Source organism: Canis lupus, chromosome 7, assembly GCF_048164855.1.
Source record: "Canis lupus baileyi chromosome 7, mCanLup2.hap1, whole genome shotgun sequence".
Taxonomy (NCBI): Eukaryota; Metazoa; Chordata; class Mammalia; order Carnivora; family Canidae; genus Canis; species Canis lupus.
The window spans coordinates 21,483,724-21,555,812 of NC_132844.1; the positions used below are offsets into that span (position 1 = coordinate 21,483,724).

General features: G+C 34.0%; 2 long non-coding RNA genes across 3 annotated transcripts; one reads left to right on the plus strand and one right to left on the minus strand.

The window, feature by feature from the left end:
- Window positions 1–15,783: 15,783 nt before the first annotated feature.
- On the minus strand, window positions 15,784–55,041 carry LOC140636636 (uncharacterized). 2 transcript variants are annotated; one of them, XR_012033862.1, is made up of 4 exons: window positions 54,646–55,041; window positions 21,454–21,636; window positions 17,614–17,823; window positions 15,784–17,085 (listed from the first exon to the last, which is right to left on the minus strand). It is a non-coding gene; the product is annotated as an uncharacterized lncRNA (long non-coding RNA). The 2 variants fall into 2 exon arrangements; XR_012033861.1 differs by lacking the exon at window positions 54,646–55,041 and adding an exon at window positions 40,074–40,258 and having other exon boundaries at window positions 16,356–17,085; window positions 21,454–21,617.
- Window positions 17,567–41,707, plus strand: LOC140636634 (uncharacterized). The gene is made up of 4 exons (XR_012033860.1): window positions 17,567–18,066; window positions 34,827–35,106; window positions 39,759–39,795; window positions 41,341–41,707. It is a non-coding gene; the product is annotated as an uncharacterized lncRNA (long non-coding RNA).
- Window positions 55,042–72,089: the final 17,048 nt, after the last annotated feature.

The following is a 72,089-nucleotide window of genomic DNA, read 5'->3' on the forward strand; positions in this document are numbered from 1 at the left end:
GGTTCTTTCTGGTGTAGAGTGCTTTATGGTTATTTTGGGAAAATAAACCGTTAACCATTAAGGGAAAGTACCTAATTTAAATGTCCCTAAATATTTGGTTAAGGGGAAGGGAAAAAAAAAACTTGAACAAATGGAAAATCTCTCTTTTATAGAACCTATCCTCAGCTTGGTATGTTTTTGATAGGTTATTAAGTGGTAAGTTGAGAGGCTGTAGTCAGTGGAACAGGTAATGAGAGGAGGCAGCAGAGCTGTTCTTATCTCTTCTGTGACACGTTTCCCTGCAGTTCTGATGGACCTCACCACGTCTGGACATCACATGTTACATGCATATCAGCCAGTCCTGCTGTTAGTAACTGACAAAAGCCACTGTCTCTTCACTTCACCTATGTCCTCAAACCTGAGGCAGCGGAGATTTGCTGCCACTCACCTTTTAGCCTACTCTCTGAAATTACCCAAAGTATTTCTTGGGTCACCCAATTTAGACTGGGAATCTGGTTTAGGAGTAATTTGAATGGCTTCAGACAATGATAATACTGCGATGATATGACTTTGGATTAATGTACACTTTTAGGTCTTTCTCTAGGGACAGGAGGGAGGGAGTAAGTACACTCCATGGCATCATATAAATTCAACCTCTGGGCTAGCAGGGTCGAATTTCCATGTTTTCTTTAATGGAAAACCAACTAGCCATAATTGTTTGGGAATGATTTAAAAATCTGCCTGACATGCATTAAGCTTTGGGGAAATGTAAACATGATCACGACTTTTAGGATGAGTGTTGGACGTTGAAGACAGTTGCAGGTAAAAGAGGAAACTATTTCTCTGTGCTATTGCTTTTAGTGGACTTTTGTGCTTTATGTCATTTTCTCCATTTCTCAGATAAGGCACATGAAATGAAAGGGAGCCAAATGAAACTGTGCCAATTTCTGGGTCAATTAAAATGTTAGATAGTTGTCCAAAAATAGTACAAGGAGTGTATTTGCTGATGTGTACTTGTAGGAAAATTACTTTTTTAATGGTCCCTTTTGTTTGTTTACACTGATTCCTATGGCATATATGGCATTCATGGACAAAGGCACATGGATGATTTTCCAGAAGTATATAGAGCACATAGCTCCTTCAGCAAAGGGAGGAAAGGAAAGTGGGAGAGAAGAGAACAGAGAAGACACGCACACACATACACACACACACAAACACATACAGAATGAGATATTTTTATTATTCTTGTCTGTTATAATTCCTTGAGCTTAGAGCAGAGGGTAGAGACTATTAAATCTCTTTATTCTAGCTAAGCACTTTGGTATTTGTGGGAAAAGAGGGAAAAATGAAGAGAAGTTCAACATCCAGGGAAATGCCTAATTTTCAAATCTGGAATATATTTTGTTGGAGTTTCCAGAAGAGTACTGTCTGTATGCCACTGAGCATTCATTAGATTGCTGGCAGTAACATCATGTATTTTAGCAGATGATACAACAACTTCACTAAGTGTAGTGTTTCTTGCATCTGTATGAATGTGACTTTGACTTTCATTGGGAAAAAAAAATATCCTACAGTGCAGCTTTCAATAAATTCATTCTCCTTGTTGCCACTTAAAAATTCTCACTAATTGAGATGTTACATATCATTTTGAGTGGTGTTAACTTAATTATTTCTTATCTGTTGAGGATTTAAACATGCTGGTGTAGCTGGCATTAATTATTAAATAAAGGAGAAAATGATCTGTAGAGCAGAGATGTACTGTAGATGAAGCCATTTTTTTTTAAATCTTGCCCTTAACTTAATCTCTTTTTTTTCAAACTTCAAAAAGGTTCATGGTACCTGCAAATTAATTTTAGATAAAATAGGAAAATTTTAAGTATAGGAGCTGCAAACTTAATAGTCTGTTTTATTAATGAAGGGTTTGCTTATCAGTGTCTTTAATTTTTTGAAATGCTCCCTTTCCAAGCGTGTCAGGAAATATTGAAATGTCAGACCCCCTTGGGAGCCACCAAAATATTCATGAGTGCCTCAGAGAATCTTATCTATGTACAAACAGAAAAAAAAGTACGACTAGATATAGATCAGGGAAAACTTATTTTTTTCTTACATGAAATGCCTTACAAATGAAGATATATTATTTTCTGATGTAATTGAAATTTAGTTCTCATAAACTGGCAGTAAAAGTCCAGCCATTCATCAAAACACAATGTGATTACAAGTGAATTATGATAGTTAAATACTACTGAAATAATTTTTCTTTTTTAATTTTAAAGACCAAAGTTAAATGCTTAAACAACGCAGAAAGAAAAATTACACCCAGCATACAAAGGCTTTTGATTTACCTTGTTCTCTAATCATGAACAACTTGAAATTTCTTCTCACTTTTGGCCTCTCCCTTTCCTTTACATTAAATTTGGCTGCCACACTTATCTTAAATCATTTTACCTGAAATATTTCGTTGGTTTCTAATATTCTTTCAACAAAAAGATATATATTTTGCAGTCAGGCAATTCTTCTATCTTTGGCTAAATGCTTATAAAACCATCTTCATCTTCAATTTAGGTCTTTCCCTTTCTTCCTTTCGTAAAGCTTATGCCTCCTAAAATCCAGATTCATTTTTCTGGGTAAATTCTATTTTGAGGCATGATTTATTAGGGGCAAACTGCTAGCTTGTGCTTTAAATATGAAGCTATCAGGCAGAAAAATAAGAGAAATTGGGAAAAGTCTTAAACAGCAAAGTAAATCTGCATAAGAAATTAAAACAATTTCTATCAAAATCATTTCATGTTTTTTAAATGTTAAATGTCAAATCTCAAATGTCAAAACTACTAAAAACAAATTTACTTATAACTCTCAGGTTTTAGGATTGATCTCAAAGAATGAATAAACACTAAGATATTCCTTTGTAAGTGATAATTTCTATCTCATCAGTTACATAACTCAAGATTCTCCTTTTCTGAATATTTAGGCAAAGGACACCCTATGAAAATCAATTGGAATGATTATACTTGGAGTTACCGTTTTATGACCTTAAAATACAATTGTTATGGATACATTTTGCCTTGATACTTAAGTATTTATTATACTTTTAGCATTTACTGTGAAGTAAGTATATCAAAATAGTTTAGGAAGTGCATATGAAATGCAAATAGATGAATTTCTCTGCCCTGGAAATAGCTTAAAACTTCTCTTATGTAAGCTGAAGCTGGTGTACACAGAACATACAGCGAAGTATATCAAAGAGCTGATTTGGGTAATTTTAGCAGAAGCTTAACATCCATATAAGTCCACCAGTAATTTGTTTGTATTGTGCAGACAGTGATGGGAAGCAAAGCAGGGGATGGGGAGGGAATATGGCCTGAAGTCAAATAGCTGGTTTTTAAGTCGGTCGGCCTTCCTTTGGTACTAATAATCAGTTCTTCCTATCCAAACAATTACAGTACCTTTAGAATATTTTTTAATGAATTTAAAGGAAATCACTCATAGAGAGATTTTTTTATTCTTTGATCTCGCTTAGGTTATTATAGTCTCCTTTAATCTTCAACACATTTTTTTCAATTGCACATTATTCAGAGAAGTAAAATAATTCAGCATTTCAGTAATTGTAAAGAAATGTGGAAACATCTCTTTGTGGGGTTTTTCATGTACTGTGAATAGGATAGTCAATCAGTAACTTTCCAAGAGACAATTTGGTAATGAATCACAGAAGATTTAAAATTCAAACTCATTAACTTAAATTCACATTAAGTAATCTATGCTAAGAAAGTAATTTAAAAATATGCCCACAGAAATTCATATATGACTTTTTTGTATTGTCCAGTTACAGTACAGGAAGTAAATTTGAAACCAAATCCCCACCTCCCCTGCTAGAAAATCACCTTATGGAAATGGAATTCCAGTACTTTGGAATATTTTGTATTAATTGAAATGGTGTTAGAGAACCATATAATGAAATAAAATAATAAACAAAATGCTCTTGACTTAGAAAAGAGAGCTGATTTGATCCTACTTTGCTCTAATCTCGTTTTATTTAAAAATATATTTCATGTATTCCTAGAGGAAATAACCTAAAAATGTACATTCTAAATGTTAAACTGTGAAAAGATTTAAATATTACCCAGTGTGAAGTTTAAAAACAATAGATAACACAATGGATTCCTTTTTTACCATCCAAAAAATATGCATAGTGAACCTTTTTTTTTTTTTTCTGGAAAGACTTTATTTATTTGTTTGACAGAGAGAGAGAGAGAGAGAGAGAGAGAGAGCACAATCAGGGAGAGTGGGAGGTAGAGGGAGAGGGAGAAGCAGACCTCCTGCTGAGCAAAGAGCCCTCCCCATCTCCACACATACCCCAATCCCACCTCCCAATGTGGGGCTCAGTCCTAGGACTCTGGGATCATGACCTGAGCCAAGAAGAGACATTTAACCAACTGAGGCACCTAGATGCCCCAACAGTGAACGTTTTAAAAAGCTTCATCTTTACTCTCTCACTTAAAATCTTGAACTCCATGGGAAGACGGCCCTCTGCTTCTGCCCCTTCTTCCTCTTTTCCACCCATCCTCTCCTCCTCCTGCCCTTTCCTTCTCACCTGCTCTCTCTCCTCTGCCTCACATCTACTCTACTCCTCACTCATCCTTTTGTTTTTCGTCTCTCTGCCTCTACATCCTTCGGGGAGTTTCCTCCTATTCCAAGAATTACTCTTTTTTCTTATCTCTGTAAACTACTATTTACTTCCTGGAGATCATGAGATCCGAATATAGATATATTTTACCAAAAACACGTGCTCTGTTTTGCTTTATTGCCTTTCCATTAATAACCATATGGGATTTTAAGAATAAAATATCTTCTGATTTAGAATCGAATAGATAGCATCTCAGAGCTAAAGCCAGGAAGACTCTCAAGAGCATCAGTGTATGATGGAGCCTGCAGTAGCCATGACCATAACGTTAACACATACTCACAAAGACCTGTGCTATAATTCTTCTTTATGCTACCTGAGCTGAATCATTTATAAGTTAATTATGTATTGTACAGGATCGTAATAAAGATACTGACCTCTTTTTTTAAATGTGGCCTTTTATAAAAGAATGCAGGTTAAAGGCAGTATTTAAAATGGCAAAAATATCCTGTATATTATAAAAAATGTATCTTAAAACTATGTGAACAATGAAATTTAGATATTTGTTTTAACATCACAAATACTTTAACAACTCTTTCACTTTTGCAAATCTTAATAAAACTCTGGTGTGGCCTGCTCAGGACTGCATTTTCTTCTCTCTTCCTGCTGCCTCCCATCCCTATTCTTATTCAAGAACTTCTCTGAATGTCAACAGTACATAAGGTGATCACAGGGCCAGGCCTGAATGAGCGCCTAAAAAAAGTTGAAAATCCTGCCTGATAGAAGTTGTATCATCTCCCCAAGGCATTTAAGGTAAGGTGAAGTATCTAAGCAAGGCATTGCAAGCCAATGATGCTCCTGATTATTTGAAAAGGGTAACATTCAAAGCATATAGCCTAAATTACTGAGAACCTGTAAACACTTGCTAGTGGTGAGAGTAGATGTCATTGATTTTCCTAGCTGAGCATAGGACAGGAGATAAACTTTAATTCATGTTATATCAGAAAGAGTCATTATTTCATGCTTTTACAAGGGGTTTCTCAGAAAAATGGACAAAACTTAGGAAAAAAGATAATCATAGGAAATTTTTTTGAAGTGGCATGTGTACCAATCCTTTAGGGCAAGGGCCACCCATGACTTCTAGAAGATTATCTTACCTTGGCAGACCATGCTACCTGAGTTTGTTTTCTAACTTTATACAAATGAGCATTTGGACGAGATCTCTGATCATTACATCTCATTGTCTGTACTATTGTGTACTTTGGTGAAAGCTGTCTCCTTCCTCTCCAAAATGTGTGCGCGTGCACACAAACACACACACCAATGAGTTATTGAGAATGTTGGGGGGAAATGCTGCATGTATAACCCGGTGACTGTAAAACCTACACTTGAAATGATTTTATTTTTCTTTTGATTCTCCAGTCACTTTTAAGTATAACAATTCTGTAGAGTGAAAATTTACTTACCTATCCAGTTGATTGCTCATTTCCTCCACTCCCTCTGGGTCTGCTGAGTGTTGGCTAGAGACATTTTTATCGGCCCTTTCACCTCTTCTCCCCTTCATTTTGACTTTGCCTTCTTCCCCCCTTAGTTGGAGTGAGGACTCAGGAGCTGTAAAGGGAAGCATCTGGCTCCTGCTGTTGTTTCTTGGTCATCACTGATTTTCCATTCAAAACTGGTATCTCAATGCCCTCCATTCAGCAAGCATCCTAGTGCTGGTTCTCAGGCAGGTTAATGTGTGAATCATCCTGAGAGCCTTCGGAGTCCCTTTGTGCATATGCCACTCAAGAGGGATATCTACTGTGGCTAAGCTTTTAACTGCACTTCAACTTCTGCTTTTGGTGGAGTAGACATTTGCTGTTGGAGGGGTCTAGCATGGTAGCCAGTCCTGCCAGTCCTGTTGGGTGGTATAGCAGCAAGCTGGTTCAAGCTAAGCTAATTTTGGTGGTGCTCACTTAAGTCTCCAGAAGCTCAGATGTCCTTTTTTTATACTTCTCTCCACCTCATTATTTACCTGAATTTATTTGCTTTTCTCACTTTCCTTGCTCGCATAAGCACAGTAGGCAGACAGGCAAGTTTACTGTGTAGGCAGATGTCCAACCAGGAAATAAGATGTCAAGCTCAGTTTTTATAGGTTCCCTTAATCTCTACAAATAAATCTCTTGGAATTCCACATTTGACTTTATGGGAGAGAAGTTTAGCATAGTAAAAAAAAAAAAAAAAAAAAAAAAAGCAGGAAAAAGCCACAGCATTCACTCTCAGGCTGACACATCCTCATTCAGATCCAACTCTACACTGCCATCTTGTTTTACCAAATGGTAAAGTTTCAGGGAGAAAATATTGTGTTGTTTCTTGGTGTTGATGCGTGTGTGTGTGTGTGTATGTGTGTGTGTAAAAGAAAGGCACACACAAGAAAGGCAGGATGCTGCTAGACCTCTCAACACTAAAACCAGCCAAGAATATGCCTCCAGGATTTTTAGTTCATCTTGTTTCTCTCTTCTCTGTATGCTGAGCAGCACATGTTGAAAAATGTGGCTACCAAACCCCTATATTTAGGATATGAAAATTTTCAAAAGTCATAGAGAAGGGTGTAGCTTTCAGAATTGTATAAGAACCTCATTTTAGGCCAATCAATTATGCACAGTGAGGTAGAATCATATAAGAATATGAAAATTTACACAATATATAGCATATATTTCAATAATTCAAATGTCCATCAACTGATGAGTGGATAGATAAATGTCTTTTATGTATACAAAGGAATCATATTTGACAATAGAAATGAGAGAAGAGCTGATGTATGCTACAACATGGATGAACCTTGAAAGTCATATTGCTCTAAGCAAAAAAAGTCAGAAAGAATTGCATATTGTATAATTTAATTTATATGAAATATCCAGAATAGGAAAATCTATAAAGATAGAAAGTAGATTAGTGGTTGCTTAGGGCTTTTGTGGGAGAACAAAGATGCTCTAAAGTTAGATTGTAGTGATGATTGTACAATCCCATGAACTTGCTAATAAAAATATTAAGTTTACTTTAAATAGATGAATTATATTATATGTGAGTTGAATGTCAATAAAACTGTTAAAAAAGAAAAGTAAAAAATATATATGGAATTCTCAGTAAATAAATGGGATAATTATTCTTTTTTTAAGATTTATTTATTTATTTGAGAGAGAGAGAGAGAGCATGAGTGGTAGGGGCAGAAGGAAAGGGAGAGAGAATCTCAAGCAGACTCTGTGCTGAGTGAAGAGCCCACCTTGCAAGTTGCAGCCAGAAATGGCCAAAGTATTACATGGGATTAATTTTTCATATAAACAAAAACAAAGACATTTTCGATGCAGATTTTGCGTGTTTTTAAGTAATATTTTGTAATTGATCAAAATTGAAAAAAAAGAATCTTTGTATCATGCCGGAGTTATCATATTATATCATAGAAACATACTGGGAAGAATTGTCAGACCTAAATATTTTTCTTTATTAAAAAGTGTTTCAAATTTGCAAATGTGTGTATAAGTGAGCTAATAACATGCTCTATACAAGATGACACTCCACACCTCCCCACAAAAAGAAAGATGAATGAATAAATATATATTTAATGTCATTTTATAGGCAAAGTTGATAGTTTAATAGGAAATGGGAAAGTAGAAAATCAAAATGAAAGAATGACACACTAGAGAAAGCACTTTTGGAAATAAGTGTTTAAAAGTGTTTCCATAACTGATTTTTTTTTTTTTTTTTTTTACCAAAAATGAGATAACTATGTCAACTATAAAAAAAAGTCTTTTAGGTATATATTTAAATTTCAAGGCAGGATTTTGTCCACTATTTTAAATGTTCAAAATGAAGAATTTTGGTAGGTTTGGACACACTCATTAAAATATGGACATGAAATTACTTCCAATTAGTTTTTAAGAACAATTACATGGACATTTTCAAACCAAATTTCAAAAAAAGATCTCTGTACTTTGTACAATGGGTAGTTGGAACTAACCATTCAATAATTAGATTTAGAAAGGATAGCCAACAATGTTTTTCTTTCATTTGGACCCCATAATCTAGTAATATGCCATTCCCCCCATAAAAGCCACTAAAACAAGCCTTCAAATAAATGAAATTTAGAAGTACAACATTACAGAGTTATATCATAATATGTTAAAATAATATTTTCAAAAACAATAAAGCATATTCAATGACAGTATGTTCACTAAACATATTTTTGAAAGAATAAGCATGGTTTTGGACTTTTTATAGATAAATGTAAGCAAAATACTCTTGAAAAAATATTATTAGTTTCAATTATTTTATTTTTTAAATCATTTTTTAAAAAATTAGTTATTACTCCACATACTCATACTGGTTTCAATAGCCTGAAAGAAATAGACTTAACAAAGAATTTTGAAATGATATGCTCATTAATTATACAAAAAGTTATAGAGTTAGGCAGTGCTACAGTTGGCTCAGCAGCCCAGTAATTTCTTCAGGAATCTTCTGTCCTACTCTTCTACCATTCACACTATTCTTATGAGTGCAACCTCCATGATGGCTACAGGATCTTTAGGCATCATGTCCTTAAGCAATTGCCTCCAAAGACTAGCTCAAGGATGGTCAACTCAAAAAGATATCCTCTCCTTTGTGGCAATACTCCTTTTTCAAAGAATAAAATCTTCCCTGGAGATCCCTAGCAGATATCCTTTTATGTTTCATTGGCCCTGACGGATTCCATGATTACTTTCAGACCAAACCACTGGCAGCAGCAAAGAGTGCTGCCATGATCTGCTGAGACTCAGAATGATTAATTCTCAAGGACACAGTACATCACTATCCAAGTAAAATGAGTGTTCTGTTAACAAGAAGGGAAAAAGGTATATCTGTTTATCAGACAACTAAGTTTCTGCACTCAAATATATTAGAGGAGTAGTCCATGTATATTACGTATAAGAAATTAAATATGCCTGTATTGGTAATATGTACTCATTTTTATTTTATTTTTCTGATAATTGTGTGGCATCAAAAAAAGTTTTCCAGTCATGCGTATCCAGTAGTGTATGTAAAAGAATGATTTAATTTTAAAGTTTCTAATTCATCATTTTAGAAAGTGAGTTAAAAATAAATTACCGATAAGTAAATCAAAATTCTGTAAAGGGGATCAAAAAATGGGGGATGGCTTGAGTATTGCAGACTTTGTTTTCCTTTTTAATGTGCCATTTGTGCTTAAAGGAAGACTACAAAGAATTCTCAGCATCTCAGATTAACTGGACTTAAAACTATCAAAAAAGATCAGGAAAAATATCTATGGTAGCTGCCACTTCAGATGAATAAACTGAGCCCCTTACATAACAGATTTGCCAAAAGAAGGTATACGTTTCCAACGAGAGCAGTCCAGGACAGACACTGGATTTCTCTGTACTTCCAATCTTGACATAAGGCATTTTTTTAAAAGTGGATTGCTCATTAATTAAATGTTTATAATTAAAAGTTATATTCATCAAATGTAAATTAATTTCCAGTGAACATCAAATTAAAGCCATGTAGTTAGTAAATCAACAATGTTTATATGTGGAGATTTACAAAGGATGGTTAGAGTCCTTAAGAACACAGAGAATCCAGCGAGGGTAACAGGACAAACACAAACTGAAAAGATTGAATGGAGAATATATAATGGCAAAATATACAAAGTAAATGCCACACTATCCAGCTCTAAAGAACTAAGTACATAAATGCTTAAAGAAAGCTGAGGAAAATTGAGGTCAAATGGAATTAGGCAGTAAAAGATTTATAAATGATGTCAATATTTTACTCATTTATTGAACAGGCCTGTAGACTTGAGGCTGAGAAACAAGTGATCCTATGTCCATCCCAGTTGTCTTGGAAGAGTCCCAGTTGATACTGACACTATTCTATTGGTATCCTGATTTAGATTTGTCTTACATTTTTCATTTTTTAAAAGAATATTATTAACTAACTGCTACTCTAAGATAATGTGAGATGGTTTTGGTAGACTTCTTTTTCATATTTCCAGATTCTGCACTAGCTTCCTCTAGTAGTGAATAAGACACATACAGTGGGCATAGTTTTCACTCTAACATGTGGATAAACATAAAAAGCAACAAGCAACAACTTATTACTCTTTCTTCCAGTCTTCCCAGATGCAGAGCAGATATCCTCTCCCTTTTGAGCCAACAACATAAGGGAGCACTTACTGATAAACCAAGAGTCTTGAGGGTTTTGAAAATTCATTTTTAAATGTTCTAATGAAATCATTTAGCAGCAGAGAACCAGTTTAAGAGAAATTTGTTTTTTTTCTTAAGTTTCTACTGTTTCACTTTTTATTTTTAAGTTTTTATAATTCTTTCCTATTTAAACTTATTTTTATGAGAAAAATTTCTTCTTTCAAGGATTTTTTGTCTTTTCATTTCTTTTAGATCTTTTATTATAATTTTCTTATTCTTTTTTTTTTCCTTTTTGTAAATAAGTTCTACACAAACAAGATCTACAAATCAATCCTTGTAGAGCTGAGCAATTGAGGGAAGCATAGATCCGGGCTTGAGCCTGGCAAGCATAACAAGAGTGCCTGGTTTCATAGGAGATGTCACCAATGACTACAGAGATTTCTCTGAGAACAAGAAAGTCCCTTACAAGGTATTGGAAATGATCACTCCTTCTAAGTCATTCATTCTATCTTAGTGAATGCCAGAACCACATGAAAATTATGTTCTGGATTTCTGTGCCCCAGGAAAGTAACAGTATATGTGACTTTCACAAACTCTTATTGACATTTACCATTTACCACAGGTTTACGATGCTATCATTGATCAGATAAGAAGACCTAACCTGCTGGAAGATTAATAGCCTTAACTTCAAATACAAGAAGCAGTTTTAAGTCCCTACTTGAAAATCATGGGCCATAAGCAGCCACATAAGGTTGTGCTGGTATATCACTCTGAAAACATAACATTTTGGGAGAAAATAGCTCTTATTAATAATTAAGTTCTCTCATCTTTATTTCTAAGCTTTCTTGTGTATTTAAAAAGTGAAGCTAGAACTGTTATTGCATTGACAGAACTTTTCATCAGTTAAATGATGCAAGTTTGATAATCAACATCATCAGATACTTCAAATAGAAAATCAGTTAATTACAGTAATGGTGTGTTGTTGTTATGATTTCTTCATACAATTTATGGAATCATAATTGAGCTTTTAGAAATTTTCTTTGAAATATTTGATAGTATTGTGAACGCATAAATTCTGATGAAATTCAACATTTACAATACAATTTTTATGGGGAAAATACAAAGTTTTACATTAAGAAACCTTTGAAGGGGCACCTGGCTTGCTCAGTGGTTGAGCATCTGCCGTTGGCTCAGCTCGTCATCCCGGGGTCCTGGGATTGAGTCCTGCGTCTGCCTCCCTGCAGAGAGCAGCTTCTCCTTCTGCCTATGTCTCTGCCTTTGTGTCTATCATGAATAAATAAAATCTTACAAAAATAATAAATGTATAAAGCAGCTATGCTATCATACTTGGTCAAAGGGCACATATAATTTATGTGTATTCAAATAAGCTACACTTATTCTGGCAACTGAAATATAAGCCATAGTTACTAAAAATAATTTTAATATATATACTCAGCTTTACTACATTTTCTGATGATACTGTTATTGAACAGATACTACCTCATCATGGTTGTTTGGAATTCATCCTTTGTTGCACAACACTAACCTGATTTGGGATATATTTAGGTCTATAAAGAATTACTTCATTAATCAATCTAATCTTCCTATCTTTGTATTAAAGTATTCTGTAATATTTTGGTTGCATAAAAAATTAGAAATGTTTAATCAAAGTACTCAGTGATTGCAACACCCTACATCTTCAGCTTCTGAAGCTTTTAGCAAGTCAGTTATTGAAAGTATAGCATGCAGACAGGATGATGCTAAATTTTATTCATACAAAACACAGGAAAAACAAAGAAATGTTAAGAACTCAGTATACAAAGTTTATTCTAGCATTGCATTCTTGTGTTTTGAAATATTTATATTTGTGGGAATAATATTTTTGATAGAGTTCAGTATACATTGAATGAACGTATTCTATTTGGGTATGGAGTGAAAATGAAAAAGTCTAAGGTTTTATAGTATTTAAAATTGGTGAAATGCTGGAAAGAATCATAAATAGATACAACTTTTTTGACAACTTTTATCTTACAAAAATAGCTTAATAAAGACACTGCAAGATAGCAATGAGTGGATCTTTACAATAGATTGATATACATGTGCACATTTCAATGAAAATATAGAATTGAGAATATATCATTTTGCATAATTTGTTTTCAGACAAGTAAACAGAAGGAATTAACAATTTCAAGTGCATTAAAAATAGAATGAAACTTTAAGAGGAAACCAGAATATTTTATGAAAAATAACATGTCATATTTTGAACACAATATTTCATCAAAAAAATACCAGTGACACAATATTAGAGGCAAAAACAGTTGAAAAAATAATTAATCACTCATCTTTCTATCTATTATATATCTATATTGAGAAAATTTTTTCAGCTTGTGTTATATATGATATTCAGATAATCAATATAAATACACTTTTCATTTTATTTAAGGTTTCCGCTTATATTGAGTGATTTTGTAATGCTCTATGTTCTCCTAGAAAAATATTTTTTAAAAAAATTAGTAGAACTAGTTTACAAGTTTCCAGATAAGCCAATTTAAATCAATAAATCAGTAACTAAACAGTTTAATCAATGAATGATCTTTTTAAAATTGTTTATGTTTTATTATTTTGGTCTCAAAACTATTCCAATATCATAGATGATAATTCTCAGATAACAGACTCCAAAACCAAACCTAAAATAACTACTCTAAAACTTAGTAGCTTACAACAACCTATTATTATTTCTCTTTGTTTTGTGGTTGACTAAGATCAGTTGGATTCTTGTAAGAGGTCTCTCGCATAGTTACAGTTATATGAAGACTCAATTAGGTTAAATATCTAAGATGGCTCATTCATGTGGTTACAAGCTGATATTGGCTATTTGCTGGGACTCAATTTAGATAACTAACTGGAATACTCAAATATATAAATATATATATGGAATATTATATATACATATATATATATAGTAGCAAAATATTTCAGTCTTAGCAGGCTATTTTTTTAGAGTATTTATACAAGGTATATTTGGGACTAGAAAGCAGTCCAAAGGAAGGCTGGTAGAGGATTCAGATTATCTGTAGTCATCCAAATGATGCTGGTGAACAGGCAGTTGCAGGTAAAATCAAGGTGATATAACTTAAATGATAAGTATATATTAGAATTTTAAGTCAATGTAGTGGGTAGGATAATTTAGGGAGTTACTGTTAACAGATAATAATAAAAGAAAGACTGACCTATCATTACAATAGTTAGCACTTGGAAGTCAAGTAATGAAGTTTTAAAAGGAGGAAGTAGCAAGGGCATGGAAGTAAATCAGGAAACATTTCAAATAAAGAGAATTTGCTGGCTATTTTTTTTAAAAGATTTATTTATTTATTTTTTCATGATATATGGAGAGAGAGAGAGAGAGAGAGGCAGAGACACAGGAGGAGGGAGAAGCAGGCTCCATGTGGGAGCCCCACGTGGGACTCGATCCCCGGACTTCAGGATTGCACCCTGGGCCAAAGGCAGGTGCCAAACTGCTGAGCCACCCAGGGATCCCTTTGTTGGCTATTTTTAATCAGACTTGTATTTTAAATAATGACATAAAACTGAATCTTGGATTTAGCATCAGCTGTAGTCAATGGGATCAATGTTGTTAAGTTGTGTGGTGGACGCCCAATTTTATTTTTTTTTTTTGTCATGTTTTTAAGAAAGAATGAGAGCAGAGCAATGAAAGAGTCAGTGATTACAAGACAACTCTTTAGAGGAGTTTTTTGGTTTTTGTTCTAAGAAGGGAGAGTTATGAGAGATACTGCTGAATGAAAACAAAAAAAGTTTTTAAAAATATAGTTATGTACTAATGGAAAAGTTTTAGGGGAAAAGAAAGAGTTTAATACAGAAGAAAGAGGGACATTTGTTGGCATGTGGTCCTCGGGTAGATGAGCATAAGGAAACCCACCTCAGATCCTCTCAGTTTTCTAAGTGGAATAGGAAGCCCAGTCTTCAGATGAGAGTAAAAATAGAAGAGAGGCATTGGAAAATTAAAAATAAAGGAGAAAGGAATTCTCATGTCAGAGTTATCTAAAAGAATTGAGGAGTGAATGGACTATGGTAATGCAGAAGTATGACAGATATGTTATATCTTCAATAGGAAAATGAGCACTTGGGGGAAATTCAATAACTCTCATAGGCTGACTCTGTCCTATGACATCATGTAATAATAATGTATTGACGATACAATGCCTTAATGATACATTGCCGTATGATACAATGTAATAGTAATAAAATAAAAATAACAGTGAGTGAAGTAGGCCCTATACTAAGTGCTTTAAGTAACATTCAAGAAACCCCCTAAAACAAATGCTATTACAAACACCCTTTGACAATTGAAAAAAACTGAAGTACTGAAAGCCTACATAACTTAAATAACATAATCAGAATTTGACTTAGATACACCAGATTCAAAACTGTTGTTCTTTTTCACGACCATTGACTTTAATGGGAAAAAATAACATACTTACATTTCAACACATTTAAGCAGCTTTGTACTAGGGCAGCCCCGGTGGCTCAGCAGTTTAGCACAGCCTTCAGCCCAGGGTGTGATCCTGGAGACCCTGGATCGAGTCCCACGTCAGGCTCTCTGCATGGAGCTTGCTTCTCCCTCTGTCTGTGTCTCTGCCTCTCTCCCTCTCTCTGTGTGTGCCTCTCATGAATAAACAAATAAAATCTTAAAAAAAAAAAAAACAGATTTGTACTAAACTTTTTTTAAATTGGAAGTCATAATTCAAACCTAAGCATTTGGGTATTTCTATCAACATCAAACTTTCAGTAGTGAAGCCTGTCTATTCTATTAGCATAGCCATTTAAATTTTTCCAGTTCTATTTATGTTAATAAATGTTTGGTTTGATCAAAACTATTATGTAATTAATAGTTCTGTTGCTTTAGTTTAGAACAATAATATTCTACTTTTAGTGAAAAAATAAAATAACACAAATATTTAATCTTACAGAATATAGAGAATATAGAAAGCAACAATTTTAAATAAATATAGCAATGACATGTTAAGTAATGAAAACAAAGAGGTAAATAGGGTTCTATTTATATTGTAGTTCTGCATGGGACTCTAGTTAGAGTTAGCTATGAGTTAGCTAGAGTTAACACATAGCTAGCTATGTGTATAAGACATTTTATTTTCCTTAGGTTATCTTCCTTACTTCAAACTTACTTCTAAAGTTAAATAGTCAGTGTACACCTGTAAATAATCATAGACTTATCTCTCCAGGTAAGGAAGCACCAACAAGCATTCTTCTCAGTGCCCCAGAAAGCAAGCCATTTACAACCTGAGACTTTGGGGGTTACCCGCTCCATAAAAAGATAGTAATGGGAAGTTGTGTGTGGAAAGTATTTAAGAAGTAAGTCATGTCTTTTTTGTTAGCATTAATTTGTGATATAGACTAAGTAAATACTGAAATATCTGTGAAAGTTAGGAAGCATTCACCTTGGAAAACACAATAGACATTTTATTCAATTCATATAGAATGCTATAGCGACAATTCATGAAACTCTAAAACCTCCTATGACAGCCAAGAAAACCATCCTTAGAACAAACTGTTCCAAAGAAAATTCGTCTGTTCTATGCTAAAAATGGTGAGATTCTAATGAGAATGTATCTACTGATCAACAACCTATTTCTACTATTATCTAAGTGACATATGGCATAGCATTCGTGATAATTTTAACATTTGTATTGCCATAGTGAAGCCAGCTTATCTTCAATTCTCATTAAAGGAAAAGGAAAATTCCCAGATCTGCCCACAAAAGGTAAATATTGAAATAAGAAATCTTTGTACCATTACTGCTGTTTGTGCTCCCCTTCTAGTGTCTATTTTTCATGCACAGCAGGTAAAGTAAGAATTAAGGCATCGGCATCAGTGGCATCAAATTTTGTTTATTCCAGAAGAGCTAAGTATAATCAGATATATGGAAGCTAATTTTTGGATAATGCATTCTGAATTTTTCTCATACGTGGACCATTGCTATCTATAGAGAAAGCATGATTGAATTACATTATTTCACACAAACACTGTAGAAGCATATCTTCATACTGAGCATTTCTGGAAATTCAATAAGCAAAAGAATCAAGTGATTTTTGACATCTGCTATTTAAAGTCTTCACCAATGTGCAAAAGAGAAAACTAAAGATTATTTAAAAGCAATAACTAAAATATACTGCACATTGGAAGACATGATAGCACTTGAATCCAGCCGCCCTTTGAAGAGATGAGTTATTTTGCAGATGGCTCCCATCCGGCAAGATTCTTCCGTTTATAGTGCTGCAGGTGGTAAAATAGGACACAAGAACAGGGGTGGAAAGGTTAGAGTTATATAATTCTCTCAACAGTAAGTTCAGTAAAATTAGATTAAGTTTTCAGGCTTCATTCATTATCAGTACTGCCATCTAAGATGACATGGAAAGAATCATTTTGATGAGTATTAAGCTTAGCTCATGATGTCAGTTTTTCATAATTTATCACACTAGTCTAAAGAAAATAGCTAAAATGAAAACACACTTTCAAATAGTGGGTAAGACTGAAATGCCCAGTTTAATGAACCTATACAAAAGTCATGAACAGCCATCTCTAGTTGCCTAGTTTGCAAGTGGAATAATTCTCATAATTAGCTTGAAGACTAGGAATAGATTAAATTTAGAATGTGGGTCAGCCAAGACAGACCAGGAAACAACCAACCTCAAATTTCAGTGACTTACAAACAATACGTTTATTGGTTAAGCTACATGTAACAATGCAGATTCACAAGAGAGTTCTTATCAAAGTGGCCTAAGATCCAAGCAGAGGCCTTACCATCTTAGGATGCTGCCCTTTCGATGTATGCATCTATGATTGTCCACGGAGGAAAAGAGTTTGAAGGCTTTGCGACAGCAATTAAATACTCCAACCTAGGACTGACACACTCTTCTCGTGGTCATCTTTTAACAACAAAACAAATAACGTCTTCATTCCTAACTTTGCAGGAGTAAGTGCAATTCTCTGTTCCTAGAAGGAGAACAGAACCTAAAATAATAACAATCAGTAGCAGTGTTACCACAGAGGGAAATTTCATCACTTAGTGCCCAAGTCATGACATGATAATAATATACCTGATATTTTATCATCTTTTCTTAAAAGTTTTTTTGCAAATACCTTCCTAAAGATAGCACCATGCTGGGACACACAGGAAAATTTAAGTATATCATTAAAAGAGAGAAAGAAGAACGATGACATTTCAGAGGAAAATCATTGCCAATAAGATTTGAGGTAAGATCTAGAACACTATTATATAAACACTGGTTGAACATAGAAAGGGACAGATAGTGTCACTGGTAGAAACAGCTTGACAAAATTGTTAAGTGAACTTTCCTAAATTTTACATATCAGCTTCAGATCCCTCATATTAAAAATTTGATTTTGCTTCCCAACATCTTTAAAGATTCAAAAAAATTTTTTTAAAGGCTGGCAAAGTTAATAAGATAGTTTCATACTTGCTTTGAGGCTGAGTGTCTAAAAGTATCTATCACCAAAATCTTTGCTCTGACCTGTAGAATCTATCTCCTTGCTTGATGAGGTTAGTTTTTTTTTAAAAAAATAAGAATGTCCAGAAATGTGGATAAGCTTAAGAGAAAACGTGTACAAAACTATCAAGGAAGCCGTTAAACATACTGTCACTGACCTAGTCTAGCAAAGTTGGCTTTTATTAAATGGCAGCTGTGTCTGATTAAAAAATTATGACTCCCCTCAGGAATCATGAGGGTCATTAAAAACCAAGTCATAAAATCCTCTGCTCCCTGAAGGCACACTGACAGAGAACACTTCCCATTTCCTTACTGTAATTTAACTTTAACTACCATAATGCCCAATGTGTTCTTAAAAGATTTCTTAAAAATTATCATTGTATCCTTTACACACCTATATCAAATTGTTAAATAATTACATTAAATTAGTATTTGAAAAATACAAATGACCTGAATTATAAATATGGTCTGGTAGCTGGTCACCTTAAGTGCTTTTATCTCTCAGATTTATCAGTGTATTTTCAATTAATTTATTTTAATGAGTATATCCATATGTCTTTATCTTCATAATTCTGGAAGAAATTGGATGAGAAAACAAAAGACTATCTGTGGGGGAAAAAATCTATAGAAGTTCATAGACTTACCAAATATTACAGATAGAAAAGTTTGCAGATATCTTCCTAATTCTAAATTTATAAATAATGGTTTGCAAACTTTAATATATAAATTCTCCTTAGGGAAAGATTTTTCACTTTTTTTTCTTATTATTTTAATCCTATCATACTTCTCTTTCAAAGGTTGCTGTTTTTCAACTCCATTTGCAGTTAAGGGTGACAACCAGCTAAAATTATTCAGATAATTTACAGAAAGCCAACGATATGATTAGTGCAATGGACCAGAAAATTCCTCATAGTCATCTTTCCAATGTCAGTTTAGAGTCTCTACAGGATGGCCATTATTATTCTTAAAGTTCAGATTTATAAGTTTTGGCTTTAATCTACATTGCTGGTGTGCAAGGAGCGGAATAACTTTCTGGAGCCTCTTTTATAAGGGTACTAATCCCACTTATGAAAGCTCTGACTTTAGGAACTAATTACCTCCCAAAGGCCCAACTTTCAAACTGCTTGGGGGTTAGGATTTCAACATATGAATTTTTGGGAAAAGCAAATATCAATCTATAGCAGTTGGGATGCATAGGAATATTAAGGTCGCATGCTATCATGGACCAGTGATGACACCCTTCAGGTCAGGGTGTTGTAACAAAATACCATAGATTGGGCGTGGCTAGAACAGCACAACTATTTTCTCACAGTTCTGGAGGGTGGGAAGTCCAAAATAAGCTGATTTTGTTTCCAGTGAGAATTCTCATCCTGTCTTGTGGAGAACTGCCTTTTTGCTGTGTCTTCCCATGGCCTTTTCCTTTGTGCATGTGTTCACAGAGAGAGAGCTCTGGTCAATTTTTCTCTTTGTATGAGAACATTAATCTTATTGGATTAGGGGTCCACTTTTACAATCTCATATAACCTAAATTATCTCCTAAGGACCCTATCTTTAAATACAATCACACTGGAGTGTTAAGGCTTCAACATATGAACTTTGGGAAGACACAACTATTCAGTCCATAACACATGGCAACTAGCTGTCTTTTTAGGAGACTTTGCTGTCCAGAAAACATCAAACTTCCTTAACATATTATTGTATATTAAGGATCTGTTCCCCATTTGTATATTTATTTTTGTGACTCTGTAATTTCAACCTGTCTATAATCCTTTGGTACTATAAATTTAATGAGCTTGTTATTTTCTATGCTCTGTAGTATATATTTATTCTATAGTTAAGACATAAGGGAGGGCTCCACTGTTTATATTAGCTGACTATTTGATAATTGAGTTTATTTTCTCCATGTATCTTTCAAGAATCAGAAAACATCAATTATATTTTTCCTTGCCATCATCTTTAGATTTAAGGTCTTATTATTGAAATTTTTTATGCAGAGCCTATCCTCTTGCCCGTGTCACTATCCATTTCTAGAACTTTTCTAACCTCATATCAACATAATTTTCTTACATTGCAGACATCTGGCTTATACAGAGCATTTCAGATATAGTGAAACTGCTTACTTAAGAGGATAAGCAAATGTTTGTTGATTTTTTTCAATGTAATTATTATAGTTTAGTAGAAGGAGTGTCTTGGAAGTTTATAGAAGTTTATTCTATCTAATTCCTACTTTAATTGGCCATGTTTACTTAAATAAGTTTTAAAACTCTTTGGCCTTTAGCTTATCAAAAAAATAACTAAATACAATTAATTGCCTCTCACTGCTTAAAGTTTTCAATCTTGTAACTATACTTTAGACAAATATGAAAAATATTTTTTTTCAAATTGTCTACTATGAAAATATTGTCACTATAGTGAACTATAAATTTAGCCATGTACTATGGAGGGAAGTCAAATATAATTTAACTATTCCTTTGACATCCAATTTATAAAGTAACTATGAGATATTATATAAACTTTCAAAACAGGAGTATCTAGGTGGCTCAGTTTGTTGAGCGACTGACTTTTGATTTCAGCTCGTGTCTTGATCTCAGGGTTGTGAGAAACCCCACATTGGGCTCCATGCTGGGTGTGGAGTCTACTTAAATTAAAAAAAGAAAGAAAGAGAAAGAATCTTTCAAACAACAACAACAAAACACAGATGTTCAAAAATCCAGTACTAATTGACTATTAAATATAAAAGTGTACAGCAGTAACAATACATAGTATTGATCATGTTGTACAAACATAGGATTATGTATACATTATCTTTTCAAGTATAAATCAGTGCATTAATTATGGCGGCTCATTTAGCAAATACTAATAATTATGAACATTTTGGAGTGTTTATCTTTTGCCAGATATTGATATAAGTTCTTTTCATGTATTGACTGATTTAATTATTTGAAAATCATTCTGATAGATAATGTACTTATTCCCATCTTACAGATGAGAAAGTGGAGACATAAAATGATTAAATAACTCTTTTTAGGTTATAGAGCTGTTAAGTGTCAAATCCAATTTCAATTCAATAGGTTTAACTCTAAAGCCCATATATATATTAACATTTAATTAAAACTGCATCAAGTAAAGGTACCTGGGTAGCTCAGTCAGTTAGTTGTCCGACACCTGATTTGTGCTCAGGTCGTGATCTCTAGGACCTGAGATCAAACTCCAAGTCGAGCTCCATGCTCAGCAGGGAGTTTGCTTGAGGATTTCTCTTCCTTTCCCTTGACCTCTGGCCCCACTCATGCTCTCTTTCTAAAATAAATAAAGAAATCTTAAAAAAAAAAAAAAACTGTGTTAAATATAATTAATAAAAGAATGTGCTTGTAGTTTGACACACCAATCCTTTAAGTGAATAGAAAAATAAATGAAGACTAATGTGTAAATATGGTGGTAGGATATTGTGTCAAAAAGAAAGCTATTGGAAACAACTTAAATGGATCATAAAAGAAAATGGTTAAAAAGAAAAGACTGTACATCCTTGGAATCAAATGCTATGGAAATAATACATGTCAGTCTAGAATATAACAGTTAAAGCTATAGAGACATGTTTATGATTTTCTTTTAAGAGAAAACAGCAGGTTGTTATAGTGTAGGTGCAATGTAAACCTAATTTCATATGGATCTATACCCAAATGTTAACTGTGATAATCTTCGAAAGCTAGAATTTTAAGTGGATTTTTTCTATGTTGCTATAGTTTTGAAATCTATTATAAAATATACTAGTGTTGTATATTAAATAAAATATTAATTGAAAATGTTCAATAAGGCAGTCACATATTCCAATTTTCGGCATATTTATTTGTCCATAGTTATGCCTTTCTCAATGAATTTTTTAACGGATTTAACAAATTATGGGCAAGAGACACATTATAGCTGTGTAAAAACAACAAACAAAAAATAAAAAACAAAGCACTCTGTAAATTTAAAGAATATTAGACCACCACTTGATGGAATAAATAAAGAAATCTTTAAAAAATACTGTGTCAAATATATCACCAAGTGATAAACCAGTCTGGTTTATCATTTCTTTAATGATGCTGACCCTACCAGATGGCGAATTTCAATGCAGGTATGGGATACATGATGTGAAAATCTCATTTTAAATAGATGCGATGTGGAAAGATATTAAGGACGAATAAAGCTAAATATTACTGGTTTCATTTTATACTTCTGGAAAAACTTTGTATTCCTGATTGATACACTATTAATTTTAGTAATAATGTGAATCAAAAATAGTCATTTGTCTATCTGTACAAAACCAGCATTAAATTGTAGAAGTGATTCTTAAAGGATTAAGATATGTTGCTATAGCAACTTCCTATTATACTACAAGCTGTTAATACAACTAGAATATACTAAATATGGGTTAGAAATAGTCTCTGTGATTTAAAAGAAAAATTAGACTTTTTTGCTCTTTAGGATTAATATGTTTCAGATATTTTATAACATTACAATGCTAAAAATAAGAAAATCATATAACATTTTGTTGTAATTCTGAGGCATATCTATATATATTAAACTTTAATTTTGTCCAGTAAATGCAATGGGACAGTGTCTTGCAAAAATTTTTACTGAGTCAACGAATAAGTAAATTGGGGAAAGTTATATATAAAACATAATTTAAAATGTAATAAAAGATTCCATTTTCTTATTTTTGGTTATATATAACAAGCTAAAAGGGAGACAAAATAAATACTAAATCAACTTCACGTTTCCCCTTTGCATCTATGACTATGACTGGGACTCCTTAATTATCAGTCTTTACCCTCTTCTGTGTACTCTCTTGGTCTTTGTCTAATTTTATCTTTTGATATCATCTATCCCTGGCATGAAGATCTTGGATGTCATGGAATTCAAGAGGATATAGGGATTTGAGAAGGAGTGAAGAGCTAAGTAAGAAGTAGGGTAGTATGAAGGTAGAAAAGAATCTCTGATGTTTGACAACAATCATGGGAATGTAATAAGTGTAATTTAATAGAAATGTTACAGGGAAAATTGAAATGAAAATTAATACAAGATGAGCAAATAGAGAAAAAGGCACATATGGTTTTCTGTGAGATTTGGCTGTTAGACTGAATGGAAAAATCAGAGTGTAACTTAAGGATAATAGGAGTTATGATGGGATATAGAAGAACACACTGATTAAATGTTAAGAAAAATCTAGTAGAGTGGAAGAGTTTAATGAAGTAAGAAAAGGGGAGGATTGCATGAAAGAATGTCTCAAAAAATTATAAGTAAAAAGATTACTATAACATTTGCAAGGAGTGGCCTTTGAAAATAAGAAGTAACTTTTATTCTTCATATTTTTTTTTTAATCTGAAAAAACTTCATAGAAAGCTATAAGGCTTGTTAGCTAATCTACTCTGCTCTTCAGCTCTAAGGAAGTTTGTCTAAGCAATTTGACCTTTATGGTGGGTAAGATAGTTTGGAGTAATTCTCTCTCATTTTTGAACTTTTCTTCTTTAGGTTCCTTTTCATAGACTATAGCAAAAATCAATGGATGGCAGCATGAACTTTTTTATTAATCAACCATATTATATTCAGAATTATATTGTTCCTTATGTGTAAAGGAAATTAATTCTTATAAAAACATACATATTTTTCAATTGGGTAAAAAATATCTGCAACATTCTGGTCTGTGATGTGCTTACAGTCTAGTTATATTTTGAATTCCTTACTTCAAGAAAATAATCAGGAATTCATTTGATACTGTGAGGAATGGAAAAATCTCTGTCAGAGCCAAAACACTTATTTTCTGTGGTAATTTTGGCAAGCCCTCAATCTAAATGGCATATGATGCTTCCTTATAGAAGTACAAGTAAAAGTCACAGGGTTGAAGAATCCAATACCTGGACTAGAAGATAACACTGGAGGGATTCAGCACTAGACTACATGAAGAAGGAAAGATCAGTCAACACAAAACTAGGGACATGGAACTCACCCAATCAGAGCGGGGAAAAAATGTGAACATATCCCAAGCATCTTCTGGGACAAAATCAAGCAGACTAATATTAACATTATAAGGATCCCAGAAAGAGAGAGAGAAAGAGAGAGAGAGAAAGAGAGAGAGAGAAAGGAGCAAAAATCTTATTTGAAAAAATAATAGCTGAAAACTTACCTTAGGCTGGAAAAGGAAACAAACATCCTAATCCAGAAATCCCAGGGAATTTCAAATAAGAAAGAAACAGAGAACTACAAAATGTCCAAAAAAAATTTTTAAATGGCAAAAATTGCTTAAAGTGAAAAAGGCCTAAATTTTACAACTGAAAGACATAGAGTGGCTAAATGTAATTAAAAAAAAAAAAAAAAAAAAAGACCCCGCTATATTCTGTCTTTAAGGTACTCACTTTAGATGTAAGGCAATAGACAGACTAAAAGTGCAGGGAGTACAAGAAGGTATTCCATGCAAATACAAACCATAAGAAAGCTGGAGTAGCTGTACTTATATCAGACAAAATAGACTTTAAAGACCATAATAAGACAAAAAGATGGACATTAAATGATTATAAAGGGTCAATCCAAAAGGAGAATATAATATTTATAAATATTTATGAACCCAATATAGGAACACCTAAATATATAAAGCAGATATTAACAGACTTAAAGGGAGAAATAGACAATAATAACAACAATAGTAGAAAGCCTTAATTCTCCACTTACATGAATGAATAGATCATGCAGATGAGAAATCAGTAAGGAACAGTTCGCCTTAAATGAATGTTAAACCAGATGAACTTATATGGATATACAGAACATTCCATCCAAAAGCTGTGAAATACACATCTTTTCAAGTGCATGTGGACATTTTTCAAGGATAGATCATGTTAGGTCACAAAATAAGTCTTAATAAACTTAAGAGAATTGAAATCATATCAAACATCTTTTCTGACAATGATGTTGTGAAACTAGAAGGTAATTATACAAATAAAGCTGGAAAATTCACAAATATATGGAGATTAAACAACATGCTACTGAATAACCAGTGGGTCAAGGGAGATATCAAAAACAAACATTGAGAAAACAAAAAGGGAAATGTAACATAATAAAATTTGTAGGATGTAGCAAAAAGCAGATCTAAGAAAGAAGTTTATAGTGATGAATACCTACTTTAAGAACCAAGAAGTCTCAAGCAATGTAAATTTATACCCCAACAAACCAGGAGAAGAATAAATAAAATCCAAAGTCAGTAGAAGGAAGGAAATAAATGAAATAGAAACTAAAAGATAAAGGATAAAAGATGAAGGATACATTTCATATGACCATTTCAATAAATACAAGAAAAGCATTTGACAAAATTCATCACCATTTATGATAAGATTCTCAAAAATGTGATGGAAGGAATGCACCTCAACATTACAAAGCCCATTTATGGCAAAATCACAGCTAACATCATATTCAATGGTAAGAATTGAAAGCCTGTCCTCTAGAACCAGGAACAAGACAAGGATGCCTACTATCACCAATTTTATTCACCATAGTATTGGAAGTCCTAATCACAGCAATCAGAAAAAAAAATAAAATAAAAGCATCCAAATTGGAAAGGAAGAATTAAAACTCTCATTATTTGCGGAGGACATGATAATATATACAGTAGATCCTAAAAACTCCATGAAAAAACTTTTAGAACTAATAAACAAATTTAGTAAAGTTATAGGATACAAAATTGATACAGAAAAATCCGTTGTGTTTTTATACACTAGTAATAAACTTTCACAAAGAGAAATTAAGAAAAAATAAATTAAATTAAAATTAATAAAAGAGAAATTAAGAACAAGCCCACTTACAGTTGCATCAAAAAGAATAGAATACCTAATAATAAATTTAACCAAAGAGATGAAAGACCTGTATACTGAAAACTATAAGACTTTAATTAAATAAATTTAAAGAAACACAAATAAATGGAAAGATACTTTATGTTTGCGGACTGGAAGAATTGCTACTGTTAAAATGTCCATACTACCCAAAGGAATCTGAAGATTCAATGCAATCCTTATCAAAGTTCCAGTAGCAGTTTTTACAGAAATAGAATGAGTAATCCTAAATTTGTATGGGACCATAATAGGTTCCTAATAGCCAAAGTACTCTTGAGAAAGAAGAACAAAGATGAGGCACTGTGCTTCCTGATTTCAAACTATATTACAAAGCTGTAGTAATTAAAACAGTATGGTATTGGCATGAAAGCAGACACATAGACCAATAGAACAGAATAAAGAGCCTAGAAACAAACCTCCACATATATGATCAATTAATTTGCAACAAGGGAGCTGAGAATATACAATGGAGAAAGGACAATCTTCAACGAATAGTTTATGGAAAACTGGATAGCCACATATCAAGAATGAAACTAGACCACTATTTTACACCATACACATACACACACACACACAGTAGTTCAAAATGGATTAAACACTTGAATGTAGGACCTGAAATCATAAAACTCTTGGTAGAGAATATAAGCAGTAAGCTCCCTCACATAGGTCTTGATGATACTTAAATCTGACACCAAAAGCAAAAATAGCAAAAGCAAAAATAAGTGTGACTACATCAAACTGGAAATCTGCACAGCAAAGGAAACCATCAGCAAAATGAAAAGGCAGCCTACTGAATGAGAAATAATATTTGAAAATCTTATATATAACAAGGGGCTAACATGCAAAATATGTAAAGAACCCATACAACTTCAAAGCAAAACTTGAACAACTTGATTAAAAAATGAGTAGAGAATCTGTATCAACGTTTTTCAAAGAGCCAACAGGTACATGAAAAGATGCTCTCCAACATTAATCAGGGGCATGGAAATCAAAACCTCAGTGTGATATCACCTACACCCTGTAGAATGGCTAATATTGAAAAGACAGGAAATAACAAGTGTTGGCAAGAATGTGGAGAAAAGTGAACTCTGGTGCATTGTTGGTAGGAATGTAATTTGTTGCAGCCACTATGGAAACCAGCATGGAGCTTCCTCAAAAAATTTAAAATAAAACTACTATGTGATCCAGCAATTCACTTCTGGGTATTTATCCAAAACAAATGAAAATACTAACTCAAAATATATCTGCACAACTATGTTTGTATCAGCACTGTTTATAATAGCCAGCATATGGAAATAATCTAAGTGTCCATAAATTAGGAAATAAAGAAACTAAATATTGATATAAAATACACATACATTAACACACGCATACACACGATGAACTATTCAGCCACAAAGAAGAATAATATCTTGTTATTTGTGATAACATGGATGGACCTCCAGGCCATTGTGCTAAGTGAAATAGATAACAAAGTAAAAGATAAATACTGTATGATCTTTCTTATCTGTGGAATAAAAAAAAAAGAAATTTAAGAAAAAAATATTTTTAAAAATAACACATGTAGGCCCCATTCTGACCATCAGAGTTTCCACACTATCATTATTTTTGGTTGTATCCAATCAACCTTCATTGACTTTGTCAATGAAAACTTTCGAAAAGCGTATGGACCAGTAAAATGTGATCCTGCATAACTTATCAGATAATTATTTTTCTGTACTTTGGAAATTCATGCAAACTGTTGTGTGTTACATATAAGTACACATAATCTAGCAAATAATATATTTGGGTAACACAAATTTTCATCTTGGATTTTTATGTTTTATAATCTTCCCCTAGCATATTGAGGATTCTAAGCATAAAAACAGTTTTATTGTCTCCTCTCTTCTTAAATTTCTTGGTATTTCATGAAATAGCCTTATTCTTCACAAATTTAATAAATCAAATTCTGCAAAACAGACACATCTTGCAAAATGCTAGTAAGTGAACTTCTAACGAGGAATAGAGAAGACAAGCACAAATATAGCTAGGTTTCCAGACTTATTAATGGGATAACGCGGGTGGTTCCTTCTGCTGACTTCTTTTTTAAATTTTCCCACTTGGATTACAAGACAAAAATGAATCTGCTATTGGGAGTGTCTCTAAATAATCCTCTAGGAACATTAGCTTAGATATGTTTAAGGTAAAAATTTAGCTACTGTAATCCTCAAATTTCAAAGAGACAATTATTTGGGGGGAAATCAATTTTTGAAATAAGAGATTTTAACTCAAAAGGAAAAATTGCAAACAAATGAATTTTAGGTAATAATATGCATATTGAAATAGGTTTGGTTGGAAATATAATAATGTCTGCAGCCTCAAAGTGTACTACAAATAAGAAGGATTGATGGAGATTACTCAATATTCAGACAAGTAAAAAGCATAATGTGATTTATAGAATTTAAACAGTGGGATTATGACTTTCACAGTAAAATTCTGTAAACTGTTCTATGTGTTTGTAATATTTCATAGTAAGATGTCTGAAAAAGCCAAATCTGCATTCTAAAAGAAAGAAAAGGCTTATTTAGACAAAGACATACTATTATACTTACTGAATAATATCCCTAAGCTTTCATATGCCTAGATGCAGACTTTTTACCTTTGCTGTAGCCACGACCACCGACTTAACTACATCTTTATAATTTGACAAATCAAATGATTCTCTCAATCCATTTCATCTACAACCTAGAGAAAAACAATATAGAAGAAGGGGAAAAGAGACTTTGGATTTTCTCAATCAATAGACTCTTATTCCTTGATTGATTAACTGATGACACATGCCGTCAATTTTATTTGACTTGTCTGTTACTCAGAAGAAAAGACAGCTGTCCATTTGTCTCTACCCTTAGAAAGATTGAGATTTGACCACCATTGGAAAGAATTTGTTTAATAAATAGTGGTGCCTATAAAATGGCACATATATAAGCCTCTAAATTAGAAACTTTGCAGGCTAAATTCAGAGGCTTCATGATGAATTTGGTAAATTGTGTCTTTGTGCTTTGTCCCCACTTCTTATCTGCAAATAAACCCCCATATAGTCAGACAAAATCAAAATTAGCATGTTCTGTTACATTATACAGATTAGTCATGTTCTTTGTAGAAAAAAAATAGAGAATCCAGAAAAGCAAAAATAAAACAAAACATAATTCCACTAGAGGAAAGCATCATTTTTTTCACATTTTCAAGTGCATATGTTCATATTCTATGTAGGCATGCATTCATAAAATAACCATTTATTAATTTATTGAGTTTTTATACTTTTTAGTTTCATAATTACAGAGGAGATGCAAAAAATGCTATGGATCTGGGGATGGAAATTAGGCATACCACAAACAATGTATTTAGCCTCAATTAAGCAATAATTTTCATAATGCTAGTCTATTCTAAAGAACAAAAGTGGAATGCTTATCTAAAATTTGTGATGTAATTATCAATTTTTGCAACATATTTAAGTTGCTGGGCATTGCCTTCTTTCACATAATGTATAAATTTATCATTTGAACCTCATCTATCTTATTTGTTTACAATTTTTAATACACAATATGAAAGTAATCAATGTCCTTTCTATGACTATTTCAGTAAACAGTCATGCACATATATCTTTGGCTACTTTTCCAATCATTTGTTTATTACAAAATCCTTGAAGATGAATTGCTAGACTAAACAAAATGTGCATTCATAAAAATCTACTCTAAAAATGGTTGCATAAATTTAACTTGCACTAAAACCGATTATTACTTTGGATTACCTTGGTTCCAAGCCAATTCTGGGTATTATACTTTTTATCTGGACAGAAGACAATATTCTTCAATAATTTTGCAATAGAATATTTTTATTTGTATTTATAGACCTTTTTCCATGTCAGAACTCAGCTACAAAGCACTGGGTTAATGCATTTTTTTCATGTATGGCATTCTATCTTCCTTGATTCATGCAAATTCCTTCATTGTCTTTTTTTTTTAATTAAAATTTATTATTTATTTTTTAAAAGATTTTATTTATTTATTCACAAGAGACAGAGAGAGAGAGAGAGAGAGAGAGAGGCAAAAACACAGACAGGCAGAGGGAGAAGCAGGCTCCATGCCGGGAGCCTGATGGGACTCAATCCCAGGTCCCCAGGATCACACCCTGGGCTGAAGGCAGCGCTAAATCACTGAGCCACCCAGGCTGCCCTTAATTAACATTTAAATTAAGTATTCATCCTCTCTTTCCCCATTCTTCCACCCATTTACTTTTCTAATCAGAAAACTCTTCTAATGTGTTTATTTTATACTCTTTGTGGTCATTATTGTTATTATTGTTAGCATTCTCTTTCAGTAGGCATTTTGTGCCTTTTCCACTTAGCATTATGTATTTAAGAACTATGAATATTTGTCTGTTTTTATCACCTATACTTCTAACTTTGCACTCAATTGTGAAATCCTACCACCTTTTACCCACAGATTTCTAGTAGTGGGACCATAGTCACTTCTAAAACCTGACACTTCAAATAATGTTGCAATGAGCATCCTTTCATACAGGTCCCACTTTGTAGCCTTGTGAGAATCCTCTGGGACATTTGTCTGGGAGCAAATGCAGAGGCCTAAGCTGGGGACAGTGGAGCATCCACATTCCCTCGGGTGGTACATGAGGACTCCCAAACCCATGCTTCCGGCCCAATGTAGTATCTGTTCTCAAGGATGTAAGGAGGTAGTAGAATGCACCGCTTCCTCTTACAACAAATCAAGACAATGGTAAAACTCTAAATGAGCAAATAAAAGTCAAATCCTATGATTTGGCCCCTGGGAAATGCTCAAAAAAGTAGCTCTTATTATTAATATTTTAGCCCTTATTACAACAAACAATTAAAAAAGATAACCAGAAAAATAGGCATCCCACAGATCACAAAAATAAATAGAGCAGTTTTTTTTAAAAGCAGAAAACAAAAGCAGATAAATAAAACAGATAACAAAAAAATAAAGTCTCTGCCCCATCTTATTCTAAATATAAATGATTTTGCTTATGTCAGCATTTCCCGTTGATCCCGTTGATCACATTCTGAATATTTCATATTACCCATATCCCATTTTAAATAGCTCATTAAGATCTTTTCTGTCATTATTACTAGACTCAAATAAACTTTACATCTGCATTTGAAACACTGACTCTAATGCTACAATCTCTTATTTAGACTAATCTTCCCTTCATTTCTTGACATTGAGAAAGGCCAAATTAATGTATTTGGAAAAATGCCCAACTAGAAACACATTTAGAAATATATAAATGGTTTTAACATAACATTTAAAATGCCTAAAATCATCTTTTCCTGAGGCATTTAAAATGGTACCTCTTATATTATTTTGCTCAAGGCTGCAAACATTTTGCATAAGCATTTCAGTTAATATTGAAAGTATTACATTGAGTAGGATTGTTATACTCTAGATCTAAATCTAGTGTTCTGAGAAGTATTGAGAAAAATCCTAATGTATGTGTCTCATTTTTCTAATTTTTTATTTATTTGTTTTAATTTATTTTTTTTATTGGAGTTCAATTTGCCAACTTGTCTCATTTTTTAAAAATGCCTTTCCTACCTTCTTTTCATATTATTGCAATTCTTAAATGTTTACTTTTGAGTTTTCATTCATATATACTAAAAAACAGACAGAAATGCTTCAGTAGAGTGGGTCAATGAATTGTAACAACTGAAGTCTGATTTGAGAGAATTTGAGAGACGGGGTTTGTGGAAATAATATGTTTTATGTGGAAATAATATGTTTTAAGTTAAAATGCCCCTATCATATAATCAGTAATTATACGAATATATTTTGAAGTCATTTGTATTAATTAATACAAAGTATTAATTAATTAAGTATTAAGTCCTGATCTTCCTATTGCTCTTTTATGGATTGTTTTCATTATATGACTATGGATGAGGCTATCAGATCTGGTTTCCCTCATCAGAGAGGGCCAGGGAAGATTGGCTTCTGCAGGCTATCCAATGTATAAATACGTGTCTTTATGAACACAACATGCTAATGGAGAGATATTGGTCAAAGAATTAAATGGAGGATTTTTTCCTATAAAATGTAAGATTATATAAGCTTACATTATTCTTAAGTTCCTTATTTTCTTCTACCAGTTCTCAAAGTTCTACCACTTTGAGAATTATGCATTCTATTTGTATTCTAGTGGTTTCACATAAAACATTAGCCAATATTTTTAAACTTAGAGTTGCCCAAAAATCGTAGAGCATTTAATTTAGATTTTCTTTCTCTCTACCTTTCGGGCTTCTTTTCATCTGCCATGTTTAAATCATCTGGAGTCAAATTGAATATTGTCATTTTAAAATGTGATTTTTGCAGTCAGTACCTATTTGATGAAAATGGGTTACTAATTTCTTTGTCTTAGCTTTTTTTTTTTTTTTTTTTTTGTCTTGTTTTGTTTTGTTTGAGAAAAGTTCTTAGTGAGGTAAATTTCTTGGGTCCTTCTATGTCTGAAATTTTTTTCCCTCTCACTCTTGAATGATCTTTGACTGGGTTGAGAATTCTTGGTTCAGCACTTTGAAGATGTTGGTCCTTTATCTTCCTTCTACCAGAGTTACTATGAAGTCTGTGGTCAGTGAGTCTTTTTCCTTTGGAGGAGAACTGCTTTATTTTTCTCTAACAGTTGTAGTTTCTGAATTTGCTCTATCATTTTTTTTTTGGAAATGTATTACATATCTAGCTATTTAATCATGTTAATGTTTTGCTATTATTTTCTGAGATCATTACTTTACAGACATTTTCTCTTCCTCTTCCACATTTCTATGAAAAAAAAATCAAGATTATTTGACTCTTATCTTCTATGCATCCCTTTTTTCTCTTATGCTTCCCATCTCTTTATCCTTGGTGCCAGCTATTTTGAGATATTTCTCCTGCCCAATATTATTGCCTAGAGTTCTTATTCCATCAAAACTTCACTTTATACTTGGAACTGGATACTTATTAGCTTTCTGAAAATGTTTTCTATCACTCTCAAATTTAGTGATGGGAAGAAACTGCCCTGTGTGCCAAATCAACGGTCTTAAATTCAGTGTCGCTACTTGTTTTTTTTTTTCTTTCACTTTATCAAGATATAACTGGAGTTGAATAGAGAAAATAGAAAGAAAATAGAAAAAAAGTGGTTTGATTGTCAAAATACAATATGTTGCAAACTTTGACTGACACAGTAACATTCAACAAATGACTCTGTCACCTACAACATACCCAACATACCAGGCTCGGTTCTAGGCATTTAGGATATATTAGTGAACAAAACGGAGGTGGGGGGGGGGTGCAAAAAAACAAACAAAAAAAAACCCTTGCTCTCCTGAAGTCATTCCAGTGTCTTATCTAGTATTTTACTAACACTAGTTGCTGCAACATTAAACTCTTTTAATAATATGGAGGCATTTAATAATAGTAATATAAAATTATTCATTTTATATATTTATTAATTAGCAATGTTTACTGCATATCCATTTATATACTACTGTGCAATGTCTTGGAGACACTACAGAGATCATCAAAGGAAAATAAGAGGTCTCATCAAGAACTCAAAACCAGTATATATCTGAAACTTGTAGTAAAAAAAAATATATATATATATATATATGTATGGAACATACAATTAATTATATAAATATTGATTTATAAATGTTATTTATAATACATTTGTATGCCAAATTTTAGTTAGATTATACTATTATATGCATGATTAAAAACACAGACTATAAACTTGATAAGCATAAAGATATAAATATAATATTTTTTAAATTATTAATGGTATATTATGCCCTCAAACTTTAAACGTTTATTTTTATGTTCTGGACTTTTGGGTTTTAATAATCTTGCTAAAAAAATACTTTCAAATTGCCATTGGATATTCTGAGAATTGCTCGCTGTTGTGACTCCCATCCCCAGCCCTCAGGATCTCTGTTCCTATGTACCCCTCTAATGGTGCCATCACCAGGAGCCTGTTCTTTCTGGCCTGCAGCCTGCAGCTCGACCTCTACCATCTGGGGTTTGTTACCTGTGTGCTCCAGGTCCACTGAAATGTATGCCATGTCTGCTACACTCTTAGTGTCAGCATTCTGATATTGCAAATTATTAACTACCTAATGTGATAAACTAATCTGTACTGATGGGATAGGGTTACAGGATCAACCACTGAATAAAACTGACATCAAACTTCTAGACACAATGCCTTTGTCTTTAATATAGTGAGAGGAAGAGTGAGAATTGCAGGCAGAAATGGAATCATGCCATTCTTCCCTGTCAATAGAGAAGATATTTTTGGAACAGAGCAAAATGACATCGTGTTTTATTTTTCACTTCATTATTATTCTTGAATATCTCTTTTCTTCAACACACCTTCAAAGCTACTCAGCATTCATTTAGTACCTAATAAGACAGGTATTAATTATTCTTGCCTAGTTTAAAATTAAATTTTCATAATAACTCATTAAATAAACTCATTTTTTCTGATGAAAAATTGAAAATCAAAGTTAAAGTATTTAAGTCCATATCATAGTGTATGAGTTAAGGTTCATTCAGAGAAGTGAGAACAATTAGGATATTGATCAATCTATATATCTATTATCTTCCATCTACAGATTTGTTATTTGTTAGAGGGACTTGGACTCACAAAGTCATGGGAGCTGGTTGAGCAGTCTCTGCAAAGCTGTTGCCTTGGTGCCTGAAGATGAAGCTTGAGTTCTCCAAGGCAATGGATGGAAAGGCAAGATGGATATAAAGTTGGAGAGGACAAGAAAAAAGTGGGAACCACAAAAATGTTGTGAGGCCCACTGGGACAGATTGAAACCATTTCAGTATGGCTGCCTCTGACTCTGGTGGTCTGGTATCCCGCTGAAGCTGAGACACTTTATCGCTGAGGTAAGTGCACCCACCTGACAAAGGTATCACAGAAACTGAGGGGCAACATTGAGTGGTAATTGGCCCAGCCACTGTCAAGAAGATGAGTCAACAGATGAATGACAAATGTGTCAGATACAAAATGTTTGCTTCTTCCCTTCTCTCGAAATCTCTCACAAGAATCCCTTTTATGGTCCACCTTAATTTGAAATGTACAGTAAATTCTGGACAATGAAATTCAGCCTATCCAAATTTATACATTACTAAGTCACCACACATCACATTTCCCACTGAACCACATTTTGCTAGTTCTACTGTTTTTCAAATATGTTTGGAAATACTTTATGTTGCATTCATAAAATCAGGCCACATTACATATCTGAGGCTAAGTAACACTCCAATAACCTGCAAGGAAAGCCAGCAGATGAGAGCAACCATCAGAACAGTTAATTTGATTTAGTAATTATATCAGTTTCATATTTTGCTAAGTTGATCATCAGAATGGGTGATTTAATCATGAATATATGCAAGCTTTAAAGAAATTTTGAAAATGGCATTATCCTCAGATAAATAATCAGCGGGTGGTTTAAAAATCCAGTCTCTAAAATGTAATTATTTTTTTATAACTCAAGGAAGCACTCAAGGCATAGCGCATAAAAAAATTTTATCCTCACAATACTCTCTGAGGTAAATTGCCTGTCATTTCTGATTGTAATACTTTATTTGGTCATTCTTTATTGTGTCATTTAATAATTTTTATTTGTCATCAGCACCCAGACAACGAGTAAAGTTAGCCTCTTCTAGAGAGAAATCAAGACAAATGTTTGGAAATAGATTATTTATTCTATTTATTTATTTCCTTAATAGAATTAGGTCTGCAATCCTCTCAGCCACTTAAACATAGCTACGTAATTTAGTGGGATCTTCTTTGTCTTGGGCATTAAACTTAACTGCAGGCTTAAAAAAAAATGAGAAGGAAGTTTGGATTCTTATGTTTAATTTTAGAAGAAAATTAAAGCAATATAAAAAGCATTAGGGAAACAGTATATTTGAATTTAAAAAATATATATATATATATATATATATTTCATGGACCTATTTTCTAGTCAGTATGTTCCATGACATGAACATACCATAATTTACTTAACCAGTTTCCTAATTTTTGCTATTTTGGTGGTTTCCTTTCCGTTGCTGTTTGTTTTGTTACACAAAAATTCTGTGGTGAAAAACCCTGTAAATTTGTGAGATAATTGTCTAATTACTGCAGAACAGATTCCTGTAAGTACAATTGCTTGATCACTTATTTTACCCATATGTAATCTGAACAGAGTCTCCACCAACCATTTAAAGAAAATGTCTCACTGCCAACATTTTCACCAGCCTGGGAAAGTATCCATCTTTTTAAAAATTTAAGCCAAACCCATAAAATGTTTTTCTTCCATTTTATTTTTTTAAATTTTAAGTTCCAGTTAGTTTTTGAAATGATTAATGAGGTTGAACATCACATTGGATGTTTAGTGACTGGTTGTATTTCTTCTTTTACCAATTAGCTATTTGCATAATTTGCCTATTAAAATAAACAAGACTGTCTATCTTTTCCTTAGTAATCTGTTAAGTACTCTATATCCATTAGGGATATTAGTCCTCCTTTGTTTTTGTTTTTGTTTTACTTTTGATATTAGGGAATAGAACACATATACCTAAATAAGAGATTTAGCGAATAATTATAAAGCACACATTCAATCCTTTATAGAAAGCACACTATCATTGAGATCAAGAAGCAGGACAATTACCCCGGAAGCTCCTTATGTGTCACTTCTGACCACACTACTCTTTCACCCTTGGAGGTCCACTATCTTGACTCTCTTATCAGTTACTTATTGCTACCTTGTTTTCTTTATGGGTTTATGACCTTTTCATGCTTCGTAAAATGATACAGTTTAGAGTTCCTGCCCCTCTCCCAACCAAACTCTGCTCCCCTAGTTACTGCCGGTTTTCTTTCTCTTCATTATCTGTACTCTGGATATTTCAAAAACACACTGGCTTTTTCATATTAAAACCAAACTACTTCCTTTGGATTCCCATTGCCATTTTCACTTCTCTCCTTTTATAAAAACTCTGTCAGTAGTTTCTTGCTTTCCCTTCACTTTATTTTTATTTTTAAGTGATCAGTTCAGTGACATGGAGTATGTCACAATGGTGTGCAATCACCACCACTAACAATTTCCTAAACTGAAAAACTATATCCTACAAACAATTGCTCCCCACCTTCCTTCCTTTCCAGCCTTGGGCAACTACCATTCTATTTTCTGACTCTGTGAATTTGACAATTCTAAGTGTGTAATATGTAATGTGTAATATTACATGTAATGTGATCATGTAATATGATCGTGTAAGGTATGTTCTTGTATGTCTGGTTTATTTCACTTAGCCTGATGTCTGCAAGGTTCATCCATGTTGAAGTATTAGAATTTCATTCCTATTTTAACACTTGTGATACTCCATTATGTATGTACACCATTTAGTTTACCCATTCGTCCTTCGATTAATATTTGGTTTCCTTTCACATTTTGACTATTGTGAATTATGTTCCTACAAACACAGGTGTGCAAATATCTGCTTGGATCCCTGTTTTCAATTCTCTTGAGTATATACCTAAAAGTGCTGAATCATAATGACATTATATGTTTAATTTTCTGAGGAACTGTCATCCGTTTTCCACAGCAACTATGCCATCTTATAACAAAGTTCTGTGGCACATACATTCTCTCTGATTTATATATTGTATATGGTTTTGGAATTTTTAAAAAATTTTGTGTACTTGAATATGTTATGTTGTCTATAGTTTTTAAGTCATCTATTGTTTTACATATTGTCAGCATTTTTCCTTTTTATCAGCCATTATCATATTTTTCAATGCACTGGTAGAAGACAAAATTTTTAGAAACATTTCTGAAAAGAATTTGCCCTCAAAAAAGCTGTTATTTATGCTAAGAAAGGTATTCTTTAAAACTATATAATATTACCTAAGGCAGAATGCTAGGATATTATCTAAGACCTATATAGAGCTGTAAAAGGCAATAGTCTAGAATGTAAGCTCCATGTGGCCAGACATCATTGTATTATTCCCTGTATAGGGTTCCTAGAATAGAATATGGCACAAAGAAGTAACTCAATAAATATTTGGTTAAATTGGTTTAGTTAATTCTACATTTAATACTTCACTATCTATGGTTTAGCTGTGGGTGCATGAAAATCAAACTAGAGCATTTTGGATAAGGTTAGTCACAATATTTTCATTAGCTATTTTCCCTCTGGGATATAAAAGAAAAGATTAATGCTTCCCAAAATGTGGCATGTGTCAAATTATCTCCTATGGTAGATATTTGAAGAAGATCCCTGTGATATTTCACCTGTTCTCATAAAATTACATAGAAAAAAAAATAAGCTTTGAGTTGTTATTCTTCAAGGGAGGTATTTTGTATGGTCATTGTAATAGCTAAAGGTTAGTTATACCTAGAAGATATTATAAAAATATATTAACAATTAAGAGCATGATAACTGGATCCTCTCAGTTTTTATAGATCCTAAAATGTGTAAATTATAACCCACTAGACTGATTTTTGATGTGAGTTGTGAGACTGCATTATATGAAACAACCACTCCTGGAATAATAAACACTTAAGTGTCTTTAGACTTCATTAAATATAGAACAGGAAAAAAACTGATAAGGAATATTGTAAGTAAGGATCTTAGAAATAAAGGTAACCTCGATATAAAGGTAAATCTTCAGGCACACTTGAAGAATGGATGTGTACCTTGTTTTACCCAATGAAGTAAAGCTCTAAGTTTTATTATAACCTCTGACAAGCTTTGAAGACCATTGTGCAATTTGTTAAGTCTTTTGTTTTGAGGTTCGAGGTCATGGGAATATATATCTATACAATTTTAAGAAAAATATTGGTCTTCCATTTTAGTAATATAGCATACTTGATATTTAAAAAATACCTTATTTCATGTAATACATAAGTTTTGATAGAATGTAACAAAATATACGCACATGGGCAAAAATATATCTGTAAGAATATTCACAGCAGCATTGCTAACTACAGCAAATAATTGGAAGCAACCGAAATTTCTAACAGAAGAATGAATATATAGCATGTAATAATCCACCATAGAGTACTATTCAATCATGAAAATGATTAACAATGTTACATGTATTCATCTGAATTAACGAATCATGCAAAATATTGAGGAAAATCAAGAAGTAAATTGCAGAAGAATATATACATAGCTAATACATTAAAAAACATGCAAATATGCACACAATTATATTTGTCCATGTGTATACATGCATGCATTCATCTACACATATGTATGTGTTTGTGTGAACATATGAGGGAGAGTTTATACATACCTGAAGAAAAAATACCAAATTCAGGTTAATTCAAATTTTAAGTCAGTGAAATTCTGTATTACTTTTGGGTGAAGAGTAAAGAAAATACTAACAAGGAGGATTAAAGCAGTGGTTTAAATTATATATGTTTGTCATAGCGTATTTCTTGTATTTTTTATATTATATTATTTTTATCTTCCTACAAATGTCTTAAATATTTTATAATATTTCATAAAATAAAATTAATAAAAATAATAGATATAATTTCTTACAGTTCCAAGGTGGTCTTTCCTTCCGTATCTATGGTCAATGTAAGTAATAAAAACTTTATGGTCCATTCTCATTAACTATAATTGATTACAGGGGGGAAGAAAACCAAGAATGTAATATTTGACCCTAAGAAGACTGTGGTCGAATTTAGAGCATAATGTAGAAGAGCTTTCACTTTTTTACCCTGATTTGACCCTGCAGCCTCACTTCCTGCCACATTTTCCACATACTCGATATTACATCAAATTATCATTGTGTCCAATTACACATAACATATTCTTTGTAATTTTACATAAGATATTCCCCTAGTTTGAGACACCTTGTTCTTCTTGGTTAAGTGATCCTTCATCTTTCAACAGGAACAGACTTTGGGGGTATACTTTATTCCGGAGACCCCAAGAATGCTTCGTGTTTCCTCTGAGCACCAACTGTCTGGTCTATGCCTCTGTTCCAGAAATGACGTGCTGCCCTGCCCTGCATCTATGCTCATGTCTGTCTTTCTAACTAATGTGTGAACACCTAAAGAACAGGAATGGAATTCAGAATCTTTAATACTAAGAATTTGAGTCCATAATAATTCCAGGGTCTAACCAGTAGATTCTTACTAATTATTAACATGTCATAGCATTCTGAGACTGTGCACTAATATTTCTAAATATTTGATGGTTAGGACTACTCTAACTCTGAAGACATAAGGAGTTTTCTGCTTCATCTTAAGTAAGGCAAAATATACAGAAAATTTGTATATTTTTCTACAGAAAAGTCTTTAGAAAAACTTCACTGCTCTGCGAAATAATGGAAAGCATTTTCTTGGTGGAAAGAATAAATGATATCTCCTGAACTGAAAGATGATAGATTTGAAGCATAGTGGTGTGGTGTTCAGGCCAGATCAGGAGTGAGCTCTATAAACTCTGATGTTGGTCATTCTGAGAGCAGGTTTCAGATTGCTCCTTTCGTCGTTTTTTTTTTTTTTTTTTTTTTCTTTAAGTCAATCAGTAAATTAAAAAACAAAACCGGGCAGCCCAGGTGGCTCAGCGGTTTAGCGCCACCTTCAGTCCCGGGCGTGATCCTGGAGACCCGGGATTGAGTCCCATGTTGGGTTCCCTGCACGGGGCCTGCTTCTCCCTCTGCCTGTGTCTCTGCCTTTCTCTCTCTCTCTCTCTCTCTCTCTCTCTCTCTCTCACATGAATAAATACATAAAATCTTAAAAAAAAAAAAAAAACTATCAGTAAGCAGAAACAGAGTTGCCTGGAAGAGTTGATAATGAAACTCTTAGGTAACTTTTATATTTCTAGAACTATTGCTAGAATATCTTGGAGAATTAAAAACCAAGCAAGCACCAAGACAGATTTGTGGAAAATATAAGTATCCCTTTGGGGTTTCAAAAAATTATGTGGGGAAAAGAAACTAGTAGAGGAATGAAATTTTCGCAGTCCAGGGAATGGGGTAGATAATGGCAGGGTGAACTCATTTTATACATATAACTTGTGGGGGTCTGAGAAAAACTAGAGCTTACAATTGAATAAATAATTGGAGGAAAATAAATACCTTTTTAAAGAAATTGTATTAAAAATTCTTTGGAATAGATGAAAGATGAGCCTTGCAAAAAGAAATGAATTTGTGGACTCCGTGTTGGGCAAAGTCACACAGAGGACATGACCACAGTTGACCCAAGAGCTGAACTTCAACAATCAGAGGATCCTCATCTCCTCCACTGTCCTTGGAATGTGAATTCTGCTTGATTTCTCACCCCCAGAGGCTGCTCCAAGGTCATAGCCTCAAGATAGTGATGTGACATTGGGACCATCTGGATGGTGTATGTGGGTGAAGGTAGTTACAGCATCTACATTTAAGAGTTGCCAGAGGGATATGAAGATCTATTTGTCTCTCATGGTGACCCAAGAAAAGCCCCCTGTGAAAGATTCCTTGCTTAATAAACCTGCCACCTACCAATCTGGAGTGACCTGCCTCTTTTTCTGTCTTCCTTGCTCTCCACTAATGGGGGTGGGGCACTTTCAGATCACACTTGGGAAGTTCCCCAGGACCTCACAAACCAACACTCGGCCACTATTTATACATGGAAATGTCATTCCTTCTAGTGGTTAAAGCCTGTGAAGAATGCTACATATTTTGTTAATTTTTTTGTCTTCCTACAGCAGATTCCTATACCAACTATCTTTAATTTAAAATATAAAGAAATACCAAAACAAATTGAGAAAATGGCCATAACTAGCTTTGTTAGCAATTATGTTATTTCTTTCAGGATCTTGTAAATAGATGTTTGGTTTTCTCTCTTCTTACTTCTGAGGGAGATGAAGCCTGAAGAGATCAAATTATAAGCCCCAAACCACCACAGCCTCTTACAGGATCAGCTTGAGAATTTATTTTATGTCTTCTGTTCCAGATCCTATCCTTTCTCCTTTGTACCACACTCTTTCCACTTTCTTGGAGAACTTTATATGCAGGATATATTCCTCCAGCCACCCAGTTCACACTTATGTCTGGCCCTGGTTTTTCTCTCCTTTTTATGTGTTGTGTCTATATTGTAGTTTTCATTTTACCAATGTTCAAATTTGGTCCAAGCTGACATTTTTTGAAATTCTTCAGCCACTGAGGAAATAATAGCTTTCATGTTTTAAAAGGATCACTTCCTATTCCAAGGCAGGTTGACCTGTCCCCTAGCCCATGCTGAAGACTGAACAGCAGGTATTTGACTCCTGAAGAACTCCCTGGCTCATGACCTCATTTTCTTACTGCTTTCTGCTTCTTAACCTGAACCTTGACCCTGTTTTTGATTTACTTTTTGAACATGATCTGCTCATATTAACTCTTAACTCTTTGAAATGGAATAGTATATAACGTATTTACTTGTACCAATGACTTGGGAGATTAAACTCAGTTCCACTTTCTTTTTCTTGTAATTCATGCCCTATCTTCATTTTAAAGAGGAGACACACTAAATTGCATGAAAATAAGTTCTATTAAGCTAGATTCTAGTGCAGGACATAATCATTTGAGTAAACAGGATATATTTGCTTATTTTATCTTTCTTATAGCACATATACAAAGCAACCTATGTGAAAGAAGCCTTCTGAGAATGAAGACTTTTCAAAGATTAAATACAGATAGGAACATTTTTCTCTTTCCCCTGACCTATTGTGGAGAAGGGTTTTGATGAATATTTCTTCCAATAAAGATGAAAGCCAAAAAGAATGTTCTCGGAAGTTTGGGAGTTTTTCTAGGGTCCAGGAACACTCTTTCTTGAAATCTCTGAATGGCAGGAGAATATAAATGTGTCTTCATAGGGTCTTGTGCTATCCTTAAGTATTGCCTGGAGAGGGTGAGGGTAGCTCTACCCTGAATCCTGAGGTTAGGGCAGGAACAAAAAGAAGTTCTTGGAAGTTTACATTATGCAGTACAGAAGACATAGGGTTTATTAGAGAGAGACACACACATGAAATTTACCAAATTAAATGACACTCAAAAGATTTCACAGAGTAAACTGCTGATAGCAGCCAAGGGTAAATGTGACAGCCTTTCTTTGGAACTGAAGCCCAGGGAAGGAAGCCTGGGAAATGAATCACCTACATCAAGTGTCATGGCTTCAGAAACCCATGTTTGGCCCATGTGAGCACACAGATCATGAATTCTTGAGATATCACCAGGTCAGGCAGAAAGCATGCTTTAGTGACTGCAGAGCAGCCTTTATTCCTATTTTCACAGCATTTAGGCAAACTTGTTAGCTGATCATCACACATCCTATTATGCCACAGTGGGCTGCCCCACCAAAATAAACTTTAGGGAGAAAGAAGGACTCCCAAATCCTTCTCCACTCTAAGTGATTCTCTTCAATTACAGGCACTACCCAAACACTGACAGAAGACTTTAGCTGGACAGCAACTGAGCATAACAAATACAGACTAAATTTGAAAGTCTAACAAACAAACATCCAGTTTCAAACTGTAAATCATATGAGATGGGGAAAAAATGGACTTTTTAATATTAGCTCAATTCATTTTTCATACTGGAGAGGAAACAAGAAATTGTCAAACAATAAGAAATCTTGGATTTATGTAAAAGGGCAAATTTACATTTAGATTTTAATGTGAGCTCATTAGAACATAGCATCATATGAACAGGATTTTTGTCTGATTTTCTGACTACTGAATTCTCAGTGTCTAGAATAGCACTTGCGTCTACATTAAGTATTCAGTAAATAATGTTTTAACAAATTCTTGAATTTTCACCTATCTGGTATTAACTAGTATTATATATGACAAGGGATATGAGCACAGATCCTGTAAGAGATTAAGAAATCAATAAAACATCTTTATTAATAAACATCTTTAATAAATTTGATAAAGGAACAATATGAACAAATTTCTTGAAAATACAAATTACCAAGTTTGACACAAGAAATGAAATATTCTTATATTTGGTAAAGAATTTAAATCTGTAGCTAAAAATCTTTCTACAAAGAAACCTTCAGTCCCATATGGTATCACTGGTATACACTTTCAAACATTTAAAGAAGAAAAAGAAAAGTTATAGCAATCTCAAATGACTTATTTCAGAAAGTAGAGGAAGAAGAAGTAATTCCCAGTTAATTTTATGAAATTATCATAACCTTGAAATTAAAACCTAATTACAACAAAGAAATTTGACAGACTAATATCTCTCATGAGCATGACACAAGTACCAAACATAATATTTGCAAATTGAATCCAGCAGTATATAAACAGGAATAATTCATCTTGAGTAAATGGGATTTATTCGAGGATTTAAAGTTAGTATAACATTCGAAATTAAGCAATACAGTTTACACTATCAACATAATAAAAAAAAGAATAACAATCATCTCCACGGAGGCAAAAAATATATTTAATAAAATTTAACACTTTTAAAGTATTTATTTATTTATTTATTTATTTATTTATTTACTCATGAGAGACACAGAGAGAAAAAGAGGCAGAGACACAGGCAGAGGGAGAAGCAGGCTCCATGCAGGGAGCCTGACGTGGGGACTCAATCCTTGGTCTCCAGGATCAGGCCCTGGGCTGAAGTCGGCTCTAAATCACTGAGCCATCTGGGCTGCCCCTAACACTTATTTTGATTATAAAAAAAAACACTTATTTTGATTTAAAAAAAAAAAACCCTCAAGAAACTGAGAGTAGAAGGAAATTTTTTCTTCTCAGTTTGTTATAGGGTATCTACTAAAAACCAATAGCTAATGTTACCTATAATGCTGAGAGATGTTTAATGTTTCCCTTCAGAGCCAGTAATAAGGAACGATGTCCATAATAACTTTTATCCACAATTTTACTGGCAAACTTAGGCAGTGCAACCAACAAAAAAATTGAAGGTATGAAATTTTTAAAAGTAAATTTCAATTTCCACAGATGGTGTGATTATGTATTTAGAAAGTTCAGAAGAACTTATAAACCATTAGCAATAATAAGTAAATTTGGCTGGGTTATTGCATGTCATGAAAATACAGAATATATTGCATTTCTATACATTCACCAAAAAAAAACAATTCAAAAATAAACATGATTTAAAAGAATATCAAATACTTAGGAACAAATCTAATAGAAATGTGTAAGAATTCTTGATTAAAACTACACATACCACCAATAGAAATTAAAGTGGCTCTAAATAAATGGATACATATACCTTGTTCATATATTTGTGAGGTGCCAATTTCTACGTGATTAACCTACAAATTCAACCCATTCCCTCCCCACCAAATCTGATAGTTTTTGTGAGGGTGTGTGTGAAAAATAGTTGAATCTAGTAGCAATTAGAGGACTTTCAATAGTGAAGACAAACTTCAAGAGGACACAGTTATCATTCATTACTATATAGTTATCAAAAACAAAGCAACATGGTATGGGAATGTGAATAAGAAAATCAGCCAACTGAAAGTATCAATTCTTCACCACCATTTGCTAATCTCAGAACTTTATAATAGTTCTACCTAATTAAGTTTTTTTTTGTATGAGCTACAGTAAATTAAGAAATCTATTACCTTTTTCTTCCACCAAAATCTACAATATGCTTATATAATCTATGTACATCAAGAGAAAATCAGCAGAAATTAGACGAATGTTAGGGATAGGCACTTAAAAAATGGATAAGTGCAAGTGGTGAATAAGCATGTGGAGTTACTGAAACTCACTGGAAGTCAAGGAAATGGGAGTTAAAACCATGGTGAGTCCCATTTTGTGCCTAGATTGTTCTGGTTTCATAAATTGGGTTGTGACAGGAAAAAGGAACTCTTTGTACTGCTGGTCAGAGTATATCGTATAGAATGACAGCCATCTTCCTTCTATAAAGATTAGATAAATAAAAAAGACCCTATAAATCCTGGGTATATACCTAGAGAAATTCTCACATGGAACCATAAATGTTCATCTGTAAGACATTCTGTACCGGTGAAAAGCATGACACACTAGATATCCATTACTGGGGAAACACAAAAGAATGTGGTATAAGCACATCATGGAATTCTATTTAAATGAGAAACAATTAAATAGATGCTAATATAGCAACATGCATCATTCATAAAAACAATGCTGGCTAACAGAAAAAATAGCTCAGTAACATCTAGGCAAACTTCAAATTCATGTACATAATTGTCAGAAATAAAAATCTAACAAAAAGAGATACACATCAAACTCATTTAAATGGTTGCCTGTTGGTGGGAGGAGAATGTGAGTGAGAATTATGGTTAAAACAAAGTGATAAAATAAGAATAAAAGGAAAAGCACTTTGAACTAATGGTTTTAGCATTGCACAAAAGAAGGAGTTTTGTTAATTTAACTTTCTGCTTGCCCTTGAGTTCAAAAAGGTAGCAATCAGTCAATCGATCAATAATGGCACATCCATATAACGATCCAACAAGTGTACTGATTTTCTATTGCTGTATAAAAATTTAAGTCAACACAGTGACTTAAACAAATGCATATTTATTTTCTCAGAGTTTCTGTGAGTCAAGAGTCCAGGCATGGCTTTGTCAGATTTTCTACTCAGGGTCTCATTAGGCTATGAAATATTGGTCAGGCTATCTTTTTACCTGGATGCTTGATAGGGAAGAACTAACCCCAAGCAGATCAATGTAGGCAGAAGTAATTTTTTTTTTTTTTTTTTTTGCAGCTGCATGACTGAGATTTTGTTTTTCTTGTTATCTGTTGGCAGGGACCTCTCTCTGCACTTAGGCCTGCGCTCGGGCCCTTACCATTTGCCTTCCTTCTCACAGGCACCACAGCTTACCTCTTCAAAGCTAGAAAGGGAGCTCCAGTTCCTGTCTGCCAAGATAGACTCTTATACAAAGAAAAGTAATCAGGAAAATGACATGCCTTCACTTTTGCCATAAGGTAACTGAATCAAGGCAGTGCCTCTCATCACTTTTCTGTATTTTGTTGGTTGGAAGCAAGTTCTGCCTACATGCAGGCACAATGGACCACAGAGGACATGAATTTATTAGGGGTCATTCTAAAGTGATACTGCCCTTTATCTGATATGTCATTTGCAAACATCTTCTCCCATTCTGTAGGTTGTCTTTGAGTTTTGTTGACTGTATCCTTTGCTGTGCAAAAGCTTCTTATCTTGATGAAGTCCCAATAGTTCATTTTTGCTTTTGTTTCTTTTGCCTTCGTGGATGTATCTTGCAAGAAGTTACTATGGCCGAGTTCAAAAAGGGTGTTGCCTGTGTTCTTCTCTAGGATTTTGATGGAATCTTGTCTCACATTTAGATCTTTCATCCATTTTGAGTTTATCTTTGTGTATGGTGAAAGAGAGTGGTCTAGTTTCATTCTTCTGCATGTGGATGTCCAATTTTCCCAGCACCATTTATTGAAGAGACTGTCTTTCTTCCAATGGATAGTCTTTCCTCCTTTATCGAATATTAGTTGCCCATAAAGTTCAGGGTCCACTTCTGGATTCTCTATTCTGTTCCATTGATCTATGTGTCTGTTTTTGTGCCAGTACCACACTGTCTTGATGACCACAGCTTTTATTAAACTCAACACCAAAGAAACAAACAATCCAATCATGAAATGGGCAAAAGACATGAACAGAAATCTCACAGAGGAAGACATAGACATGGCCAACATGCATATGAGAAAATGCTCTGCATCACTTGCCATCAGGGAAATACAAATCAAAACCACAATGAGATACCACCTCACACCAGTGAGAATGGGGCAAATTAACAAGGCAGGAAACAACAAATGTTGGAGGGGATGCGGAGAAAAGGGAACCCTCTTACACTGTTGGTGGGAATGTGAACTGGTGCAGCCACTCTGGAAAACTGTGTGGAGGTTCCTCAAACAGTTAAAAATATACCTGCCCTACGACCCAGCAATTGCACTGTTGGGGATTTACCCCAAAGATACAAATGCAATGAAACACCGGGACACCTGCACCCCGATGTTTCTAGCAGCAATGGCCACGATAGCCAAACTGTGGAAGGAGCCTCGGTGTCCAACGAAAGATGAATGGATAAAGAAGATGTGGTTTATGTATACAATGGAATATTCCTCAGCTATTAGAAATGACAAATACCCACCATTTGCTTCAACGTGGATGGAACTGGAGGGTATTATGCTGAGTGAAGTAAGTCAGTCGGAGAAGGACAAACATTATATGTTCTCATTCATTTGGGGAATATAAATAATAGTGAAAGGGAATATAAGGGAAGGGAGAAGAAATGTGTGGGAAATATCAGAAAGGGAGACAGAACGTAAAGACTGCTAACTGGGAAACGAACTAGGGGTGGTAGAAGGGGAGGAGGGCGGGGGGTGGGAGTGAATGGGTGACGGGCACTGGGGGTTATTCTGTATGTTAGTAAATTGAACACCAATAAAAAATAAATTAAAAAAAAATAAAGTGATACTGCAAACTTTTAAATGAATGAGGCACTTCTACTTTACTTTAACTTATGGACAGATTTCCAAATTATATACAGTGAAAAAGCAACGTGCAAAACAATGCATGTAATATATTATCAACTATGTTCAATAATTATGTGGTGGAGGGGTGGGACGGTGCCTGGTTGTCTCAGTGGTTGAGCATCGCCTTTGGCTCAGGTCATGATCCCAGGGTCCTGGAATTGAGTCTTGCATGGGGCTCCCCACAGGGAGGCTGTTTCTCCCTCTGCCTATATCTCTGCCTCTCTTTCTGTGTCTCTCATGAATAAATGAATTAAAAAAAAATTTAAATAAAATAGTTATGTGTGTGTTTAAATTCATAGATAATTTCTAAAAGGATAAACAAAAAACTGGCAACAGTGACCCTCTCTGCAAAGAGTCATTGAGCTGTGAGAGCAGGGAAGGAAATAAAATTTAGTACTGATTTTTTTTAAATAATTTTTATTTTGTACAAGTATATTTACTAGCTTTTTGAAGTGCATATAGTAGCTTTTCCAAAAAATAAATAAGATTTCCTATAGAAAACTGACATTTTAAAAATGGCTAAATATGAGGGTGCATAATATATAAACTAAAATAAATCAGAAACATCTCAAGATGAAATATTTTCTTTCACTCTAGAATTGCATATGGCAAGAGAATGAAGATATGTTTGTAATCATGGCCTTTTGAAAATCAAATCTCTAAATATAAAAGGATTAAGCTGCTATTCATCACATGAAAGCAAATTTTAGGAGTCTAAAATTTAGTCTTAGATTTAAGTTTAATGAATATATAAATTAATTGATAATTGTTAACTTCTATGAATAAATAATAAAAAATCCTCTAAACATAAATTCAACAACTTCATCTTACCACTATACTTTGAATAATATCAATTCTTTATAGAGTCAATTATTAAGAATCATTCTAGTTTAAAAAGTATTTAGTTGATCAATATTCAACTTGCATACATCCCAGTATGTAAATTAACGTGGGGATAGACTTTTATTTTTCAGGTATCATGGACTTGGTTTTGTAAGGTAGATAGTAACAGTATTCAGGAGTCACTCCACTATATTATTACTATATTTACATTTCAGAGAAGACGGAGAGCAAATTTTTCACCTGTGTACTTTCGTTATCTCTCCTAGTGATTGGCTCTTAATTGATCCTCAATAAATATTTGTCAAACATTCAAAAATGTGTGATAGAAAGTAGTGAGATTGGTTTTCATAAAACCTTTAAGTACAATAAAATGATCAGCATTTGATAAAATATCATCTTTGTCTCTGAATGCCTTAAAGATTCTGAAAGTGACACATAAGCAGGCAAAAGTCTGTCCATCATCTGAAATGTAGCCTATACTTTTTCAATTATCTCAGTACAGTGATACCTAGGTTAGAAAGTCATAGGGAACAAAGCTACTTTGAACAATTTCAGCCTGAGATAATGATAAAGTTTGGCTCTTCTTGGCACTGGACCAGAATAGTAGTAACTTACAGCAAACTGGGGGGAAATGGTACTAAGTTAGATGTATTCTGTGTTTTCCAGATACTGTAGTTCCCCTCCTCTCATCCTATGGAAGATATGATCCAAGAACCTCAGTGGATGCCTAATACTGCAGATAGTACCAAATCCTATTTATGCTTTTTCATATACATATATTTACATGTATATTTATGATAAAGTTTAATTTATACATTAGGTAAAAAGATTAACACAATAACTAAAAACTAATAAAATAGGGGTGCCTGAGTACTTCAGTCAGTTAAGTATCGGCCTTTTGCTCAAGTCATGATCCTGGAGTCCACAGATCGAGTCCCGCATGGGGGTCCCTGCTCAGAGTGGAATTTGCCTCTCCCTTTGCCCCTCACCCTGCTTGTGTTCTCTCTCTCTCTCTCTCTCTCTCTTTCTCTCTCTCGATCTCTCAAATAAATAAAATCTTTTAAAAAACCTAATAGAACATCAATAATAAAAGTTATGTGAATGTGGTGTCTCCCTCTCTTAAAATATCTTGTACTGTACTCACCCTTCTTCTTGTGAAGATGTGAAATAATTACAATGCCTACATGATGAGATAAAATGAAGTGAATGAGACAGGCATTGTGACACAGAGCTAGGCTACTATTGATCTATAGACGATACATCAAACGGAGGATCATCCGGACTGTGGTTGACCCTAAAACACCAATAAGGAGGAACTATTGTATTCTCAAGAACACATATTCCTTTGTTAGGCCACTTCTCAGGTTTCAGATATATAAATCACCTCTGTAGACACTGAAGCTTCTAACTAGTAGCATCACAGTAGCTCATAAACATACATGTGCATGTATGTGTATGTGTGTGTGTGTGTGTGTGTGCTTGGTTATGTAAATACTTCCTAAGTGTTACGGTTTTAAGTCCTTCACATATATTGAGCTGTTTGTTCCTTATAACAGTGTTACAAAGTAGAATCCATTTTTAGCCTCATTTGAGGAATCTTAGGCACAGAAAAATAAGTAACTTTCCTGTCTCTTAGGGACTAAAAAGTGCCAGAGTGAAATTCAAACTCAAGCAGTCTGACACCAGAATCTGAGCTCCCTAACACTGGCCAAATAGCCTCCCTAAGTGTGCTGAAGCCCTCTGCTTGGGAGAACCACACTGCAGGGTGTTAGACTCTCTGAGTAAATTTAGCCTATTCACCAAAAGTCAGATGGGAAGGGAGAAATCCAATCATGGAACACAATTCTAAGCTGAATGAAGTTTTTGATAACAAAGTGTGTCATTGAAACACCCTTTTTTTAGCAGTAGCATGACTATTTTGAAAACACCCAAGCTGGCGTGTTTGTCCTATGAATACGCCTTGGAATCATCTGCCTTGCTTATCTTATAAGCTTCCTGATTTTTAATATGACTTCTCAGCCCTTCAAGGAAAAAAAAAATCTGCCTTGCACTTATGTGGTGTTTGCATTTCAAAGTACTCCTTATTATCACTCTGCTCTAGATTTACTATCAGGGAAATGAGGGGAATAGGAAGTATGTATTGGTATATGTATCTGTGTTATGTTTATATTTTATGCTCTTTGTGACTCTAAGCTTAAACTTACAAAGTAGGCAAGAAGTAGTTTTTATGCTAAAAAATAGACTCATAAAAATTAGAATGTATGTTTAAGAGGTACAATATTTAAATTACTCCATTATAAACAGACTATTAGTGCTGCTTAAGTTCACTTCCTCACATCTTCCCAGCATGGAATATTCCATTTTATCATATACATATCTCATTTTATCATAAAAAAGTAAAGGAGTGCTTTGAACAGAAATCTCATTTATTGGCAAGTCTGAAGCCATCTTTCATTAATTTATACTTCGATGTTTTCTTACCTCAATCCAGTGTGTATGTATGCATTGAAGAATACCCACCTTTGCTTTTAAAATTCTGCTTCTTGACAGCACTCTTCTCTGTCGTCTATACATAATTCATTATAATTGCTATCACTAACTTTCCAGTGCTAAGCTCAATTCTCCCAGGAGCGTAGAAAAGGGGTATGGATGACGGCATGCTTTTAAGCACACAAAACTGTTGTAACATTAGTTCTAGTGGATACCCACAGATTCCAGAAGAAACAGGAAACCCTTACAATGCACAGATGCTGTGTTCCCACCTACTGAAGCAGGGGATACTGTAAGACCAGAATTGCATTGTAAAATTCAGAAGCTTGCATTGGAGCTTGCAATAACAAGAACTGGAACCTGATTACTTTTGAGGCCAATACTCTTTGAGGGAAGAATCTGGATATCAATTTGTAATACCACAGTTTGCTTGTGCAACTTGGAGTTTGTTTACTAGGGGAGGCACTATCTTTGTGGGGAGTTAGGACTTCCTTGATGAGAGTAGAACCATAAGGCATTTGGAAGGAGACAGAATAATGACGTCGGTAATGTTTGCAACCTCTTGGGTATGTGAGAGAATAAAAGTTTAGAGAGTGGCTCGGGGTTTCTTAGACCAAGAGAAGGAATGAGCATTTCAATGGTGTGTCTGTATATACTCAGGAAGCAAGGGCTTAGAGCCATGCACAGATTTATGTGTGCTACCCTTGTGAATAGCCCCTCCGCAAGTCAATAAAAGTTGTCTGATTTCCTTTACTTTCTTCTTCAAGGGATCAGGACTGCCTCATTTCTAAGAATGGAAATACACATTTGGAGTCAGCATATATTTCATGTTGCTCAGACTGTTCCAAGATTTGCTCGGATCTTGCTTTTTGCCCTTAGCATTTCTAAGCCCAGTGTGGATGCTTCCCCTGCATTCTTTTCTCTTGGGTGTGCAAATGAGCCACAGGCCTGCTATGTGTCCATCAGGAATACAGAGGTTGTCAAAAGCCCTCCAGACAGAAACCTATTTGACTTTTGCTTAAAGGGAAGAAACAGGTTCCTTAATATAACTCTCACTTTTCTTTTAGAATAAAGCATAACCATAAATTAGTTTAAAAATCTGTTTGAAGACTTAAAAAGTTAGTAGGTATATGAGGGTCAAGATAGGGAGAAGGGTGTTTTTAGAGCCAACATACTGGAGAAATACATTCCAAGGAGTGCTGCCCTCTTCAGAGTAATCACCCGAGGAGGCTGTCCTCTATTTTAACAGTGCTGCCATAGCTCAAAACTGTGTTGAATCTCTTTTGGAATTGCCTTCAGAGTTAGTTTACGAGCTACATAAGAAAACCATTACTTTATGGTTATACCTCATAAAGTTCCATAAAGGGAATAGGAAAAACAAAGTGAAACAAATGGGGTGTGGTTTTGCCCATCCATAAAATCGACTGAAAAGATAGGCTTTGTATCTTTCCCAGAACATTGATAGCTGATGTTCCTTTGGATATGCAGCAGGGGGGAAAAAAAAAAAAGGTAAGTCTTTTTAGAAGAGTATCTGATGTCTGAGTACCTAATTGTACAATTTTCCATAAAATCTGGCAACACAGACAGTATGTTTTTTAAAGATTATGAATGGGTTCAATATTATGTGTATTCATCTGTATTTCAAAATTGGTTGGATGTCCTCATAGAACCATTAGTGGGAGTACAAATCTTCCTATGAGGAAAGTGATCTATTCTTACGTAAACAACTCTAATGGTTTAATTACCTTTACCTACATGGGTTGCTATTTTAGTTTAGGCCATTATCAGTTATCTTCTTTACTGTCCTTCTCTTTAATCAGATCTCTATCTCTATCCCATTGCCTAAACTGTAGACACAATAATCTTTCTAAATCATACATCTCAATATGACACTTCCTAATAAAACCTTTCAATGACTACCCTTTATCTTCAACATGAAGCTTGTTACTTAGTATGATATTCTAATCTTTCACAATCTGTCTTCTTCTAGACTTTAGATTGATTAATGTAGTCATACCATAATCCTATTTCTTCTAAACACCCTCTGGACTGATGGACTTGCTTCCTGGAAAACACTGTTCTCTGCCTAGTTTATAGAACTTCATACATGCTTCTCATTCCATACTACCTAAAATGTCTATTCAAGATTTCAGGGTGCAGAATAGCTGTCATTCCCCAGTGATTGTCTCTTATTCTCAAAGGGAGACATAGAATGTATCTTTCTAGTAGCAGTTTTTATCAGATACCAAGTGTGCATTATTTAAAATGCTGATTTCTTGGATGGCTCTAAAGGCCATGACTCATTAGGTGAGTTGTGCCTAAGAATCCATATTATTTAAAAAGCATGGTGGGGATTCTAATGTAGATACTAATACTGTACTTTGAAAAATCCTGCTGGGATATTCCCCATTTGCTCTTAATCAGTGTAGAAGAGGATTTTGTTCCTCTAAAACATCTACTATGAATAGATGATTTAGCAAAGCATTAACAAAATAGTAGAACCCTGAAAAAGAATTGTTTTAATTCTCAAGAAAATACACAGGCCTTGTTATCCTATTGTGATAGCTAGGGCTAAAAGATGGTTGCAAATAATTATATTCTTACCTGGGCATGCGTGCTCCTCCTCCCATCAGGAGGTGAAGTTTATGGTCTTCTCTTTGAATCCAGGCTGGTCTAGTGATTGTCTTGAATGATACAATGCAAATGAGTATCTTTCAAAGAGTTTTGAGTATAAACGAGCATTATGAAAGTCTGAAAACTTCAATTTCCTTTCTTTCTGGTTATTTCTTGAAACCCAAATGCCTTGTAATGAAAAGCCCAAGCCACAGGGAGGAGCTGTGCATATGTGCTCGGGCCAAAAGCTCCAAACTTCTAGTTGACAGCCAACGTCAACTGCCAGTCAGGGAGAGAGCCATCTTGAACTACTGCAGCTCTGTAGTCCTCAGAAGAACAAAACTCTAGCAAACATCAGAAGGGGCAGAAGACCATTCAACATAGTCTAGGACTGCAGAACCATGAGAAACATAATAAAATACGTGTTTTTTTAAATCAGTATATAATAATAGATAACTGAAATTCATATCCATACTATTTTCCTTTTTCATACTAATACAATTTCCCATATAAAAACTATTCCTCTAATTTTAAGAGGCAATATGACCATTAAAAGTACTCCTTAACTGGAGCTAACATGTTAGCCTTAACTGGCTAATATGGCCAGTTTACTTTTTGCCCACTTGTATATAAGCAAAGACAAACATTAAATAGATGCCTCTGGTGCATGTGCTCCATTGGCCCACCTCTGGAATCAGCTGAAATGCAGGTGGCAGTTCCATTTCACTTTGTGCTGGCTGTCAGCATCCCATTCTAAGCTCAGATTGCATGTCTTTCTTCTTTCTGTGCCAAGGCCTTCTCTGTTCGAAGGGGGTTTGCTTGGCAGTGCACAAGAGCATTCTTACCTGCTTCACAGTGATCCTTCAACAAATGAAGGAGGTGAGAGTGGATAAAAATGTTCTAGTCTGCTGTATTTCAGATAGAGAATTCTGGAATATTCTATAATAGTTAGATATCATGGTTGAAAGGAGAACCTTGCCTAAGGTAGCGTTGTAGTGCACTCTTCCATCAACATTTTCAGATTCACTCTCCCCAAACTCTCACTCTTGCTTCCTGAGCTCATCTCATAAATTCTTGTCTCAGTACTTATATCTCAGGGAAATCTCCTAAGTTCTTGTCCCAAGTTCTGCTTTTAAGGGAAGCCAGCTTAATATACTTATTAAAGCTAATATAAATGGACTATGGAAAGGTTATTTGTGCTCACCCCAAATTCATACATGGAAGCCCTAACTCCCAGTGTGGCTGTATTTTGAGATATGACCTCTAGGGAAGTAATCAAGGTTAAATGAAGTCATAAGGGTAGAGCATTACTCCTATAGAGTAGGTATCTGGTATCCTTATTAGAAGAGGAACAGGTGACTGCGTGATAGGAACTGAGGGGGGCCCCCCATTTGACAGGATGAGCACTGGGTGTTATGCTATATGTTGGCAAATCGAACTCCAATAAAAAATATACAAAAAAAAAAGAAGGAGAGGAACAGACATTAGAGCTCTCTCTGTGTTCACATGGTGAGGAATGTGAAGCCATGTGAGGGTGCAGCATTCCCTTTTTTGTCTTCCTAAGTCCCTAAAAAATTTATTTGGATGGTTTTGACCAGAGTTTTGCTTGTCTTTGTGTCCTCTTAGGAAGCACACAACTTTCATGAAACTTTCTAAGAGATTTTGCTGCTAGTAGCATTCATGATATAATAATTTTATAACACAAGGAGACTTTTTTTTACCGAATTTTTACTTCACAACCCATAGTGTGTTTATGATGTATAGTCTTAGTTACCTTTTGTTCTTCCATCAGTTTTGTACTCAGTGTTTTATTTTTTCCTTTTTCACAAAGATGAAAGTTGTTACATTAGCTCTCTATTGTCATGGAAGGTGTTTCCCTATCCACTGTCACAACTATTAAGGAAACTCTGAGATCATTTTGCATGATGTGATTTAAGTCTAGTAGAGTATCAAGGCATCTTGACCTCGACTTCATCCCTTCTGAAGTATTTTGTCCTTCCCAAACTCAACATCCTCCAATCAGCCCTTTGTAAATGTCACCAGATCTGAATTCATGGCAGATGCCTTCCCTCAATATTTCTAGCATCAAGGGTTAAAATTTAGGCCTGCTGTGATTTCAGGCCCTTAGATTAAGTGAGGGCCTTTAGAAAAGTACTTTCATAGACACATTCAGGATAAAACATAAATAGATAATATTTATTATTTGTTTTATCGTTGGCATACAGTTGACTTTAGTATTTTAATATGGAAACTTAGTAATACTACATACTGGAAAATAGATGACTGACACTATGTAATATTTATTGCTAGATTCTGGGTGCTGTGTTAAAGATTTCACGTGTGTGTGTGTGTGTGTGTGTGTGTGTATAAATGATTTTATTTATTTATTCATGAGAGACACAGAGAGAGAGAGAGGCAGATACACAGGCAGAGGGAGAAGCAGGCTCCATGCAGGGAGCCTAATGCGGGACTCATCCCCAGGTCTCCAGGATCACAACCAGGCTGAAGGAAGCACTAAACTACTGAGCCACCGGGGCTGCCCAGATTTCATGTATATTAAATGTAATCTTCAAAACCAACTTTTAAGGGCGCTTGAGTGGCTCAGTCAATTAAGCGTCTGCCTTCAGCTCAGGTCATGATCCCAGGGTCATGGGATTGAGCCCTGCGTCAGGCTCCCTTCTCAGCAGGGGAGCCTGCTTTTCCTTCTCCCTCTGCTCCTGCTCCTGTGCTCTCTCTCTTTTTCACTCTGTCTCTCAAATAAATAAATAAAACCTTTAAAAAAAATCTTTTAGGGTACATATTTTATTATTTCTATTTTATAGTGAAGAAACTGAAGTTCACACAAGCAGAATAATTTTTCTATTATTCAGAGACAGAAAAGTGTAAAACTGGGATTTGAATCTCTGATTATTTTAACAAATCATGTTGTCCTTCTACTTATAACAAAATAATTAGACAAGATAGTATATAGGTTGATATTTCAGTAGAGTCCATGGTAAAAATATTTCAGTCAAGAAGTCATTTGGTGACCTCCATTCATAGAAGTTATTGATTCTGCAAATGGAATATAAGCTTCTGTCATACGGAAGGCAGTGCACCTACATCATCTGGTTGTAAGGCAAGTATATTCCTCAATAGAAAGAATAAGTTTCTGAGAGTTGATCTCAGATTTCTTATTTGTGGAATAAATTTTATCCTTCTATGATTTCAAAGTAGAATAAGAAGTTAATGAAAGTTATGAAATATTATCCATTCACTGCAATTTCATTTTCATTGTACAATTCTTGAAAATGAGACTTCTAAATAACATAAAGATTACAGGTAGTTCCTACTTCTCACATTCTCTGTTTATAAATGATTTACCATGACCAGAGATAGTCCCCCTTTTCTCCACTGCCAGGAGTTGAAATTTCCTCCCTTCCTTTTTTACTCACAGACTTTGGTCTTTTTCTATTTAATGACACATCATTAGCACCTTTGCAGGACTTTGTCTCATTCTGGGTTGTTTTTTTTTTTTTTTTTTTTCACCTAAAAGGTTCCAAGTGAGAGAAGAATGGTGACAGGGGCTAGAGAAAAGCCAAACTTCCTGGATCACAGAGCATATTAAGTGGCCTTGGGGAGTAAAGATGTTACTATGTGAATAACAACAACAACAACAACAACAACAACAAAAACCCGCACACCCCCCCCCCAAAAAAAAAGTAAAAAAGAAAGAAAGAAGAAAAGAAAAGGAAGGCTTTCCTCTTTCTGCAAAGAACATTTTCCTCAGAATACATCTCCAGTCTGGACACACAAAAAGCCAATAGAGATAATTGTCCAGCCAGCTAGAGGAACTACATAAACTTGTCAACAAATGGAATGACAAATATCACAAAGTTTTGCCACGTCCTGTAGAAGAATGCAAGAGCACTAAATCCTGGCAGTAAAGGCTTCCCAAAAGAGCCAGGTTAGGGCCTCAATAAAAAGTTGTTTTCTTTTTCTTTTTTTTTTTTTTTTTTAATAAATAAGATTTGGTACTTAATTTATTCAATAATCCAATAAAATCATGGGTTTGGAAATACTACTTTATGATATACAGTCAGTTTTTAAAAATACATGGTTAAATGAGTACTATGCCCAAAGTCATATAGCAAGTTAGAAGAACAGAAACCACTTTTGCAGAGTTAGATTTCTTGACAATTTTAAACTTTCCCTTTGCATTTATTGTTTCTCTTGCCCATTGTTGCTAGCAGCAAAATCTCTTAGAAAGTCTCTTGAGGCCTATGTGCTTTCCTCAAGTACAAGAGGACAGAGAGAGGCTATTGAATAACTTTCTGTCTAGCAGGGTCTCAAGGACATGCAAAATCCTTGCCAAAACCATCAAGAAAAATCCATAGGGACTCAGGAAGATGAGAAATGGAATGGTTACTATTGGCCATCTGTGTGTCTTCTTTGGAAAAATCTCTATTCAGGTCTCTGCCCTTTTCTAACTGGATTATGTTTTTGTTTTTGATTTTTTTAAGTGTGGAGTTGCGTATATTCTTTATATATTTTGGATATTAACCCCTTACTGGATATGTCATGTCTAAATATTTTCTCCCATTCAGTGGGTTTCCAAAGAAAACATACAGATGGCAGACACATAAAAAGACACTCAACATCACTAATGAATAGGGAAATGCAAATAGAAACCACACTGAGATACCATTGCACACATGTTGAAATGAGTAGAGTAAAAAACACAAGAAATAACAAGTGCTGGTAAGGATGTGGAGAAAAAGAAACCCTTGGGCACTGTTGTTGAGAATGTAAACTTTCCACTGTGGACAACAGTATAGTGGTTCTTCCATTTTTTTTTTTTTATTAGAAATACCATATGACTCAGTAATTCCACTACTGGGCATTCCCCCAAAGACAATGAAAACACTAATTCAAAAAGATTAGGTGAATGAATAAAGATGTGATATAGATTACAGATCGATATAATGGAATATTGCTCAGCTGTAAAAAAAGGATGGGATCTTGCTATTTGAGATAAGTGTATAAACCTATAAGGTATTATGCTAAGTGAAATAAATTAGAGAATAAAAGACAAATACCATATAAATTGACTTATATGTAGAATCCTAGAAACAAAACAAATGAATAAACAAACAAAATGCAGAATCAGACCTATAAATACAAAGAAGAAACTGATGATTGCCAGAGGGAAAGGGGTTAGGGTATGTGAAAAATGGGTGAAGGGGAGTGGGAGATACAGGTTTCCAGTTATGGTATGAAGTAGCAGGAATACAAGCTTCATCACAGGGGACATAGTCCAAGGTATTATTAATAGTGTATGGTGACATATGATAGCAACACTTGTGGTGAGCAAAGCACAATGTATAGAGATGTCCAATCACTATGCTGTATACTTCAAACTAATGTAACATTGTGTGTCAACTATATTCAGGTTAAAATAAAAATATATAGTTTTTAAAAATGGAAGTTTCTTGTGTTTAAATTAAGATGTGCTACAGGATGGACTCTTATTACCCCTTTTGATTTAATATGTTTGTTAATATGTTACTTTTATGGAGAACATGAACTGCCTATATAAAGAAAAGGGGAAGTTGTAGAGAAAATATTGCTATTTTTACACCAGGAAAAAGGTCCTGCTACCGGAGGTTTATAAAGTGAAAAGTGGGAGCTCCTATGAGTACCTTTCCAAAAGACCTACAAATCTCACTTGTAAGCCTTCACCTTCTCTCTAGTCTCAGTTCCACTGGGTTTCCTCCTCTTCTCCAGAAACCTGGTAGTAGGTGAGACTAGGTAAGTCAGCTTCTACCCTAACCACGGAGGATGTTCTTCTTGCCTCTAAGTCCATATTCACAACATAGTTTCTCATTAGAGACTGAACTCAAAAAATGATACTTTCTACCCCATAGATATCTCTAGTCTGTGTTACTTAACCATTTTGGATAGTCCATCACATTCTAGCCATCTGAATTTTATAGCACATATCTTACTGTACTCTATTATAAGCCTGTCTCCTCCACCAGGCTATAAGCTTTTTTGGAGGTTAAACTAACTTTTATCATCTCTGTATTCTCACCATCTAGTAGAGTGAATAACTTAGTCTAAATGTATTATCAAATGTGTTCGATATGAAAGATGCAAGGAAGGGAGGGGGGAAGAATTGGGATAAAGAGACAAAAGAGAAAGAATAAACTTTGTTATACATTGTGATTATAGGTTATAGCTTGATTAAACTCAATCTAAAAACATGATGATATTAAAGGTACTTGGACAGACTAACAACTTATAGGAATGTATTTGTGAGAAATCCATTTCCATATTACAACACACATACACACACATATATGAGACCTGCCTGTATTTTAGGTGTTCTAGTGCAATGTTTATTTAAATAGCTAAATAAAGCATTTTCATTTATTATTTATTCTAAAATTTTTGAAATTAATTAAATTTAAATATAGATTTTAATAGCCATAAACATGGGCCATATATTTCTTGTTATAGATTCTAAAACCTCTTGAAAATATTACCCTTTAATGGAAAGTTGAATATAATTTTCACTAAAACTCAATTTTTTGCTGCATGATAGTGGGTGGCATACTAAACCTGTAGTATTCTCTCTACAGGGCATTGTATCTTACCCTATGTCATTAATAAATTATCGAGTTTCCGTCAATTCCATCACAAAGTTGATTAAAAGTTATATTCATATGTTTGATGTCTGATAGATTCTATTGGTATTAAATATTAAAATGACAGAGAGAGAGAGACAGAGAGAGAGAGAAGGAAATTTTTTTTTCTGGGGAATGGGGGAATAAATTCCAAGATTTTCTCCAGTTGCTATTTCTTGCATTTTACTTTTGCATTTGTGTTATATTTAACTTCCATCCCTCCCATTGCAGCTTAAGCCTTTTCTGCTGTTCTCTCCTTGATGAAGATGGAAAACACCTGGCTGCCAACAACACTTTATTTACCTCTAATCTTTCCTGTATACACTAGGAGGCTCTTTTTTCTTTTCCCATTCTCCACCTGATCTGATTGTTTTCTGAAGTCACTTGAAAGTGTAAAAAATGGATTAGAAATTATACAGTCTTTTAATCAGTCTATCAGGTATGTGAATTTCTTTTCATTAAGTACTTTAATAATTTAGATTGTGTGGGGATGACAGGGCTTCCTCTGAATAAAATGATATGCAGAGAGAAGAAATAAATAAGCATATCTTCTCTATAACACTTTTATTTTGCTTGTAAAACCTGTAGCTATAGTTTTAACTAAAGAAAAGGCAAAAAGCAACCTTGAGGTTTTAGTGATCATTTATCTATACTGAACCATCTTCTCCTTGGTGAGAGGAAGGAAGAAGTATGAATCGAGAAATCTCTAAGTTCTAGTGAAATTCCAGTAATTTAAGCCTACCAATTCATTAACCCAGCTCTAAGTCTGACTAGAAATATTTACACTGAAAATGTTTTAAATTAACAGAATCCTTTATGGTTAGTAACTACAAAAATAATCCTTTGAAAAATGGCCAAAACTCACATTTCTTAAAATAAACAATGCAACTATGTAATATGACTATGATCATTTTAATATGAAAAAGTGTTGTCCTATCTCATCAGATGTAAAGTATTCTCTAGGGTTATTTTTCCAATGCTTCACTATCATTTACTTGAGCATCATTGTCCTACACCTGGACTCTTTCACTAGCTTAGATACCACCATTTACTGGAGGGCTCTAACCAGATGCAGCAAGTAGCAAAGATGTCACATGCCATGTGGGACTGTAATATAGTGCACCTGACAACTGGCAGAGCCCTTGGAAACAAGGCTTAATGGTTAAATGAGTGCAATTAAGTGTGCTGTTACATCTTTGCTGTCCCAGAGTATGAGAACGCTTAATGTGACTCATCAGCCCCATTCCAAGTTCCAGACACTTAGAAACTGAATGAACATAAATAGCAAAAGCCACAGTAAATCAGTTGCACAAAAGAATTTATAAATATAAAAAATGATAAGCAATTTTGGTCTGCTGGTTTCTTTTCAGTAATGCAGCTTAACATTAGAATCATTTCCAATTCAACACATTTAACTTTACTCCATTATAACTTCATAAAAATGTTATCTACCTTTGCGAGAACAAAATAACCATTTGTAAGCCATACCTTCTCAGGGAAGCCAGGATGTCTTTCAATTCCACTGCCAAACTCAAAAACAAGATTGCTAAATTCGGGTTAAGAAATAGTTCTGCATTGACCTATGTTGCAACTCCTATCCAGCAGTCATTTTGAAACAATCAATAGTACAGAGAGCCAAAGTCTAAGATTACAGAAATTGCCCATTTGGGCAATCAGAACAAAAAGAGCTAGAACATCATTTTGTGCTTCTCTGATCAATTGTTGTCTTCAGGAAAAAAAAGGAAAATATAAACTTCCTCAACTCACAGTCAATAAAACCATAATTTTAACTTTTGCAGAAAAAAAAAAGTAACATCCCAACCTGGTAAACAGAAAGGAAGATTTTAGACAGAAGGCCAAATGAACAGCCTTGAAGAGGCTTAAGGAAAAAAAAATTAATATCATCTGTGCTAAAGACAGCAAGGGGAGACAAAATAAAAGTGATTAACCGGCATGAGTTCAAATCTTTCCATTACAGAATACAGAAAATATTCTCTTGCCTAAAATTGTTTCTGCATGCCAGAAAGTTACTTCTTTAATGGAAAACAGTAAAGAATAGGTGTCTATCATGATTCCAAGTTTTAACAAAATTTAAAACCCCAAAATGTACTAAACAAATGGAATTATATTTATATGAATGGGCCAACTCTGAACTACTAAGATTGGAATGGTCATTTTAGATTTGACTAGATTTTACCTGAAAGTTTACTTGCCTATAAGATTATATGTATTATTAAAGAAGCTAAAGTAAAACTGAGTTTAAAACTATATGGAATATGGGCAGCCCGGGTGGCTCAGTGGTTTAGCACTGCCTTTAGCCCAGGGTGTGATCCTGGAGACCCAGGATAGAGTCCTACATCAGGCTCCCTGCAGGGAGCCTGCTTCTCTCTCTACCTGTGTCTCTCTCTTTCTGTGTCTTTCATGAATAAATGAATAAAATGTTAAAAAAAAAAACTATAGGGAATAAATGCTCTCCATTAACTAGGTTCCAAAGAAGTCTGATAAATGTAATTATCATATGATTTTTTATATATTGTCCAATGAGATTTATATGGCATTTTATAGCATGTCCCACAAGGAAAATTAGCAATAAACAAAACTAAGAGGATATAGTTTCATTCATACCTGATAGATGGAAATAGAAACAGAGCACACTCAAAGAGATCTATCAGATGCAAATGTGTATGGTGCTTGCTGGAGCAGATGGCCTAGTTGATGAGAACTTCAGACAGTTTGTAGCCAGACTTTAGATCCAAAGTCAGCTCATTGAGAAAAACAAAAATTAAAATAAAAAAAAGCCACAAAACCGCCAGTTTGAGAAAACTCAATTAAGAAGAAAAATGCATAAAATTCTAGTCATTGGTTCATTTACTTCAGAAAAGCCCATGTTGATGAAAACTTTGGGATTTCATGTTTTTATATCTGAAAATAAGCCTGAAAATCCAGATAGACTATGAAGACTTTGATGGTTTAGACTTAGGTTTAGTGTAATGGTCAACCCTAGTTTTTATTTGTGGAAAAGTAAACTGCTCACTTAACAAATACAGCACTGCAGGACTTTCATATCAGTACTACTGAGTGACAGAGGTGACTTTTATTCTTGTTACACATTAATTAATGAAATGGTTAACAATCAGCATATGGCATATGGTGCTACTTTCACACCACTGTGAGCCATGCCACAGAATGCTACATCACCCTTCTAAGGATGTTTTTCTCGCTCCTTCTTCCCCATATGGCATTTGATTTTAAAATAGATTTATCTGCATACACTCAGTGTTTCTAGTCAGTATGCCATAGTTGGAAATTAGGCGTGACTGGAAGATGAGAGCAAGTTCATATAAGCTTCAGTTCCCAGTTGGGTCTATGGATGAGGAATTTCACCCACAAGTATGTATTTCCACAGAATGTGTAATTTCCACAAAAATCAACTGAAAACCAAACTCACCCACTTGCCTTAATGTCTCCCCATGGCGGCAGAAAATTAGAGCTAAATTATTTAGGTCTAATCAAACTACTTAGTTCAACTCATTTATCTATTCAGAAGCTTGACTTCAGAAATGTAAAGGGCTGAAGAGAAGCAGATCAAAGTTTGACATAGGGAATTTCTCCATGACTTCTAATATATAATTGGATTTTAAACTATAAGACTACATAGTGGAGATTTATGAAGGGAACTAAGGGTAAGAATGTCAACAGTGCTTACTGGCAGCCTCATACTCATTGTCAACTTGATTGAAGCAAAGTTGTTTGATTAAAGACATTTGTCTAAATTACATAGTCAAGTGTGTTTTGTCCATAAACAATAGGATAAATATTTTACTACCAACCTATTGCTATTCTTCATTCCAAAGTTTAGAGGAAGGACTCAGCCTGAAAATTCACCACTGCTGAGGGGGCCTTATGGTAACAAATACTGGGCAATGGGTTTTGGGGTTGTCCCAGCCTTTAGTTATCTGTTTCTACTGAGAAGTTTTATAGACATGCTTTGCCCTGTTTATAAAAATAATAATAAATGTCCTTTTGATAAGCAATGGTTGTAGGCCATTATTTCTCTTTTAATAGATTTGTTTTTTTAGAGAATTTTTAAGTTTATAGCAAAACTGCATAGAAAGTACAGAGAATTTCCATATATCTCCACCCTCATACATACATAGCCTTTCCATATCAACATTTCCTCCTAGAGTGGTACATTTGTTACATCTGATGGACTTCCAATGACATATTATTGTCACCCAAGGTCCATAGTTTACATTGGGGTTCATTCTTGGTTCTATAGATTCTATTGGTTTGGATAAATGCATAATAATGTGTATCTTATTTTTTAATGTGTATTTCATTTTTCAAATATTTTATTAATTTGTTTGAGAGAGAGACAGAGACAGACAGCACAAGCAGGGAGAGCAGCAGAGAGAGAGGGAGAAGCAGGCTCCCCACTAAGCAGGGAGCCCTACATGGGGCTCTATTCCAGGGCCCTGGGGTCATGACCTGAGCCAAAGGCAGAAGCTTAACCAACTGAGCCCTCAGGTGCCCTACCATTATAGTTTTGTACAAAGTACCATCACTGCCATAAAATTCCTCTGTGATCTGCCTCTTCATCCTTCCCTTCTCCCTCTCAACCTTGGTAACCATCTTCATGCTGTAGATTTTTCCAGAATGTCCTACAGTTGCAATTAGTCAATATGCCATAGTTGGAAATTAGGCATGACTGGAAGATGAGAGCAAGTTCATATAAACTTCAGTTCCCAGTTGGATCTATGGATGAGGAATATAGTATGCAGCCTTTTCAGATTGACTTTTTTTTTACTTAATAATATTCATTTAAGATTATTCCATGTCTTCTCATGGCTTTATCACTCCTTTTTTTTTTTGTGCTGAATAATATTTGAATATTCATATGTACCAGTTGATTTATCCATTCACCTATTGAAGGACAGACATTTTGGTTGCTTCCAAGTTCTGGCAATTATGAATTAAGCTGCTATAAATATCTGCATGCAGTTTTTTGTGTAAAAATGTTTCCATTCCTTTGGGCAAATACCAAGGACATAATTGTTGAATTGTATGGTCAGAGTAAATTTAGCTTTGTAAGATACCACCAAACTGTCTTTCAAAGTGGCTCTATCATTTTGCATTTCCATCAGCAGTGAATGAGACTTCCTGTCACTCTACATCTCTGCCAATATTTGGCGTTGTCAGTGTTCTGGATTTGGGCCATTTTAATAAGTATTTAGTGGTATCTCCTTGTTGCTTTAATTTGCATTTCCCTGATTTCATATGAGGTAAAGCATCTCTGTAGGCCATTCTTAATAGTGAATCGAATTACTTTCTGTTTATGCTTGCACTAAATGTTTCTGTCTTTCAGTTGGGTTAAAATATTTTGCTTATTCTCTAGATATTATATATTTTACCTTTCAGGGTAAAAGACAAGAATAATTCATCTCCAACTAATTTATGCTCACATAATAATTTTACATAATTTTTCTTCCCTATCATATTAAATTAGATTAACTTATTTACAATAATTCTATTCATTTCCCTAGTAGAGTATGCACTCTAAAAGGTCAGGAAATCATATCATATTTACTTTTGTATGCTTACTGTATAAAACACAATCAGTGCTTAATTAACATTTTTGAATGAATAAACATTATATATTATGGGTATACATGTTAGTGATAATATAGAAAGTTTTATAAAAATGCAATTATTATCAATGGAAAAATATTTTAAACTGAATTTACCTTACCTTTCCCTATTTTTTTAGCATAACTACATATTAAAATAGGAGAGAAAGAGTGAGCATGAAGAAGCAAAAAAAAAAAAAAATTATTCCAGAAACTTTTATGTGTTTAGAAGTAGGAAATACAGTTTTTAAGACTCTTAATGATCTTAGTATCTGTACCTCTAAGATTATAGCAAACCTCAGATTGAAACATTTTTAAAAAGAGTATTGTTACCAATTACTGTGGCCTTTAGAAAGGAAGACACTATTTGTTCATACATTGATGTATTCATTCATTCATTGTGCAAGAATACATGGAGAATAAAAGATGAAATACAGCCATTGTTCTTATTATGCCTAAAAATTTAGCATTGAGCAAAAACCTGAGGATACTAAAAGGAAGTTCTAAAGAAGTATAAAAAGGAAAGAGAACTTTCAGCTAGGTAGAGCCAGGGAGGCTTCATAGAAAGTACCAGAAATATTTGTATCCTTTAGCAGTCTCAGTGCTTCTAGGGAAACAGTGATAATGTTTAAAAGTAGTTTCTTCCTTGGTGGTAATGATGGTGTTTCTGCTATGTTACATACATTCCTTGAAATGTCATTCTAAAAAGAGAATTAAAATACCAATAGTTTAAAATAATTTTAATTAGGAAACAGGCTAAGCAAGTTAACAACTTCATTTACTTTAGGTAAAATTTGAACATGTTAGTAAATTCTTTTAGAAAGTGATTAATAACTTATGTAAAATCAGTAGAGCTACATCAGGAGAATGACTGAGCTTTGTCCTAGACACCTGAAGGAGATATGTGTTAAATTTTTCCTGATTAGATGAAATTCACTAACAAATTGAGGGTAAAACACAGCTCATTTGAACATATATAAATTGTATATTTAGTAAATGAATTCAGATTTTATCAGCAAATACTTTTCAGAAACCAAACTATCCACATGATGATAATTATGTAATGTTGTGATCCTTTTCAAGGTGGTTAACAAATAACTTCACAACACTAAATAGGAATGTTGATTTAGACCAATGATATAGTTCATTATCTTCTGGAATGCTCTAAATCCATCCTTGACCACATTATTAGCCATAATCCTAATTTGTTCTTATTTCTGCCTCACTTTATTCCAGATTTTTTTGAGGTAATGGAAATATTTGAACTAAAAACAGAACTATTTATAATTGGAAAATGAGAGCATTTAGGAAAGGAAAAATAGGAGTAGAAAAGGTAGGATGAAATGGGATAGAATGCATGCCATAATTTCTTGTGAAATAGCAAGGTGTGGGCTATGAATTTGCTTTTGAGCTTCATTGCAACCAACCCAAAGGGATATGTGAATTATTTACATGATTCACGGTGTCCATAAGGCAAAAATCAATTATTCAAAAGGATCATTGGTAATCTCGATAATGAGGCCAGAGATATATTTCTTCCTTATGTTCCAATATCTCTACATGATATGAAACAGTCAGCTGAAACATTCCTCTAATAGGCAAGTAATATGTTTCATGAAGTCATTATGCAGTTTTCAATGTATACTAATTATAAAATCCTAAAGGTTCAGGTATAAAAAGTGATTTGAAAGAGGTATGAAAATTCCCAGTGAATTAGTTTAATCCAAGAATAAATTAGATTACCTATAAAAAATGGTTTTGAACTATTCATCCTTTTCATGTATTCCATGATTATTAGTTCTTACACTTGCACTTTGAGAAATATTAGGCATTTGAGAGTTTGAGATTATACTCATTGACAAATTCCAGAATAATTACAAGTAATTTGAAAACCAACTGAGAGGTAGATGAAAAGGTACATTGCGTATCTTTTGAAGATTAACTTGGATTCCAGATCTCTATAAAAAAATAATAAAAAAAGTGAGATAAAATAAATGTTTAAGGGCATGGCCACTATTTCTCCCCACAAAATGTATGCTTTCTCCAACACATAGAGAAATGAGTGATTGATACTCCAAAATTCTATACCAGCAACTATGGAGAGAATCATTATAATTAAAAAAATAAAGTGAACATGATAAAGTTTTCTTATAACCACAAAAAAAGCTTTATAAATATATCAGATTTTGGATGCTACAATTTAGTGGTGAAGCCTTGAAGATAACAGTTTTCAGATCGTAACCTTAATTAATGAGTTAACTTACCAAACAATTTCACTTGTATTTATTTATCAAAAGGATGGTTGGTTTTGTCCAATTGTTTATTAAGATACTTTATTTATGGGGCTCCTGGGTGGCACCGTTGGTTAAGCCTTAGACTCTTGGTTTTGGCTCTGGTTATGCTCTTTAAGATCCTGAGATCCAGCCTGGCATGGGGTTCTGCACTCAGTTCGGAGTCTGTTTAAGATTCTCTCTCCCTCTGCCCCTCTCCCCACTTCCTTTTTCTCAAATAAAGACATAAATCATTAAAAAAAAATTAAATACTTTATATCAGTAAAGCCAAGTCACCTGCATACAAAATTCATAGTAATTCAAAGAATTACATATAAATTCAACAATTGGTTAATGAGTGTGTGCAGAATAATAGTAATATTAAGAGTTACCATTTGCTATAGTTTATAGGGTACCAAACAGTTTCTGTTCCAAGCATTCTACAAGTATTAAATAATGTAGTCTCCACAACCACTCACTCTATAAAGTAGGTTGTTGTGGTTGTTTTTTGGTTTTTTTTTGTTTTGTTTTGTTTTGTTTTGTTTTTGTTTTTTTGAGAGAGAGAGAGAGGTAGGTGGTGGGGGCAGGAGGTGGGGGGCAGGAGGGAGACGCAGAGAGAATCCCAAGCAGGCTCCATGTCTTGTGTGAGACCAATGCAGGGCAGACACGCAGCTTGAGATCACAATCTAAGCCAAAATCATGTGTCCCACACTTGACTGCCCAAGACATTCAGATGCCTCTAAAAAGTAGGTACTATTTTTAACCTTGATTTAAAGATGAGGAAACTAAGGTAGGGAAAACTGGTTAAGCCTCTTGGCCAAAGTCACACAGTTGCTAAACCCCTGAGTCAGGATTAAAAACCAGCAGTCTTAATCCAGAGCACATGTTTGGGACTAAGTCAAACCACAGTGGCAAGAACTGAAGATATCATGATGAACAGGACAGATATGACCTACACCTTCACGGAGCTAATGGAGAAGGAACTGTAGTTAACTACAATTAAGATATGTTTGATGTGGGGCTCACAGGAGGGGAAAACTTAAAGAAAAAAAAAAAAGGAGTTCTGAAAATATATGTAGGAGTTTCCCAGGAAAAGTGTTGAGGGGGAAAGAACCTTTCAGAAAGAAAAAACTGCAGTTGCAAAACCCTGTGATTCTATGAATTTATAGTGAGTAGTATAGGATTTTTGTCAGTCATATATATATATATATATATATATATATATATATATACGATAGTGATCTCTATATTGACTAAATACATTTATCACCTTATCTTTCACTTCCTACTTCTTCCAGATATAAAGTTTGGGTCTGCAGATTTTTTAAATTATATAAGTGTTTCTTGAAAATATTGTATGTTATGCAGCAGAGTAAATTATCTTGTAACAAGTTTGGTTGTTTCTGATATTAACATCATTAGCATCATAATGCTTAAATGATGAAGCGTCTACTTCTAAATGTCTGGCATATTTATTTCATCAGGAAAAATGTAAGATAAGTTTTCACTTAAAAATATAAAATATTTTATTAGCTAATATAGTTTCGAGACCCCAGACTGCAAAGATATGCAATAATATTTTCAACCCGTGTTGAACACAAAGAACGAGAATTATTCTCAAAAGTGAGTGACCTTGTCCACTTGGGAGAACATTTTATGCAACACGGTGCAAGCTGCACAGTTATAAAACCAGAGGTGTCATTTCTACAATGTGAATTTTGAAAGTAAAGGGCATTTTAAAGACACACCCCCAGCCCCTTTGTCTGCCATAAGCTGGATAGCTCAGCAGTGCAGAATCAATGATCTGCACTAATACCACAAATCATTGGCATGGGAAGAAAAATAGAAACTCAGAACCCTAACGGTTTGGAGCTGTAAATAATAGCATTGATAAAGAAGAAAAAGAACAACAAAAAAGTAATGATTTTAAAAGTATTTTTTTTGTTTTCCCAAAATGGGATATCTATATTTTAGTACTTCTAGCTAATATATGGGTCAAAAAATGAATCAATCTTGTGTCATGTCAGCATTTAGTAATATCTACCAGCAAATGTTTTGCATATCTTCTTAGAAATTCATTGTTTAAAAAAAAAAGAAAAAAGAAAAAAGAAATTCACCTTGTTTCTCTATGTCTTCCACCTGCAAATACATTACATAATGTGAATCAGGTTCATCACACAATATCATTCCAAATAAACATTTGGCTTTTCAAATAGTTTGGAAATCTTTATTTTATTTGCTGCATTTTAACTTTTTTAACAATTTTTGAAAGCAAAAAAGTTCTTATACTCTCAATTCATTTTTTATACTAATAAAACACTAAACACATGGTGCCTACCGTGGCCAGGTCTGTCTTGCAAAAGACACAGATATTTTATGATTAATGAAACACGCTTTATTTTTCAACGTGTGAAAGGTGGAAGTCTTCTCTTCTGCCTTTCTTTCAGAACCCTCTGATTCATATTACACTATGCATCTAGGGGTTATTTCTGGTGACTGGCTAATGAATGATGCTAAGCAATATTAAAAGCAAATTGGAAAAGAAATGTGAAGACACAGGCAGCTTCAATTTTGCCGATTTTAGCCATAACCTTTAGCTTGGCTCCTCATCTGTTACAACCTCTGTTTATATTTGCCATAATACAAATGAGCAAAATCATGGCTTGATGTTTGGCTCTTTGTGAAGGAATTCTTTCCAGTAAGAAAATACTCATTATTATTAAATACTATTTCATAACAAAGATTTTTTTAAAGGATAAAATTGCAGCATCACAAGTAATGAGAGGAAACACAAAATAACAAGCTACCTACCATGTGCCAAGTCAATTCAACCACTTTACAGTGTTAATGTATCAATTCTTCTAATGACA